The 71,100-nt window shown below is 38.8% G+C and overlaps 5 protein-coding genes and 1 long non-coding RNA gene across 10 annotated transcripts in view; 4 read left to right on the top strand and 2 right to left on the bottom strand.

Moving 5' to 3' along the window:
• slc29a1a (solute carrier family 29 member 1a) overlaps positions 1-7,925 on the bottom strand; it is a 20,484-nt gene extending 12,559 nt beyond the window's left edge. The window contains exon 1 of one of the 2 annotated variants that reach the window (XM_056761106.1): positions 7,794-7,925. The gene's annotated coding sequence lies outside the window, so the exon portion shown is untranslated. Of the gene's footprint in view, positions 1-2,000; positions 2,266-7,793 lie in introns of those variants that run through there. The other variant, XM_056761105.1, reaches the window with a different exon arrangement.
• On the top strand, positions 1,645-6,543 carry LOC130431886 (uncharacterized). Its single transcript, XR_008908357.1, has 4 exons — positions 1,645-1,817; positions 4,400-4,833; positions 5,127-5,172; positions 6,351-6,543. It is a non-coding gene; the product is annotated as an uncharacterized LOC130431886 (long non-coding RNA).
• A 3,013-nt stretch (positions 7,926-10,938) lies between the features above and the next one.
• On the top strand, positions 10,939-17,246 carry mtrf1l (mitochondrial translational release factor 1-like). Of its 2 annotated transcripts, XM_056761108.1 has the most exons (8): positions 10,939-10,952; positions 15,057-15,313; positions 15,390-15,469; positions 15,666-15,849; positions 15,967-16,130; positions 16,461-16,578; positions 16,790-16,926; positions 17,003-17,246. In XM_056761108.1, exons 2-8 carry the CDS (start codon positions 15,067-15,069, stop codon positions 17,213-17,215), a joined length of 1,143 nt encoding a protein of 380 aa, XP_056617086.1. In that variant the 5' UTR covers positions 10,939-10,952; positions 15,057-15,066; the 3' UTR covers positions 17,216-17,246. The 2 variants fall into 2 exon arrangements, with proteins under 2 accessions (XP_056617086.1, XP_056617085.1); XM_056761107.1 differs by lacking the exon at positions 10,939-10,952 and having other exon boundaries at positions 14,759-15,313.
• A 1,335-nt stretch (positions 17,247-18,581) lies between these two features.
• fbxo5 (F-box protein 5) lies at positions 18,582-21,404 on the top strand. The gene is made up of 5 exons (XM_056761091.1): positions 18,582-18,737; positions 19,449-20,114; positions 20,228-20,318; positions 20,435-20,611; positions 20,821-21,404. The coding sequence occupies exons 2-5, from the start codon at positions 19,483-19,485 to the stop codon at positions 21,070-21,072; spliced, it is 1,152 nt and encodes a 383-aa protein (XP_056617069.1). The 5' UTR covers positions 18,582-18,737; positions 19,449-19,482; the 3' UTR covers positions 21,073-21,404.
• Positions 21,405-27,417: 6,013 nt separating this feature from the next.
• On the bottom strand, positions 27,418-30,426 carry vip (vasoactive intestinal peptide). The gene is made up of 6 exons (XM_056761163.1): positions 30,271-30,426; positions 29,868-29,972; positions 29,036-29,140; positions 28,409-28,540; positions 27,939-28,047; positions 27,418-27,845 (listed from the first exon to the last, which is right to left on the bottom strand). Coding segments are annotated over exons 1-6 (462 nt in total). The 5' UTR covers positions 30,273-30,426; the 3' UTR covers positions 27,418-27,836.
• A 3,512-nt stretch (positions 30,427-33,938) lies between these two features.
• On the top strand, positions 33,939-69,814 carry anapc1 (anaphase promoting complex subunit 1). Of its 3 annotated transcripts, none has more exons than XM_056760017.1 (48): positions 33,939-34,099; positions 34,709-34,945; positions 35,231-35,386; positions 35,464-35,506; positions 35,661-35,761; positions 36,721-36,803; positions 36,885-36,958; positions 37,155-37,297; positions 37,467-37,687; positions 37,835-38,044; positions 38,133-38,228; positions 38,376-38,466; positions 39,885-39,950; positions 40,392-40,529; positions 41,433-41,573; positions 42,974-43,034; positions 44,520-44,707; positions 45,165-45,239; positions 45,556-45,821; positions 46,435-46,526; positions 46,771-46,919; positions 49,633-49,711; positions 49,980-50,016; positions 50,139-50,212; positions 50,782-50,960; positions 51,151-51,377; positions 51,670-51,788; positions 52,382-52,653; positions 53,909-54,143; positions 55,279-55,370; positions 55,712-55,846; positions 55,964-56,046; positions 56,655-56,733; positions 57,477-57,551; positions 58,451-58,521; positions 58,625-58,715; positions 58,813-58,866; positions 58,949-59,142; positions 61,642-61,728; positions 62,634-62,751; positions 63,332-63,409; positions 63,560-63,627; positions 64,454-64,592; positions 65,079-65,165; positions 67,052-67,147; positions 68,463-68,661; positions 68,947-69,081; positions 69,252-69,814. In XM_056760017.1, the coding sequence occupies exons 2-48, from the start codon at positions 34,733-34,735 to the stop codon at positions 69,377-69,379; spliced, it is 5,838 nt and encodes a 1,945-aa protein (XP_056615995.1). In that variant the 5' UTR covers positions 33,939-34,099; positions 34,709-34,732; the 3' UTR covers positions 69,380-69,814. The 3 variants fall into 3 exon arrangements, with proteins under 3 accessions (XP_056615995.1, XP_056615994.1, XP_056615993.1); XM_056760016.1 differs by having other exon boundaries at positions 49,633-49,720; positions 58,813-58,863; XM_056760015.1 differs by having other exon boundaries at positions 49,633-49,720.
• The last annotated feature ends 1,286 nt before the right edge of the window (positions 69,815-71,100 follow it).

The raw sequence follows: 71,100 nt of genomic DNA, 5'->3' as shown, positions 1-71,100 counted from the left end.
ATAATGTTAATAGTAAATACAGAGGCTTGATACCTGTAGTGACGTGGTTATTTTTCTTATAAAAAAATATGAATATTTGCTTAGCATTTTTCATTTTCTAACAGTTATTGGGTATTGAATATTTGAGTATTCGTGCACATCCCTAGTTTCAATTAGCGTCATCTATCTAGTTGCAAGTTATTTAGGAGTTTTTATCCAATTTTATAGAATTCTCACAAGGTTTAATAAAACGAAGAGTAAAACAGAGAGACACCAAAAAAAGGCGGTGGACCTGGTCTCATTTCGGTGCCAAACCTGGCGCACCGGGTATTCCAGGAAAGCAAACTGATATTGATCATCCATGTGCATCCGCTAATCAAACTGTCGGACAGAACAAATCATCAGTATCAGATTTTTGAAATTGTAACCATAAGCACCAGAAAACTCTTAAACAAGCACCCTTTAAAAAGACCTGCAGAGGAACCTTCAATAAAGAGTTTAATAGATGAACAGCAGGAGCCGCTGGCTTTCATCTCTCCGACTCATTTCAAAGGTATTGCTCTGGACGTCAGGCCTGTTTTCCCTTCATCACATCTTTCAAGGTTAAGAATTTCAATATTGGCCAGGGCTCGCATCCATTTAATCAGCCTCATTCTCATTCTCTTAGAAAAACATTTGAGTAAGAGAGTAAGGCATCACGGTTTTGACTCTCTGCCACGTTCTGCTGTCAGGGCAGAAACCCGACAGAACTAAATACTGCAATATATCAGTCTATTTGTGCCACGTTCTCAAACAAGAGCAGGACACCAAGTATAGACTCACTCGAAATCTTCCAGACACAATTTTTCTTAACATACAGTACACAAAACAACGTTCACACAATTATGACTTCAAGAAGTGAAATTCAGAGATAAAAGTTGACCGCGAGGGCTGATCATTTCTTCACATTGCCTTTGAGGGCACAGTTGAGGTTGTTTTCATTTGTGCAGCAACATTATCTTGAGACATTTCCGTGTACATTCATCAGCTACACCACCACAACATCCAAACCAGGTCTTGACTTCTGTCTTTAGCACGGAATTTGATGTATGCCACACGAACGAGTTAACCACGAACACATCTCATGGTACAGAGAGCTCACATGCATCTCATCTGAGATACAAACAGTGTTCACACAAACCATCACAACATTGACTCGGAATAAACTTTGTAGTTCTGAAGTTTCATATACAGTTCTGAAGTGGCCTCAAATCCTAATGTGATGCAAATATGTTTTCAGTGTCTTCGGTCAAGATTATTGAGTTTTTGTTAATAACCAGCAACAATCTTCAGTGAATCTTCAGTGAATCTTTACTCAAAAATACACATGACATGACAAATGATCCTGACGTCATGACTCATGACGCACGCCACTTTGTCAAAGAATGACGAATACAGCATGGGCACAAGAAATAAACACAAGAAAACAACACATAAGTAAATAAAACCAAACAGCGAACATGAATATAAAACATTTTCTTTCACTTTACCTGGACCAGTTATACAGTTAACGGTAAATTATCAGAAATCACATACGTTGTTTTTCGGTCTGTGACGCAAATGCCTCGTGCTTTCATCGCGATGCACCACGTGCCCCCAACATTGAACAATCATACATCGGTTTAAACGCAATTCAAACCGGTACAAATATCGTGTTGTGTTGCCCTTCAGAGCGAAAGTCGTCAGGATACGACATCATCCCGCTGTGATTGTTACATCGCCATTCATTTGGCGCTAAATGTACACGAAATCGCTCGCTTTGTTGACATTTCTTAGAAAAACAACATTCAAATCTGGAGGTAAATACACAAGTGATTTATTCAAAACACACTTAAGCGAAATTTGTGTAACTTTACTAGATATAAAGTTGTAATACCGGTTTACGAAGACCACAAAAGAGTTCAAACACAAATCCATTAAATCAAATGTTCATATAACGTTTACATACATGCAGTATAAAGTCCTGTCTGAACTTAACTTACCTTTAACACGAGGAGGGAGAACAGATCGTACAACTGCACAGAATGCGAAACAACACAAATGTGGGGTACGGGCAGAAATGACTTGAGCTATGAGGAGGGAACACACACACACACACACACTAACACACACACACACACACACACACACTGTGGGCGCGCGATTACCCAGCTAGTATAATACCGTTAAACATGTTTATTTTATTAACATCATTGATCACTTCACTTCTACGCGATAAGATTTAAGCATTCGTATAACCAATTTCGACAACTTGATTAGTTTATGGGTCAATGACGTGACATGTATTTTTTGTGTCCAAATTCATTATTTTCCTAAAAAGAATTTGAATAAATACATGTCATATATCAAATGGATCTACAATATGTCCTTTATAAGAAACCCTTTTCATTTTATTGAAATTCAATAGATTTTTTGAGTTTTGGTGTTTGAAAGACCAAAAATGTCAGGTGGTGCGACCGTCCGAACATACAAACAGAGAACAAAACTGAGAAATAAATGTTAATTTTCTCAATAAAATTCTTAATAAAATATTTTGGCATGATTTTATGTTAAATTTCTTATATATGAGGGGAAAAATACTCAGTGCTAAATACATTAAATGTATATTATTTAAATTAATATATGGTCGCACCACCTGACATTTTCTTATTTGTCATTGACCCTTATATATAACCAGAATACCTAAGAATATAAATAAATTCACTTTTATGAATTAAGATTGACCTTTATATAAAAATAATGAGACCCCTCCAGTATTTTTATCATCATTTCTAGTCATATTGTGGTCATTTTAGTCCGGTGTCTGTTGAATTTCAACAAAATCGAACCTCAGGTGTGACAAAGTCGTCCAACAGCAACGCGAGAGACTGACAGCATGACAAGACACAAGAAAACTGAGATCATTTTGTCATCATTTAATATGAAATTTCATTTCCATCAATATTTTGTTTCGACATTTTGGGAGAAATATTTTAGAAGTTCAAAGAAGGAAACGAAAATAATAATTTTCCATAAACACATACCTATACATTTCCGTGGCTGTATAAATAATAACAATGTTTAAGTGCATAACTTGTAAATTCCGAGGTGGCGGAGCAAAGGGGGTGTGGCAGAAGTGGAGAGAAGTAACGGAATGTGCATTTTGTGAGGGGTTTTCTATCTAACTATTAAAATGTTTAAATGTGCATCACAAAGCTTAAATGGAAACAGACATGCGCAGATGATCTAATAATAATCAAAGATATTTAACGTGATTTGATCTTGAGTTTGCATTTGATCAAATGCGCGTTAATGTGATGGAAACAGTTTATTGTCATAATGATGATGTTGCATGTAAACATATACATCACAGATCTAAACATTTGTGTAGAATTCAGAAGTTTAACATCAAACTTTAATTACACCTGCGGGTGCAGGAGACATATCAAGCATTTAATCACCCGCAAACCGTATTTCATCTGCCTCTCTTCCCAGCATTTGTCCACCACGACAAGTTCCTTTCAGTATATATATAATGCAAAACATGTGATGCGAATAAGAATATGTGAAATATTAACAATTAACTAAATAAATTCAAGGAAAGGAGATGAAAGAGCGCATTCTTTATTTTGCAAAAGCACAATGTTCTGTTTGTAGTGCAAGTGTGTGAGATTGGTCCCTATCTCTAATTCTCGCCCCACACTTAATCCTAACCCTAACCTTTGTAGGGGAAAACATGGGAGTCGTAATCTCACAGGGGGTCGGATTTTGATACAACACCGGTGTTGTGACTTTGAATTTGGACTCACCACCAGATTACGACTCCCCTCCTTGATTTTGATGTGGGATTAGCTAATTTTAACCCATCCCCTCCCTCACACCTAATCCTAATACCTAATATTACTTGGGAATGTGGGAGTCATAATTTGGCAGGAGTCATTTTTCGGCACAACACCGGATCGGATTTCGGAGGTGCCGAATCCGGACACAAATTAAGCCCTCTAGAAAGTGCAGGAATGTGTTGGTTATTTTTTTAAGCAGCTTCTTGAGATCTCACCCAAACGGTACCGAAGGAGTTGAAAGAGTATCTATTCTGGATTCTTATTGGCTGTCTTTTCTATAAATCATACGTTTAAAAAAAAGTAAACAGTGATGTTTTTGTCCACGAAATATATTTTGACATTCAAGTACATGACTTTAAATCAAAGGGTTTGTAAGGTCAAGACAAACATTTCACTCAAGCCTTAATCCTTTGAAAAGTGTGTGTTTTCCCTCACAGTTAACACTTTACTCAAAGATGTTTGTAATGAAATGCGAAAATCTGTCACATTTAACTCCAGTCTCTAAACACACTTTTCCCTGCGTGGTAACACTCACAAACATCTTCTGTGTTGTTTTTTAGCGTGGGGCCTTCCACACCCAAAGAACAAGAGTCTGCTGTCTGTAACTAACCTGATGTCAAAAACACAAACTCTCATCGGAACACAGCTGCACTCTAAGAATCACACAAATTCGTGATTTCAAGGACGTTGTGGTCTGTACAGTTTCTCAGGATTTTTATTTTGCGCGCACAATAGTCTGTAGTGTCGATGAGGTGCTCTTATTTACTGCTTTAGGTCGGGCGGCGTGTCGGGTGAATTTAAATAGAACTGGCAACAGTGTTGTGTTCTTAAGACCTCAAATATAACCATGTGGTTAGACACACATAGTACATCCAGCTTCCTCCCACCGTGTCTAGTCAGAAACCAGCCGTGGTTTGGGTGAGACAGTCTCTCCATGCACATGAAGTTTTACAAGTCAACACATCCAGAGAAAGGGAGTGGAGGAAAACATAAGGTAAAATCTCAGAATGATGAAGAATAAAGCAGGATTGGAAGAGTAAACGAATCTGCTCACTGATGTGAAAACAAAAACTTATTTTTGAGTGTAAATGTGAGCCATCAAATCCAGCAGATGAACTGACATTGTTTTTCCAAGTTCGATGTTGTGAATAGGAAAGTTGAACCCTATTTAGTAAAATGTTCCATCAGGATTAGTACTTCTCTAGTTTTGCTCTTTTAGGATGATGTTCTTTTTTCTTTCTTTCAGTCTGTCATCTTTTACATTACATTTTCTGTCATTCTTTACAGCTCTCTTTAAACATGCAGAACAAAGAGATGTATACAGTAAAGGAGGGTGAGTAAATGATAACAGAATTTTTCTGAGTACTGTCCCTTTAAATTGAAGTGTACTAAGGTCCATGAGTTTCACAATATGAAACACACAGTTAAAAAAAACCCAGAACATCTTTGGCATGAGGTTTTGTTTGGGAAACAGATGTATGCGCATACAGATCACTGTTTGAAAGATACGTTTAAAGAAGAAACAAAACTTAAGTTGTTTTCATTTTGTTGCTGTCAGAACGTGGCAGCCGTTTTCATTATGTGACATACCTGGCAGGACAGGAGCCGAGGGTTTGACAGCGAAACTTTGCAAAGAAAGTGAAGTAATGTGTAGGTCAATATTTTAAGTAGCTCCTTTAGATCTCACCCAAACAGTTCTGAAGGTCGAACACACCTTTAATATCCATGTGACATGAGATCTGCGCAGTCAATGCTGTGCTCTGCCACTGTGTCTACGCAGATGTTATGACACTAACTAATGTTTGGCCGTCTATCAGTGTTCAGCTGTGTTACAATGTTCAGTTTTCTGCTAAATTCATAAGGTTCTCTTGAACTCTAAGTGATTCATTTCCTAGATAAAAATGGCTTTTAGCAATATGAGAAACAAAAGCCTAACAGGACAGTTAATAAAAATGCTGTAATTTATTCACTCTCAGGGTGTTTAAAACATGGACATGATTTTTTTTGGAACATAAAGAAAGAAAGTCATACAGGTCTGGAATAAATAAACTATGGAAGAATAAACAGATGTTTTCCGAAAATAATCCGTAATATGTAACACAACTTTTCTTCCCATTAAAGCTATATGTTATATATAGTTTTTTTTACATGAAAACAGCAAAAACACAGATTAAGAATTATCTTTCTTCTCTCATTTTTGTTGCAATGTATGTTCAATTTGAAGTGTTTGTTTCCAAAATGAGATTTTTTTCAAAAATCATGTTTTTTTATTGTGCATTCCAATTATATCAATCAAACTTCAGTTGGTTTGTTATGATTTAAGCCATAATAATTAAAAAAATACAGCTAACTAACACAATAAAAACATGATTTTTGAACATTTTTAAAAACAGAGTTATCTCGTTTTGGATATAGACTCTTCATTTTATTCTCAATAGAAAGTGTTTTACAATGGAAAACGACTCAGACATGGACCTGAACATTCCTGTATTTTTCTAATTGTTTCTGCAGACATTTACAGGGTCTTCCTGCTGAGGGCGGAGTATCCTGACATTTACTCACAACACACCTATGATCTATTGTCCTTGTGCCACAATCACCTCCTCCAGGAACCACAGACAACATGAGGAAACCTGATTCAATAGCCCCGATGACCCACGATGTGCCTAACTTTCAATCTTTATAAAAACGAATGCTTAACTGATCCTCTGTTATGATGCTTTAGTTGCTAAGGTGCTTTTTTGCTGAGGTGGTCTAACAGCAGGCAGTTGAAGGGGAGAAGTTAACGGATGCTCCGCCCAAGCCGTCTAACATACGTCATCAAAGATGGATAGTCATTACAGGATCCGAGGGCATTTTTAGATTTTACCTGTAGTGTGTGAGGTCACATGATTTAAAAAAAGATGAATGACCCACACTGATCAACCATTTACAATAAACGCGGCGATATTTCATGAATAAAAATTGCCATTGTAGTTTTCTCATTTTACTGGGACTTTAAGCCCAAACTCTTGACTTAAATTTGGCTTGCTAGATACTGCATGGGCCTCTTTTACCGAAAGCCACAGGATTCTAGGTAAACAGCACACCTGCTGCATGAAAGAAATGCAAAAGCAAGCCTGCACACACCAACAAATTGAAAGAAGATAACAAATGCGAAACCTCTAGGAAATGACACCAAATGATATCTTAAAACCCACAGCGTTCATTTCAGTTAGTTTTCAGGCGTTTTTGTTTCATTTTTTCAATGCACCTGACTTTTGAAAATACAGTAAGTTCTGGCGAAGTATTATTCTGTATATCTAGAACCCCATAAACATCACAAGGTAAACACTACTTGTTTCTATTCTGCAGCACTGCCTTGCAAAAGAGCTCTTCAAGAATTCTTTGGAATGAGAGCCCACATAAATGATGACATGTGGGATGAGTTTCATGTTGTCCAAAACTGAAATGACTGAATGTCTTTATCAACAACAGATGATTGTCCTGTCAGTCCAAGCAAAGGTTTCAGCCCATTTAGAGGGTAACAGACATGGAAATATAAATTGGGAGGTCCATGGTAGAATGAGAAATCCCTTTGCATCGCAAGCACAACCAAGTTTGGTATCAGTCGTGACAAACTACTTGATTGTTTATTAGTGCTTTGGGTCCGAAGTAGATACATCACATGACTTTCGTCCCCTAATGGAATTCTCAGGAGAAACACAATAGTCCAACTCTTCTGAGGTTTGTCTTATGACCTTCCATTTAAACCTAACAGACCTTGACATGCCAGAAAGTATCAACCATGCTTCACGCTACATTTACCAGCAGAAATATATCAAACTGACCTTTGTAACCCCAATAAACATGAGCATTTACAGAACACAGAGAGATTTCTCTAAAATCTCTCACACAAGGTCAACAGCATGTTGGGTTAACATGGAGATCCCGTGTGTGAGCGCTGGCACTTACAGTATGCAATGATCTCTTTGGTGTCATTTGCGTTGGCATAGTTGAGATGTCTGTGCCGCTGTGTCCTCTGCACATAGATGATGTGCTGGAGTGTTGAATGTGTGCCAGTGTTACTATCACAGCCAAGTGATTCTGAAGTTAGAAAATAAAGAACAATGTCGTTACATATTTTTTTTACAAATATTTCCAAGCAACGTTGTAAATAATATCATAAAGGGTAACAGAGGTTACAGATGACAGGAAAGCAAATGCTGTGAAATGGAAAGCACATGCTGTTTTTTGTGTGCTGTGCCAAAGTCGTAAATGAAACTATGGAAGCAAATAAGAGACATAATGTTTTGAAATTTAACAGCCTATGAATACTTGATTTTGAAATATTTTACTTTGGAAACCATGTATCTGAATTTATTTGTTTCAAATTTGCCTCTATGAAATTTAAATATGAAAATTCTTGATTTCCAATTTAAAAACCTGAATTTAATGCTCACAAATTCAGATACAAAAAAAATCAACTTACAGAATTTCAGATAAAATACATTCAGATTGATCAAATTTGATTGCTCTTAGTCAGATCTCAAATTTCAAGTTAATACTTTTCAAAGAAAACATATGTCTAATTCGACTGCTCAAATTCAGATCGAAAAATTCAAGTTAAATATTCACATGGTAACATCCGGGCTACCCAGGATAGGAAAAACAGTTGAGCCCAGAGCCCGTCTGCAATTGAACCGAACCATTGAACCGAACCATTGAACCGAACCATTGAACCGAACCAATGAGCCGACGTCGGGCGGCCTATCAGAGCACGACAACCTGACTGTCTGTCATGATCCAAGAAGAGGCCAAGGCACGGATATTAAACCTGTAAAGAAGATGACTTCTAGGGAAAACGAAGGCGCTTCGGTAAGTTTGCTGTTTATGTGCAATCAGACTCTATAGAACAAAATTATGTTGTTGCTAATTATTTTTTGGAACTATTATTATTATTATTTCTCGACCGACGTCGGTTCGGTTCATTGGTTCGGTTCATTGGTTTGGTTCATTGGTTTGGTTCAATAGTTCGGTTCAATGGTTCGGTTCAATTGCAGACGGGCTCTGGGCTCAACTGTTTTTCCTATCCTGGGTAGCCCGGATGTTACCATGTGAATATTTAACTTGAATTTTTCCATCTGAATTTGAGCAGTCGAATTAGACATATGTTTTCTTTGAAAAGTATTAATTTGAAATTTGAGATCTGAATGAGAGCAATCAAATTTGATCAATCTGAATGTATTTTATCTGAAATTCTGTAAGTTGATTTTTTTTGTATCTGAATTTGTGAGCATTAAATTCAGGTTTTTAAATTGGAAATCAAGAATTTTCATATTTAAATTTCATAGAGGTAAATTCGAAACAAATAAATTCAGATACATGGTTTCCAAAGTAAAATAATTCAAAATCAAGTTTTCATAGGCTGTTAAATTTCAAAACATTATGTCTCTCATTTGCTTCCATATGAAACACTGGTGTTCAATGTACCTATACTTAGTCATAGAAGATAAATGTGTGTGTATTAATCAGGACAGTGACATTTTCATTTATAGAGCACTTCTTTATAGTTTATTTGTACTGCCAGCGATTGAAAATCTGATTCATGGTAGGAGGATGATGAAATGTCACATGTCACCCTAAATACAGCATTATACGATTGTTTAACATTAAATTTAATTTACTTTTAGTAACATTACATTTTCGTGACAATTATTGGTGCTTAATCCTCCCAATTCTCAGTATCTTTATATTTTATAGAGCGTTTCATCGGATGCACGCGCGCTTAACCTCCGCAGTTAACTTCCGGTTTATGTTTGGCTAGTTTCTCACTGTTTATATTTTATTTATGTAAATATAATGACTTTATTGTATAAATAATTGTATTAAATAAACGATTTGTTGAATGTTGCAGATTTTTTTAATTAAATAAACAATTTGTTGATTGGGTACGGTCGCATTTAAAGAAACCGTATGGTGCATTGACATCTAGCGGTTGAGATTGGTATCGCAGTCTAAATTGAAAAATATTGAAGAGAAGTTTAGTCAAGTAATGTTTCTTTCGATTTCTTTTGACTGTTATCAGAAATAATCTACAGGCACTCTTTTGTTTGTGAATGTGTGCCGGAAGTCCAGTTGGGTTCACAAAACTGCGCATGCGTAGTAACGTTTGTTTATGTTCTTAAGATGAAACCATTATATGATTGGTCATAAAAGGTCTAAATGCTTTATCAAGAGTATTTATAAGAGTAAGATTGATTTAAATGACAATAATGTGAGAATCTTGATTGTTCTGAACATAATGTTGTTATACAAAAGATATATAAAGCTTTTGTGTTTATGCTAATATTATTTATTTTCACTTGACCAGAAGTTTTTTTTCATTAACGTCAGACTTTAATTCATATGTTGTTTGTTTTGCTGGCCAGATTACTGCTGAGTGACGGGTGAGTGAAAAGTCCAGACGGCATTAGAAAAGAATGCTTAGACAAACTTTGGAAAATCTTGCAGACATTTTTTCAAGAAACAGTTCTTCAGAGGATATCTGGCTTCACTGTGTTTGCTCTTAGCCTAGTTCTCACAAACATGAACATTCTTTCAGCATTTACTTTTTTCTTCTGCAGAACTCAAAGAAGATATTTTGAAGAATGTTGATGACAACACAACATTGAACTCCATTGACTTCCATTGCACAGACACAAAACCAGTGAGACATTTCTCAAAATGTCTTCTTTTGTTCATGCAGAAGCATGCTCGATGCACCTCACTAGATAAACTGTTGCTTAAAGTTTGTCTGATTCTTCCGCACTACGTTTTTGTCCTATTGTGTTAATAGGTTTGAAGTAAAACTAAATATTTTGTTTGTCTAAGCGTTGGTCTTACCTTTTCCCGACACAATATTCTATAAGGGATGACAATGTTTTTACATCTGTTCTTCCGTTCTCTTAGGCCGACTGATCTGGGGTCTCTGTAGGACCGCTCAGATGTTTTGATAACGGCCTAGTTGTTGAATTCACGCTTTTTCATCCTTCCTTCACACGGCCCTGAACTCGAAGTCGCCCTGTGGTTTTCCCGTTCTGTCACGTATGTTTTGATGACCTCTCTCTGTGTGTGATGGGAAACAAACAGCAGGTATCTCTCTCTCTGTGAGCTTTTTCTGTAAGCATGGATGTACAGACTTTAATGTTTTGCTTATTGCACACTACTCAGTCCTTTCAAATTGCTACATAGTGTGTTAGTATGAGCGGTAACTGTAATGCTTAAATTAGAGTTTTAAAATGATTCGATCATCTTCACATTTTCGTTTCAAAATAAAAATGTATTCAGCTGCGTCCATCTGACTTAAGCTTCTGCACTGAACTTTCTAACTCCAGACTCTCTGTAACCTCAAAGCTGAGGACCATATTTGTTCACCTAATTCATCAAAACATATCATGCGCTTGTTATTCTTACAGAGAGATGAGATTTCATACCCATTCAATATTTGCAGAGTTTAACTTTTGCTTTTCCACCAATCGTCATTCCTTGATGAACAATACTTGACTTTCTTTACGCCCAGGCCATGGGGTCTTCTGGCTCATTCTTATGGAGGACACGGGCCATGTGTGGTCCTCTCAACACTGAATTGGATGGAGCGGTGTAACTGTGAGGTCAGAGGAGGTTAAGAATGCTTCTAATGAAGTTTGTGCCAGCGTATGGTTCGGGTTGTTCACTTTGAGGTTGGCTGGTGGTCACCTCTGAGACAGGATTAGGGGTGGTAGGAGAGGGGGGAGGAGGAGGGTAGTTTGCTTCTGTGGAACGCGGTAAACTGCTGTTAGCTAAATGAAAATAAAACGTAAGCTGTGATTGCGTCATATTTCCATAGAAAGATGAGGAACAGCTGATACTACCTGACTAACTCATGCTTGGTTTATATCTTTGAGAAATAACTGAGATATGTCTTTCTTGTGTCTGAAATTAAAATATATTTCTATAGGAAGATGAGGATCAGCTGATGCAAGCTTGACTCACATAATCCGGCAGAACTAATGCTATACCCTTGATTTATGTCTATTAAAGATATCAAAGAGATCTCATCTGTGATTCTTATGGACAGCACCAAATGCACTTTACAAATGAATGCTTCAAAACACTCCCTCATCTTCCACGAATCAAAGACATTCTTTCATATCTTTATGGGCATATATAAGAATTAGCAAAGTATCTTTGAGAATGTGACAGTAGTGATATTAAGTGTAGAACACATACGACTTGAAAAAAAGACCAACAACACTTCACTTGGGCTGAAGGACGTGTGCATTTTATTAAAGAATAAGCTATCCAGGCTTCTCAGCTAGGTAACGCAAACACTTTAAGATAATCTGAAAAGGCACAAGATGGTTGTGCAGACATGCAGGAGTTGAAGAGGCTGAATGAATTGATAAGTGGGTTTGGTGCTGACAAGCAAGAACAGAATGTAAACCGTGTAGCAGAAGAGATTAAGGGACTATGGCATCAATAAATCTTCTGTGTTAAACTCAGTCTTTGCATTTGAATACATTGAATGAAACGACGTGTCGGAATTCATGAGGTCTGACGGATATTTAGGTCTTTCTCATGGGATCCTGTGTGGTGTTCTGACCTGAAGCAGCATGTGGTCTGCGTACAAATTCTGCTCCATTCAGCTCACAAAAGTCTTCTTTGTTTTGGCACTCGATACATTTAAATGCTGACTTAACACTACAGCCAATATATTGTTGTAATTTTGAGTTTCTTTGTTCATTACTGATAATCAAGAGTTTATTTTTATTTATGATCATTAGAATTAGGTTCAGTCGTGTAATGTTGATATTTTAATCCATGAATTATGAAATTATTTAGTTAAAAAAATGGTCAGAATTACTTGGAAAGCATCAAATAAACACTGCATCACTATATTTCATTTTAAAATGATTTAAATTCAGGCGACATGTTGAAATTTGTTAAAGTGTTGAAGTTGTAGTAACTTACATTCCTTGAGGGGGCAGGTGTGGGTTCCTCACATTTTCTCTCATGCTTTGAGTGTTTTTTTAGGCTGCTTTTCTCTCCTATTGCTCTGTCCTCAATCATACTATTCGATGGTTGTGCACTGTTTCACAGCGTGAGGTTGCTTCACATTCCTCTGTATAATAGCTCTCTTTCAATAGATTTCAGCACCGCATGCTTTGGATCATTTTCCGGTTTGGATTACAGTCTACGTCATTAAATTTAATCCATTTTGGTTAAAGAGACAATTGTTCTTTTTATCAGTATGTGTCTGTTCTCTACTACAGTTAGCCTAAACCAAAACAACATTTTGGACTAAGATAAGAGACATTCATACATGTGATTTATATCACACAACAAAATATCAAACCAAGTAGCGTTTATTTCAGAGAAAGATAGCACAAGCACGCTTCTGATCCCAAAGTGCCTTCAAGGCTGTGAAAACAATGTTTGGGATTCTTTCTCTCTTGTATTTTAAAATCCATATTTGGAACCTCTTATAAAAATTGATATAAGAACAATGTTAATTCCATTGTCACCTTTGATGTATATATAAAGCACTTCATTGTCATCTTTGCTATTCGAAGCATATAGTTCAAATCCTTGCATGTCTCATAGTAATCTGCATGACTTTGCAGAGGATTAACCCTTTCTTCTCTAACCTTTGTGGGTCGCAGCTGCAAAGAATGTCAAAACTCATATTTGTCAAAACAACAGCCCCAAGAAGAACTGGATTTATCACTCTAACTAGTTGCAATATGTTCATATAGTTCTTGTAAAACATATTTTTGATTATGTGAACTTCTTTCAGAATGAGGTCAATTGTAACCTGATAAAGCTTGATGTCCTTCGTTTGGAGAAGAATTATCTTTGTAGGACCTATTTGCGATATTTAGCACCAGATGTTCCCTACATGCACTCCAGATGGAAAATTGCATGGACTTGCATTGCAATTTCACTGTGCCACACCCGTCTTCTCGAACATATGGCACGTTAAAAACTTGGACTGTAATTATGGCAACACAAGTGCAAAAACAAGTGAATTTGAAATTTACTGCCACCTATCGGCTTCATTTGGAACTGGGGCTGATGTGAATTAATACGCCTCAATTTGCTACTTAAATTACGTTTAGATTTGATTCATTATGGGTTCTACTATACATTGTAAAGTATAATTAATAAACCAAAATAAACATATATTTTTATAAATATAAAATAAACAAATACTTAAAAATAAAAACAAGTAGAACGATTATCTGCAAAGTTTCACATTATTTATTTGCATTGTTATTTACTTATTTTAATTAAATTAATTAAAGTAATAAATTGCTTCCATTTAAATAACGATATATAACATAGCATGACACATTTTAGGAGCAACATATTTTATACCATTGTTGCATTTATTTAATAGCTATTTTTAAATTTGTATTTATCAATGTTTTGGCAGTGGGGATAATATTTAAAAAGGAATCTCTCGCGGCCTTCTGAAACGTCTTCTTCTACTTCTCTTAGTTAAGCGCGGATTGTTCAAAACTTTTAGGTGCATATACCGCCACCTACAGTGCAGAGTGTGTAACCTCATGTCATTTTTATTGTACCTATATGTTGCTTATAAGTCGTGTATCATTAAGGAATTTAAATAATGATTTCCTGGTTCTCCTATCCTCCGTTTTCCTTCTGTTCCTAGTATCTATCCCCATCAGACTCCACTCCCGCCCTGCCTCCTGAAACCTATCTTGAAACACCCGTCTTTCCACCTCATATATTATACTGTGTGATTTTGTAATATGACATGCTCAGCATTTTCTTTAACCTCGCAGTTGCTTTTAAGTCCTGTTTGATTCTCTTTTAGTATTCTTATTAAAGCCTTCTGAAACTATTATCATCAAAGACTTTTATTTTGAAGAGAATTTCACCCGGAAGAGGACGAGCGTAAAGTCGCAGTACATGTGAATATTGCTGTCATCTGAATTGAATATGTTGGTATTTAAAACGATTTAAATGGTGAATTTAATTTAATAATCGTTTAACTTAATGCTTAATAAAATTACTGTCGTTAGCGGAGATGGTTGTCGGGTGCTTTTGTAAATCCCTTTCATGTGCAAGCAGACTCAGAACATTCACAACACACACAAGAGACATTCGGCTGTTTATTAAGCGTCCAGCCATTCACAGGACTGTTAAGAGAACATTACAAGAGCTTGAAAATGCAAATTCTTTTCATTCAAGTCATCCTGCGATGGTCACGAAGATTCTGTCTGTGGATGAGATCTTCAGCAAGAAGTCCTTGTATGACTTTCTAAAGAAGAAGGAAACGGAGTATGGCTCGTGCTTGGAGGCTCTCAATACTGATAACCAAACACTGGATGATGAAGACATGAAAATGAAGAGAAATAATCTGTCTGTTCTAGCCCCTCTGGTCCAAAAAATGAAAGAGCTGGAAGACAAACAGAAGGAATTGAAGGACACACAAGACTTGTTGAAAGGTAATAAAGTGAGAGAGAAAACAGAGTCATTTGGATTTAAATGCAGGACATTTCATTTGCATTTGTCTCTCTTCAGATAATGATCCAGACTTGCACGATCTTGCAGAGACAGAGAGCCAGACTTGTTTAGCAGCCATTCATGACATACAACTCAAGGTGAGGTGTGAATGGCTCTCATTAACATAGAACATTACCCTATTAACAGACGTGCATACAGAAGACTCAGACGTTTTAACTGTTAAACTCCTTATTGATAAAACATTGTTACTCCATCGTGAAAACCAAATGTTTCACTATTTGGTATACTTGATGAAATGTGTGAACAACATGCTTGTTTCTATCGATGTTTCAGATTTTATCTTTTCTGATCCCGGAGGAGGAATCGGACATGAGTGATCTGGTTCTAGAAGTCACTGCTGGGGTTGGCGGTCAAGAAGCGATGCTTTTCACTGATGAGATCTTTGATATGTATCAAAACTTTGCTGCTTTTAATGGCTGGGGCTTTGACGTCCTTGAGGTCATGTCTAGTGAACTAGGTAAATAAATATGTATACTTTATATCTGGGTTGTTTGGGGGGATGCCTAGCATTTTAATTATAATATGCCTAGAAAGTTCTAATTTGGAGTGGTGTGTATCTTTTGGCTTTGTCTAGGGGGTGTAAGAAACGCAACCGCCAGCATTAGTGGTCCACTAAGCTATAAGAAGTTAAAGTTTGAAGCGGGTGTCCATCGTGTGCAGAGAGTGCCGAAAACCGAGAAACAAGGTCGCATGCACACCAGCACCATGACAGTGGCCATTCTTCCCCAACCCACTGAGGTATAACATTTACATTTCTACATCTGACAGTTTTATTCAAAGTGACTTATTGTGCTTTCAAGGTTCGTTGGGTCTAGTTGACACACCTGTATTCTTTGGCTTTTATGACAGGCTGAGGGGAGACATTGCGATGTCATTATTTTTATTAGTATGTGTGTATGTATGTATATATATATGTATGGGTATGTGTATGTTTTTGTCTTGGACATTGTGAAGCACTTTGGTCAACCATGGTTGTTTTAAATGTGCTATATAAATTAAATTGATTGATTGATTGATTGATAGTAGTGATTTTGTAATGTTTTTTTCTCCTTATTGAATATTTCATAGATCTCATTTTCCATTAACCCCAAAGATCTGAGAATAGAGACAAAGAGAGCCAGTGGAGCAGGAGGGCAACACGTCAACACCACTGACAGCGCTGTGAGGATCGTTCATCTGCCCACAGGTCTATAAATCAATTGTTTCTATAAGTCAATTCATGTTTAGAAAGTATTGTGATATCTGTTGGTTGTGTTAAGATGTGCATATGGTTTGATTTCTTTCCAACTTTAGATTATATGAATTGAGATCTTTAAGGAGTGGACTTCACAGTTCACTCGTTTCTCTATCCTTTATGATTCAGAGTTAGACTAACCTGTCACGTTTTGGCATTTCAGGTATAGTCTCTGAATGCCAGCAGGAACGTTCTCAGATAAAGAACAAGGAGAAAGCCATGACGCTACTGCGAGCAAAACTCTACAGCACAAGACTGGAAGAGGAGACCAGTAAGAGATACCAGGCTCGAAAACTCCAGGTACATACGATATATATAGGAGCCGGTATATTCTTTGCGATTTTAGTGACTGACAGAGCATGTTTCCCTATGACAGATTGGCACCAAAGGAAGATCTGAGAAGATCAGAACGTATAACTTCTCTCAGGACAGAATCACCGATCACAGAATCGGTAAGACCATCCACGACGTCCATGGGTTTTTACAAGGAGAGGAACTGCTGGAGGAGATGATTGAGTTTCTGCAACAGTTTTCAGAGCAAGAATCCCTCATGGACATTCTCAAAGACACTGATTATAACCAACAGTGACTTGTGGCAATAAAGAAATGTGTTAAAGTTTTGTCTTGAAGGTGTCAAATTGTTTGGCGGAGAACAAGCACAATCCAGAGTAGATCCACAAACACTCGATGGCTTTCTCCAGATCTTAACACATCAGTGTGAAATACTTTAGTGGGAGTCCTGCACCCTAAAACAAATGGGAATGTAGAGTTCCTCTATTATATTGACATTACATAACATTTACATTTAGTCATTTGGCAGACGCTTTTATCCAACATGGAATAAAGTGTCTTGCTCAAGGACACACTGGTGGTGGCTGCTGGGACGATATATTTACTATATATCATAACATGATCTTGTATTTTACATCAATTACATAACTATAGATTTTGAGGTATATTATCACAGCTCCCTGAATTCGCTATAAGTCTCTTTAGATAAAAGCGTCTGTTGAAGACTAAATGTGACTCTGGATCAAAAAACAGTCTTAAGTAGCACGGCAATATTTTTAGGAAAAGACAAAAATACATTGTATGGGTCAAGATTATCGATTTTTTTATTATGCCAAAGAACATTACGATATTAAGTAAAAGTCATGTTCCATGAAGATTTTTGTAATTTTCCTACCTTAAATATATAAAAACTTACTTTTTGTGAGTGGATCTCCTGTCACAGTGACCCTAAATATCAACTTCAAAGGCAATTTTTTTCAATATTTAGATTTTTTTGCACATTCAGATTCCTGAGTTTTAACAGGTTGTATCTCGAACAGATATTATCCTATTCTAACAACTCATACATCAATAGAATTCATATTTATTCAGCTTTCAGATAATGTAAAAGTCTCAATTTCGAAAACTTGACCCGTAAGACTGGTTCTGTTGTCCAGGGTCACAAATGTAAATTTGATGATCTGTGTTATATCAACATTATACAGTAGATGGTTTTATCCAAACTCCTCAAACCATTTGTGAAAATGCTTTTCTTTTACATTTTGTCATGCGTATTTATTAAGTTGAAAGTAAATATAAAGTTAGACATTATTTGGATATTTTTGTATTCTGAAAACTTTTTTTCATTAATAAATTTAAAACATTCTGACTAATAGACATCTATTTTGAATGTCTTTTACATTTAAATCGTTTTCTCTCGCATGTTTAAAAGCATCATTTTAACATTTGAAATATATGTGCAAACGTTTCCATTGACACATTTAAAAAGGCGCATTTTCACGCCGCGTTTCTCATTGGGTGGCGCTCTTTATTCAGCGGTGACGTCTCGGCTTTCTGCCTCACGACGTAAGTCGCGTCACCCCCAGAGGCTTCTATTGGCTTCCCGTCGTTTAAAGGTACTCCGCTGCGCTCTGATTGGTCGGGAGGTTTTGTTCGCCAAATTTCAAACGCGTTTTCCAGTGGCGCTTTTTCTCCGAGTTCACTAACAATCGGCGTTCAGTGTTGCCGCTTAAATGTTCACGTTGCTCCTGTAACAGCGAACAGAAAGCGTTTTAAAGGACAAATGCGGGCTTTTTAAAAAGTGCTTTTATCTTATTGAGGTAAGACAGTGTTACTTTATTTAAATTGCTTTAGTTCGTGTGGATAAAGGGGCTTTGAAGCAAAGAGACCCTAGAGATGACCGAGCATGTTTGAGTTTCCTCTTTATGGTGTACTTTTATTATTGCATGTATGTCACATTTTAATCTATAGTCTTTGCTTATTGCATTTTAAGATCTAAACAATCAAAACTTTGCCTGCAAATATTTTAAAGCAGTTTTGTGGCTAATCTGAGCCCTTTGTAGTGAGCATCATGCGCGGCCACGTCAGGACTGCGTGCACTTAGGCGCGTAAAATGGAGATTGACTTAAAATGAATGCCATCCCTTTATAAAATAACAATATGTTTAAGATAATATACTGACATGTTGACATGCTAGATGATTTTATATTGAAATGCTGAAAGCAAATCTGCTCAACACTTAGATTTGAGTGTTAAAGTGGACAAAGTTGTGGAATGTAGATGTTAACACACTTTGGTATGTTATAGTAATGTAAATAATGACGTCTTGGACGTAAAATGGTTTAGTTTATGTTTAATACGTATAGTTTATGCATATACATTTACAGCTTTTTTGGTGGTGTATTTGTTTGAATGCTATTATCAATAATTAATTATTTGTAATATTTAAATAGTGACTACTAAATACAAATACTCTGATTGTCCTACACGCTTAGTAAAACTTAACATGTCTTATTTCTCATTTCCTCTAGGTCAGCCATTTGCTGCGTCTCATAGAGCCCAAATATGAAGTGTACAGCACATAGTGAAGATTCCACAGTTTTAAGCCACATGGAGAAACCTGAAACAGACCTCAATGAAGTCAAGGGTCACACCGTTTCACCACGAAAATCAGCTGGCCCTCGTCCCCCTGCGGCCTCCAACATCTCCACCCCTCTGGAGAGCAGAAGTAAAGGCCCTCACAATAAAGAGAACTTCCGGGACAAGTGCCCGACGCAGGATGTGGCGTCCGATGATGAGGTCGTTCTGACCAGTTTCGGCGAGGACAGCGGATACCTTTCCCTCCAAAACAGCCGGGTTGAACACGTGGAGGTGGACAGTGTGGACTCATTGGAAAGGGGTGAAGAGAAATGCGTGTCCTCTCAGTCCTCGGACATTGAGTGTCATTCTACGCCCTGTCTGCCCGTGCTCAAGTTCCAGGAGGAGGTGTGCAGGGAACTGGTGAGAAGCTTTAAAAAGAGCAGAAGTTACGATTGGACGGTCGTCGGTAAAGTTGCTGAGAATTATGGACTTCATAATGTGATTGGTGGGAAAATGGGACTGGAGTTTGTGGACACTCTTTCTGGCCTGTTGAGGAAAGACATGCGGCACATTCTTGCCAGGATCTTGGGCCTGCTGGGAGATCGTGACTTGATAAGGTAAATTTATTTTCTGGTTGCTTTTGTGTCTGTGTCCCTCCCTGTGGTTTGTGTGCCAAGCGCATGTTGAACCGGTTAGATTGGCTGACCGTTGATTCCATCTTGCGTTGCAGCTGTAAAAAAGTGAGCCGGTCGTGGCGGAAAATCATCTGCCAGGATCAGATGGCCCTTCGGAGGTGCAGAGAAGCTGAGAGAGCACAAAGGGTGAGAAGAAAGCTCTACCTAAATTACCAATATGCACTCGTTCACCTTTTTGTTTCAGGAAGAAATGTAATGGTAAATGTTTCATTTCTAATAGTGCTGCATTGTTTTTGTCGCAGGATTCTGGACGGCATGTGGGATCTTTGTCTCGGGACTTCACCTTAAGCAGGGTGGTGTTCTCTTGTATGCAGGGCGTTGCCTCTACACCCATTCACAAAGCTGTTAAAAAGTCCCAGTGCCAGATGAGCGGAGGGCAAACAGCATCCAGACCGAGTCGCTTCCTACAGTTTCGTGAGGTAAAAACTGCTGTTCATGTTCAAGGACAAAATTTATATTTGTAACACGACATGGCCGCAAATAAGTGAATATGAATGAAACCTTGGGTTCCTCTCGAACTTTACACCTAATGCATGGACAAAAATGTCGTACACTCTCATAACTATGCGACTTTTATCTGATCACCAGTTAGAAACATTCCATTAAAACTATTTTTGTTTTCTTCCAGGTTGCTAAATCACTTAAACAGCATGAATCTCTGCGGGCGTGTGTCCTCTGCGGCTCTCCGGCACGCTTTGACGGAGCCATGCAGCGGGCAATCTGCACGCGCCACAGCTGCGCGTTTGAATGTTGCACACGGTGTCAATCAACATATCACGGTTCTGCCCCGTGCCGCAGCTCCGTCCGGACTTGCTCCTCGTCCCAAAACACACTCATCGCCGGATCCGCTCGGAGCAAAAGGAGCGTCCGGCGTCTCTGAGCACCTGTGCCTGGAGAGAGTCTCCGTTACCAAGAACTTGAAAAATGAACTGCCTCTTATGCGTTTTGAAAGAATATGAATCTTTTGCACATTTTTGAATGTGAAGTGAATTTGGCTGCGTTTGTGGCCGCTGCACAAAGACACTACAATCATTTTGTATGCCCAAAAAAAAGTATTCCAAAGGGAGGTTGAACAGCCTTCTTAAGATTGTAAATGTGAATGTTTTATAAGATTTTATAGATGTTTTATCAATGAAATGAACCATTTCTGTTTGTCTTTGAACACTTGTAAATATTTAAATGGTTGAATAAAGCCGTGTATATTTTTCAGCAGGTGTTTGTTTGTTGACTGATGTAGTGAGAGTCCTCGTCTGGGTTTTGACTCGTGGCTAGATGGCAGCAGAGAACTGTTGTATCGTAACTTGTTGCTGTTTTAACAGAATTTAATTTAGGCTGAAATGAATGCGTTTTATTGAATCATAGACTGCTCTTGATGTGATGATGCTTTCTTTCACTTGAAATATCAAGCAACTCAAAGGGTCAGAAGTCAAATCTGCTAAGAAAAACCTTTTCTGATGTGATTTAGAGAGAAATCTGAGTTCAGGCATTAAATGTTTGGCTTGGAGCAAGCTTGAATCTGAAGTGTTGTCCCTCTGAGAAAAATCAGCAAATAGTTTGATCTTTCACGTTTGGTTCTTAAACCTGTTTAAATATAACTGTTCTCCATGTGATCAGTGGCCATTGTAATGATCCACATGACATGTCACATGCAGATAAATGTGTTTGGTTACCGTAAACTCTGAATATAATTTAGTTGTACTAAAGAGGATGTTCACCTAATTATCGGCACGCAAAAGCCATTTCAATTTTCGAAAGACCAATCAACCTTTAATTACAATTGCAATTGATTTTCCATCTTAATTGAATTTCCTTTCGCCTTTAAAGGAACTCGAGATGAAACTTCTTTCCTAAGCACACTTTCAGTTGTCACGGGATTGGAATGAGAATTTTACCTGTGCAAAGAAATGTCTTCTCTCGCTATTTTTATATCTGCAGTTTCAGTATAGTCATCTATATTAGCAATTCTAGCTTCAAATAACTTGTCGCAGCATTTTGCTTTAAACCAAAGGATCTGCAAAATGAAAATAAACGTAGAGATTCGATTAACAGTTGGAAAACTGTCAGACACTGAGGAGCCAGTAACATTTTATTTTCCTGCAGAAATGTCAATCTGTGCATCAGTCTTTCTTTGCTTTCTCGGAGAGAAAAGTTATAGTCATGTAGAAAGAAATAACGTGAAAACATTAAAAATATCAAGGATCGATTTGCAGTAAATTAGGATTTGGATAATAAAAGCAGGCTTGTGTAGTTGGGAAACAGTCCATCATGAAGGCTTTCCTTTCGGTATAATTAATCTTACAGCTGACCTTTGTAGACGAGAAGAGCGCCGGGGCCGTATATTATTGTATTTTCATTTGATTTATTAAACCACGGTCAATACAAATGAAGCTCCAGAGCACTGGGGGATATGGAGAGCAAAACAGGCATTTGTACGGCTCTGGTTGAAAAACACACACATCCCATTATGAGTCAAGCTGCTAGGGAATAGAAATCTAATTTTTGGGTTCTGAGCAATTTGTTGTGATTAACCTCTAGACTACATGCAAACCTTTCTGTGCATGCCTACACTATGTGATATTTCACTGTGAATGTAATTTTGCTATGTACACATCATTTAAAGGAGTAGTTCACTTTCATAATAAATGTCATCCAAGATGTTTATGATATTTTTTCTTTTATGGAAAAGTAATGAAGGTTTTTGATGAAAACATTCCAGGATGTTTCTCCATATAGTGGACCTTAATGGACAAATGGTTGAAGGTCTAAATGACAGTTTCAGTGCAGCTTCAAATGGCTTTAAACCATACCAGACCATGAATAAAGATCTTATTTAGCCAAATGATCTGTCAATTTTCAACATCAAAAAAAAGGTATTGCTTTATAAACACATATGCTCGCATTGCTCTGTTCTGCGATGTGTGTTCATGACTTCACGTAATACGTAATTATGTTGAAAACTTGCACGTTTGACTTGTAAACACTGACTCGGTACTTCCGCCTACGTCAAGCGCAACCTTTTTAACGTTATTACATATTTTGTGAAGTCATGAACGCACAACACAGAACAGAGCAAGGTGAGCATTTGTGTTTATAAAGCATATACTTTTTTTAATGAGCGATGGTTTCACTAGATAAGACCTTTATTCATGGTCTGGTTTAAAGCCCTTTGACTCTGCACTGAAACTGTCATGTTGACCTTCAACCGTTTGGAGTCCAATGAAGTCACTATATGGAGAAAAATCCTGGAATGTTTTCATCAAAAACCTTTTTTGTTTTTCCACTAAAGAAACAAATACAGAAACATCTTGGATGACATGAGGGTGAGCAAACTATCATAAACATATATTGTGAAAGTGAACTTCTCCTTTAATTCTGACGGATGTGGCATTAAAGGTTTGCCTTACAGACATGTGAACCACAAATATAATATACATTGACATGTATATACTGTATGTTTTGCCTATATAGTTTTTTGTCTATATGAGAACATTCCTTATTGCTGGTCAAATGCATCTTCTCCACCTGTCTTTTACGTCTCCTTAAATAGACCCATGTCCCATTGAAGTCCCTCACTCATAAAGGAGGGGCACAAGTGTGATGGTTATTATGATTGACTGGCATCTGTCACATGACCCGTGCATCAGGGTTCCAAAGGTCGCTGTCACGGCAATGCTCTTCAACAAGCGCTGTCATTGGCCCCAAGGACATCTGACAGGAAACGCTGAGATGTTTTCATCCTCTCCACGGCTCGACTCGGGCCATCACGTGCGCGGGTTTTGAGACGTTAGACGGGTATGTGAGGCAGATGTTGATGTGGGATGTTATGAGTCATTTCCTTATGAAATCTTAATCGTCCTTCAATGACAGGTGTTGTGTTTTACTATCACATGCGGTTGTCTTCCTCCCCCGGAGAATGTGTGTATTAGCATAAACTGATTGGCAGAACATGTAGGGATTAATGTATCGAGTTTTACACGGATGGATAATTCTGTTTGTGGATTAAGCCTCTCGGATGACTCCTCTTTGTTAGGAATCTGTTCTTTTCCTCCGGAGGAAGGCTGCAATCATGCACATTGCGCAAGTGCGAAGGGTTTAGTAACCTGTGAAGCATCCCATTCATTGCAGTACACCTTGGATAAAAAGAAAATGTGTCATATTGGCTCAAGGACACGCAGTTGTGGAGGCAATCATTAGAGCCGTAAAGATCAGGTGATCATTGTGAAGCGTTTGGACGTTACAGGTCTTAAACTCTTTACTAGCAATCTGGAGTTTAATTCTGAACATTTCAAAGAAGAAGATAAACAAACAAAAAAAGTTTTGGGCACTTGTGATGTGTAAACCCCACCTGTCACAGTCATCAGCGACACTTCAATACTGTTGAAGCGGCTTGGTGCGGATGATGCATTGATTTCTCCAGTTATGTATCACTCTTCAGTGGTCCAAAAATACATTCGATAAAAATATATGAAGGGAGGTGGATCATGAAGAAGGTAGAACTGGACTAAACCATTTTGCTGTTGCGTTTCTCGCTTTGTTTGGTACACAAATTAATTAAAGAAAAATGGCGCTTTTACTGTAGGCCTTTGAAAACTCCAAAAACAGGAGAGAAAAAACAAGATGTGGAAAAAATGGCACTCAATCCATGTGTTTAAGTGTACAGGTATATACTGTATTTACAAAGTGAAAAGATGACAACCTAGTTACAATGTCATGAAGATTTAAATGAAAAGAGGAAAGATCAACAACAGCCAATACAGAACAAGAACAACCATTGGTTGTTTTTAAAGGATGGCAGATCTTTATGGACCAATTGGAGCACACAACATACGCAGAAATACACATGACAACAAATCACATGATGTAACAATTCGACTGTCTTCATTTGTGCACGGTAAAAAAAAACATTTTTTGTTGATTCAACTTTAAAAAATAAGTAACCTGGTTGTCTTAAAGTCTTGAGTTAATGCAACATAAAAATATTAGTCGAGTGAATTAACTCAAAAGGCAACCAGGTAACTTTTACTTTTTTGAGTTGAGACAACAAAAAATAACAAATCAGTTTTTCAATGTGTGGAGTAAGATCATGCAAATACCATGTTAGGTTCCACTTTATTTTCCATGAAGAAGCACTTGATCAGAGAATCACATCGGTGTGTTTTCACATCTTTGTTAAGAAAGGTCATAAAAAGACTAAAATGTGAACTGTTTACTGTCAGCTTGACAGCACGATGCAAGGGCTAATGTTCTTCATTGTGAACCAAAAGCGTGTGCAGGAGAAAGGAGAGAGATGCGAAGAACAAAAGGGCTCGTGGAAAAAGTGCAATGCAAAAACACACACATACACACGCTAATGCCGAAAACAAGTGGTTCCCGGCCGGCCATTTCTACGGTGAATCACTTTAAGTGGTAATGCACCCATTATCAGAGCTGGACCAGTGTAGAGTCTATTTTTACCTGCTCTGGTCAGCCGTTCCATTTAGCCATCCAGTAATGAGAGCAAATGAGCCGGACCTCTCCACACAGAGCCGGACAAATCACACAACATCTGATTTGCACCACAACAATTCAATAGGCAAAGATTAGGCTCGGTCACCAGGGATTGTATCTTCACATCATACCTGCAGAAGCCTGGAAGACATCAGAGATGAAAACGGAATAGTTTGCCGCAACCCAACATGTCTGTTTTACACTGACCACATAGAACCGTGTCATTGCTTCAGATGACATGAACTAATGAACACTCATAGTTTAACATTTCAGCCCGTTTGTGTGCTTAACAAGCAACGGCCAGTGATAAATACAGCACATCATGAAAATCCTTTCGCTTCATGAGAGATTTTCTATTAGTCATGTTGGGTTTTTGCTCCGTTTAGCTCCCAGTGACGTGATGATACAAATTCAACGTGACAAATGCATACCAGACACACGTAGCTAAATGATCAGCGCTCGTTTTCTCCATTCATTTGATCGTTTGTTATTTTTCCATTCGCTGTGATTTCTGTCTTTTCTTGGAAGCGGCCATCATTAAAAATGACAAGCCAAAATGACACAGTCATGAGAGGAACAAGATCCAGACGAGAGAACGTGACAGCCTCTTCAGTTACCCAAGCAGAGCTCTTCATCACACACAACCCTATCGAAGACCCAGAATCCTGAGGAACGCAGAAGAAGACGTTTTGAGAAATGTCTCATTGTGTCCATATGGGATTCAATGTTGTTTGGTGACCAACGTGCTTTAAAATGTCTTCGTTTGTGTTCTGCGGAAGAAAGAGGGTCATGCAGGTTTGGAACGAGGCGAGAAAGAATTTTTACTTTTGTGCAAACTCTCCCTTTAAAAATGCCATAGTTGAACACGCGTAACACTAACCCTTGCCCTCGAATTTGGATGAAATTGAGTTGTCTTGTTATTTAGATCGGTTCTGATTGTTTTTGCAAACCGTTATTCCAGGCCAACTGACAAGTGCATATAAAAAGAACTTGACAGACTTGACTAATTTTGGCATCCCATATCTCATGCTACTGTGAATATTGTCTTATATAATGCACGTCTGGCATTCTGCATCCTCTGACATTTATGATTCAAAATTTCCTGGGCTGCTTAAGACACGTCGTACACGCACTTAGTCACAGCCGGCTAACACTAATGACCATTTCCTAATGTCGAACAAAAGGAGGCGTCAGACGAGTGAATTATGTGTGTGTTGAACCATGCACATTTTCGGTTTCATTTGCTCGAGTAATTTCATGTATGGCGAGAGAATTAGCCCTCTTTTTATTGAAAATACACCAGCTGTTTTTGGATAGCGTCACATTGTACACATCATCTCATACACTATGATCTTCGCGGTCGATCTTTTTGGCATTTTTCTTTCCTTTAGTTGTGCAACTTGATTTTATTTTTGTTTTACTCTGCATTCCTTAGGTGCGATTTATATGGATTTGTCTGGGATGAGAAACAAATGGCAGCCATAAACCTTAGAAATGTAATTGAGGCATCACTCAAAATAATGGTCACCTCTTGTGGCAGAAAACAGGCGGCACACGGTCATATATGGAAATGATTTAAGATTCCGAAGTTTTCTGCTGAAGTTACATGTTACTGAAAGCCGTGACAGTGAAATTGAGCGCAGTCAAAATGTTTATGGCTCTTCAAACTTTTATTACACTTTGAATGGCAAAAAAATAAAGTTTTCCAGTGCCCCGATCCTCACAGCCCCCAAATGATTCCTTTAGACGTGACAGCAACATTTTTACAAAATAATTCCATGTACAAAATGCAGGGTGAAACATGACCGTTCCATGTTGGAGTGTTATATTTGGTGCATACGATCGCTGGTCTTCAGGTCCGAATGCACGGTTCTCTTATTGTACCAGTCCGGGACTTGTTTCAATACACTTTTATTGATCTACAATTTACAGAAAACAGGCCAAAGGTGTGGGCTCAGAGGCCAAAGCACATTATGTACATCTCCAAGCTAACGTCTTTCATCAAAGTTTATTTTCTATGTACAGTGCAACATTTACGTCATAGGTAACCACATTTTTTTGTTTAACATGTTGTTTTCGTCATATGCTGATGTCCTAAACTATACGGTGTAAATGGGAAACCTATGATGGTCGTGGAGAGTTGCGGTCAAACTGCCCTCAGAGACGCTGGAAGAGAAAAGAGCAGAATGTTTAAATGAAGTCTATTTACTTGCAAATCGTATATTTAACACTAGGTAACGTCATCACCATCTAACTTACCAATGGTATATGATTCAGAAGTCGATCTACAGTGACATCATCGTAGCTCTCCTGATACGTAGTCTCTCCACCAGTCAACTCCTCCTGCACGCTGGGTGGGTCTTCTTCACTGAAGAAAGAAGAGAAAACTGGTTTAATAACTCTTCTGGAAACATTACACGGTGATTGTTTAAACCAATGCAGTACTTCACACTGACAGTACACATTGCAAACAATATATCAACTTTTGTTTGATTTATATAGCGCTTTTGACAATTTTCATTGTTACAAAGCAGCCGTACAAAGCATATTGACTATAAGCAAAACATTTAAAGCACACATTTTAGAAGGGAGACAGAAACACAGGTCAAACATACTACATTAAACTACTACTTTTAATATTAATTAAGTAAAACTTTAAAGTAAATTTGTAACATCTTTGATTGCAGGTTTGTCTTCTATAAATTAAATGCGAAGCACTTGTTTGATACCTTCTCTTTCCCGTGAGCACCGAGTTGAGATATTTCTTCACCGCCATCTGCTTGCGAAAGCGGCTGTAGTTGTCTGTGAATATTGCGTCTGAATGACGCTTCATTGGTGCCTGGTCTTCCAGCAAATCATCACTAAAGAAAAATATCATGTCCATTACCTTTTAAAAAACATTTAGCATCTCATGTTATAAAGTGCATTACACAGCAATTCAAGAGTTTTCTCAAATAATACAAAACCTTTTATTATTATTATGGAATCTTAAATTAATAGGCAGATTAAGTCATCTAAATATATAAATATTTTAAATATGAATAGGAAATAAACATGCATAGTTTGAACAAATGTTTATTACAATATAGAGTCTACTAGAATAATCCACATAAAACACATCGCTCTCCCAAGCAGATCTCTGCTAAAAGGCCATCTAAAACCAGTCTGACGTTACTGACTTGACCTACAGTATAGCTGTAGACACCAAGGTTGTCTTATCTGGTGAACTGGTTTTTGAGGGTTTTCGGGCATTTGTCAGATAGATCATTTAAAACCAGTAAAGACCAGCAAACCACATTGTGGCTGGTCTAACAAGTTTCGTTCAGAACACTGTGTCAGGGTTTGTGGTGATTTACCTGACCCGCTTTCCAATCAACGACTCCAGATACCGTCTGGCCGATAACTGACCGAGAAGTTTACTGTATCCACTTGTGAAGAGACCGTCTGCGTGTCTGGGATCTCTGCACATGAACACAAAACCAGCTCTTATACAACCATACGAACAAACCGAAAAAAGGCTGTCTATTTCAGTAGCTCTTACACTTCATTTGATCTAAAAGCTGCTTGCTTTAATTGTTTAATGCTTTAAAGCCTGCCAGCAATGTCCACAGTCACCCATACTAAAACGTCACCATGGTAACCATAGATTACTTCAATATACCATAGGTGCTTCAGGTATTGTTATGTCATTATTAACAAGAAAATAAAGAAAAAGACACAACAATTATTTCACACTGTTTATATTTATTTCAATTTGATAATATTAGTAAACACTGTAGTTCGTCCAGAATTATGGTTCTGTGGTAAATTTCGCATTTTTGAAGCAATGAAGCGTTTAATAATAACAAACAAACATCATTTTTACCACATAATACAATACAGTATAAAAGACCTATAAAAGAATATATTCGATGTTTGAATCAATACTTGATGCATTATTTCTATTCTAATACTTAAAACATATTTAAATAATCGAAATCTACAATCTAATCCTAATAATGTAATATAATATGCGTCCGATTTTTCTCATTAGTTATTTTCCAGTGTTTTGTCGTTCTGTCTTTTTTTCTGAGGTGGTTCACCTGAGCTCGCGCATCCATCCCTCTTACCCAGTGCGCGCTCCTCCCGTCACACAAAGCGTCACAAAAAGTTTGTTTTAATCATGTATAATTGTAGTAAAAGTCTTACCTCATGGAGGGGTAGGGTAAACTTAAGGTCCGGGTATAAAAAACACTGCAAAGGGATATGAAGAGCAAAAGCTGAAAGCCGTTCCTCACGAGCATCGCTTTAAACCTGCGCACGCACGAACACACGAGTAAGTTTACGCATACATTTACACGAATGACAATTTCAGTAGACTAAGTATGAATCAAGTTTGCACAAAATGTGATAAGAAGTGTTCAGAGTAAAAATAAAGTCTTAAATAGTAAAGGTGTTTTATTGAAACAATACCGATCAACACAATTTTAAATGTGGTAATGTATTACTGTAAACGTACGTATGGATTTATGTTGTGGATGTAACGTGCATATAAATAGATAAATGTATGTGTGTTATATTTATTGCAATAAACAAGATCATAGGAACTCACATGTGCTATAGAGATGTGCAGATCCGTGCAGGTGAAACAGCTCCAGTCAAAAGTTAGCAGGTGATGTATTTACGTCCCTTTGGTCGCTCTTGCGTCTCTTTGAGTAGTCTCTCCCTTCACCTCGTTTTATATTGCTGAATACTTTCCATCGGACAGAAAGCAAGCAGATTTCATATGCGTTAATACGTCACGAAGAAAGTCCCACTGGGATGGATGTGTTCGTCATTGGTCGGCTGCATGGCATGCTCAGTTCACGAAGCCAACACACACACATTGGAGAAATTAGGTTTGCTTGCACAAAATGTTTTGTCATTCCAGGTGATTCATTCTGTGGTCATTTGTTTGCATGGGTGACCTTTTTTTAAAAAGTTTTTTGATGGAAGATGCGCAAAACAGTGGATCACATCCAAATGGACTTGTTGGAATTTCAATCATAAATTGCTTTACGAAGGAACCTAATGAAAAAGGGTCATGGAAATGAATTAATAGATCTACTGAATGGTCAAACAATTAAATGTACAGACATACAGAATGATGCATTTTTCATTTGGAGAGATCTGTTGTGTTAATTAATGAATGGGTTATAAGTGATTATATGCACCAGCTATTGTGCTTTACCCTCATCTTAACCCTGCCTCAAAGCCTCTGCTAATAAAATCATGTTCAACATTAAATACGACAATGCCAAAATAATGGAAAACATGGCTAGTTGTTAACATGACATCAACCAGTCTTTCAAAACATCAGCAAATGTTTACATTCTTACAAATAAGCAGCCAGCCAGCCCCTTAAGAAAGTCATCGTAAATTTGCACTTTTTTCATTTCAGAACTCGCTGTAGAAGGGGACATGATTTGGCTCTTAAAGGGACAGTTCAACCTCAAATGAAAATTCTCTCATCATTTACTCACCCTCGCATTGTTTTAAACCTGTATAAGCGTCTTTGTTCTGCTAGACAAAGCGGAAGATATTTGGAAGAATGTCAGTAGCCGAGCAGATCTCATCCCATAGTTTTATTTCCCCCACTATGGCTGTCAAAGGGGGGCGAGATCTGATCGGTTACTGACATTCTTCCAGATGTCTTCCTTTGGGTTTAGCGGAACAAAGAAGTCCATACAGGTTGAGTAAGTGATTACAGAATGTTTATTTTTGAGTGAACTCACTTTAGGTTAGGTCTGTTCTCTCCCTGGAACTTCCATACGGGGAGCCCATTTTTTCTGCAGGAACAGTTAGCACTTGCCCTGTGACCTTAACAGCATTCTAATGATTTAATTTGCCATGATGTTTTTTAGGGGCCTGGATGCTTGTGGGTAAAGTGATTAATGAGAGACGCAGAGAGCAGAAGTGTTGCCAATAAATCAAGTTTACAAAGAGTCTGACAGTCAGCCGGTGAGTTCTGTACACAGCAGTCTCACATCGACTACATGCTGAAATCATGGCTTGTTAGTGCACATGATTACATATCACACTTTAAGTGCAGTACACAGCATACAATTTAAAAACCGACTCCCATCATTTCTTAATCCCTCCCTTCCTTTCTTTCCTTTCAATAATGTATCAAAAAATAAACATTCTTTTGAAAACCATCATCACTTGGTCCCTGACAAATGACTATGCCTTGAAGAAACAATGTTATAAAATTGACATTCCTCGTTGACTTTCTATGCTGAGGTTTTTGCTTATTGACATTTTCACGACGAGTGTGATATTCATAGAGGAAGATTGAGATCTTAATCATGGCACATGACAATTCCACCACCAAAAGCCCATGTGACAGATCAGTTAGGCAAACACTTAAATGCATGGCAACTAAAGCTGTAAATACATTCATTCATCTTTCCACATACAGGACATTAGCGTCAATAATGTCATCCTGGCATCATATATTTGGAATCAAGGCTGATGAGATCATCATGCTTCCCAAAGCTCCACAAAGCCAATCATATTCATTATTTTAGCTTAGTTCATCTATTGACATGTAGGCTACATCTCAATTTTATTACCTAATGCATTAAGCATGGTTTCCGCAATGATTTCACATTTATCATACATTTCTCCAAATTTGCAGAAAGTGCAAATGCCCAAATAAACAAACTATTAATTTCAAAATCATTTCCAATTTTGCATCAATTTAATTCCAATATGTTGCTTGATCATCTTGTTATAAAAATTGTAAAATCTTTGTTGCAATCGAAAAACTTTGTACAGACACGCGCGTACACAAAACGTAAAACTAAATGTTGAATGCATACAATATTTCAAGTCGCTACGTTAGAAATTCAAATTCTGTTTGTACATCATCTCACACTTATCAATATTCTGCAATTCCTCAGCATTCTTGCATATTTTGACTCATGGCACAATCATTTGTTGTGCCATGAGTTCTTCAGTCGATATTGGCAATTTAGCTAAAGGCCTTGTATGCAGTAGAAAGATCTGGGTTTACTTTTGTTCAGATTGAACAATTTGAAGGACTGAAAAACAGTATTGTGGTGACGCTTGCCGTATGGGTGATAGTTTTATTGAAAAATAATCGAGTGAAATGTCAACACCGGTGACACATTCTTCCGGTCGCACGCTATACCGTGCACATTAAGATTTCCTGTGAGTCCATAGAAAAAGTGTATCACTCTACTGAATCCATATTGTTCTGGGCCCATTTATCTCTATTTTCTGTGTGTCAGAGTTTATAGAGAATAAAATGCGTGAAATCCACCACCGCCCACAACAATCTCAGTTGAGCGGTTTCGGTCAAACAGAATCTATTTCGCTATTGATTGCTTCACAAATATGTGCCAAAATATGAATGTATTAGCATGAAATACAGGATCATGCTTGCATCAAATTTCACATTTACAAGTGTACATCTTATATTGAAGAAGCAATCACAATTAAGTCCAACTGAAATGGAAAACTTTTGTGGCATTTATACTTCCAATTAAACTCATTATGACCTGTCAGCCTTGAAGAGACAAATACTGTAGAAAAGCATTATTATAAATAATCTGTGACTTTATTGTCATAATGTGGTCCTGCAACTGTTTCTCAACTAATGTACTTATAGATTTCACCATTGGTATGCAATCACTTTGTTCTATTCGGACTTATTGAGAAACGACCAATATTTGTCAAGACATTTTTTACGTGCTCGATGTAATAGCTATTATACAAATATTAAATATATATTAATATAATTAACATTCTCAGATAACATGTTGATTTGATGCTTGAGTGTGGTGCATTACTGAGCTATAAAGATGATGTGTGTAAATTGTGAGACAATAATATGTAAACAGTTTTGTTGTTACACTCTCACACATTAAACTTTGCCAAAATTAGTTAAAATATAGAAATAAGATTTTAAATATAGCTGTCTTTTCACTGCAGTATGTGCAAAATATTAAATACATTGGATTCTTAAGTACACAAGATTTCAAAATAAGTCACATTTTGTGCGTTCAGTCAACAAAATGCAACCCAACACTCACCTTTGCAAAAAACTACAAAAACAAAAAACTACTAATTTACTTTGTGTTATGATATAACTGTTGTGTTCTTCAAAGAACATCCCAATTACACCATCACAGCATATCTAGCGCCGCCTCCTCCGGAATTTCGCTCTGTGATTGGTCGGTCAGTGTCACGGGATTCCAATATGTCCGCGCTCATTTGAAACAGCATAGTGAAGTGTGCTCGATCGCTTTTTCACTGCGTACTTCACTCTGTTTGTATGTTGGGCTCAACAAATAACCGAATAAAGAGGGAACGGCATCTGTTAAAAGAAATAACTGCACATCAGGACAGAAAGCTTGACTATTTGTTATTACCAGGTGTGTATTTGAGGGGTTGTTGTTAGCGTAGCTCAGCTGCTAATGCTTATTGACGTGCTGAGGTAAAACCGCAAACTTAATGCAACGTTAAATAAAACTGTCACCGGTTCTGGTTGAGATAGTTAATGAATGCAATAGTTGTGTGTTTTGGAGCTGTGCTTGAGTTAACAACCGAATGTCTGATGCAAGATATGTACAGTAAAGCTTTCCTGTAGCTCATTGGTTAGATCTTGGCGCTAGCAACGCTGAGGTCATGGGTTTTAGTCCAGGGATTGCACGTCCTCAGACACAAATGTGAATTATCATGGAGTGTAAGTCGCTTTGGATAAAAGCGTCTGCCAAATGCATACATGTAAAGGGACACATGGACATACATATATAGATGCTGCATAAAGCGCCACAGGAAATGTCATTATGTCAAGACTGTCATATAAACTCATACGGACGTCCATAATTCCTTATGACAAAAAATACTTTTGACAAAGTATGTCTAGGTACATAAAAACTGACACGTAGATTCATAAAAATAAGAAGAAGCATAATGAGACATCTTTGTGTGAAACAGATAATGCATAGATTTTCTGTAACGTGTATACCGTGTGTCCACAGAAATAATGCTGATATTGGGAACTCATGTCGCACGTCTATGAAAAGAGAGCCACAATGATAGCCGCAGGCGAGTTGCAGTCGTTTGTCCCATTCGGTCGTGAGCACTGCAGGAATCACCCGAATGCCGTGAACCTCCAGCTGCGGCAGCTGCAGCCGGCCTCTGAGCTCTGGTCCTCTGATGGGGCCGCAGGACTCGTGGGGTCTCTTCAGGAGGTCACTTTGCAGGAGCGACAAAAGGTAGCTGTCCATCTTTACACCATAGCGTGAAAACCCAGATGCCACCACTGAAGTCCTCTTCCGAGCACACTTTGTTGTTTTTAAGCTGCATATACTGGAAGCTAGTAGATCCCGATGTAGTCTACTTCAGTTTAGGGTCTGCCATCTAGGGGCATATTATGGGGATCACAGAGGGACACTCAACCTAAACTTAAAACGTCTTTGCTTGTGATGGCTATCGCATGATGAGAAAAACTCCAACAATCAAATGCGCAGTTGTAAATGTGATATTTTTGTGATGGGCAGGAGCACTGGCAGCTGAGGAAGGGAACAGCTCCTGATGAGGTCGATTATGAGGAGGAGCTGTACGTGGCCGGAAACATGGTTATTTGGAGCCGTGGCAGTAAGAATCAAGCCTCTAATGTTTACAAGGCTTTCACCGTGGACAGCCTCGTTCAGCAGGTGAGAGCAACAGACTCAACTGTCAAAGACATTACGTTGTCTTTCTAACATTTATTTAAAATGAATTTTTTTTATAGGCACTCTGGTGTAATTTCACTGTCCCACAGTCTAAAAAGGATGGTAAGCATTTGACACATTTTTGTGTTTTATAGCGGTCTTGGTTTTTTATCATTCCACTGTCTTTGGTCAGTTGCAGGACTCTGTAGTCAAACGTTTTATTTTCGTCATATGTTTAACTTCATCTTGTCTTAAGTGATGTCTTTTTCATATCCAGCAAAGGACGTTGTGGAAAAGACCGTGTGTATCGTCCAGAGCACCTGTGTTAATGTCCACAGCATGAGTGGGAAAGACTTCATATCTCCACTCCCCTTTCAGGTCAGAACATTTCACCTCTTCTGTCGGTTTAATTTCTCAAAAGATAGGACTAACGATGACTCAAGGTTTGTCTGACGTATCGCTTTGGTTTGGATGCTCTCTTCCAGGAGAGACATTGTCACAGCAGAACGATAGTTAGTGCCATCAGGGATTGAAGCAGCCTGACTGTCTTTTTAGCTCAGTGACTGATGCTGTGTCTATTCCATGAGATGTAATGGGTTATTTGGCATGCCGACAGAAATGCTTTTGAGTTAAAGAACTGCCAGTATTTGGACAACACAGTTTACTGTTTTGGCTCAGTCTGGTTAAATTTCATGAACATTCTCCACTGATGTTTTTGTGATGTCTCAGGGGATTTTTCGGTAGCACAAGTTAGTCCTGCGCGATATGCACAATGTGTGTAATAGAAGCCAAAAGTTTTCACATACTAAATGCACAAAAATATTACTCTTAAATAGTAACAATATTGTAATATGAAATTATAAGGATGTTGTAATGTTTTGCTGTTATTCAGTTTTTATTAATTCACAACCAGAAGTTCTAATTAAACCTTGAATGTTGTCAATTCTCGAACAAAATTACGAGTGTTTTCGTATTAAATCTGTTATTAAGATAATGTTAATTTTTTGTATTATTTCAAAATAAAGTCATCGGTATGCTGAACCCTGTATGCTACTAATGGTCCACGTATAATGTTAGTGAAGATAGTTTGCACCAAAAAAATGGAGGTTAAAATGTAATTTTTGGGTGAGAATTTTGAAACTTTTGCCGCTTTGTTTGAATTGGGAAAATGTTTTGAGTTACATTATGTGTATACAGTAAATCAAAGTATTTTATTTGAAAAGATCAAGAAAAATGCAATTTCTCACTATATGACTGTTAAATGTTAGTTTCCAGTAACAAAAGTTCGTAAGCTTTCCTTTTCCATTCACTCACTGTTGTGTCATGTATGGTTGTAGGTCTCTACTCTCTGGTCAGCCAAGTTTGGTCTGCTTTTAGAGCGCAAAAACATCCCATCTGATGGCCACATGAGCCCCGGCAGGTATATACATGCTCATACGGAATCTGTGAATGTGTGTAGGATATGATATCAGCATGCAGTCATTTCTTATGTCATTATTAGGGAACCTTTTCCGACTCTGTTCAGCATGCTGCATCCTTTAGATGAAATCGCTCCTGTTGTTTGTAAATCTGCCGGTAAGACCTGTTGCCAATTCTGTATCTTATGAAGAAAACATATTTTTGTGGTGTAAATATGACTTTTTCTGACCAGATATGTTTTAATGCCTAATAAAATGACTAGCCAGCTTTATTTACCTGTGAGACTTAATTTGTCTTATGAAGAACTCCCCTGTATGGCTGGTATTGTTGATGCTTCTCTCTGATCTCTCAGGTTTGTTTGAGCCACGGCTTCAGTATGTTTCAGATAGTGCTATGAGGGTTTTGTTCACCTGCCTCGAGCCCTCCCTCATGATGACGTACGACACGCAGCAGTGTACGCACACCGTCTGGGCTCTGCGCAGAGTCTCCCCTGAGGTACTGCCAAAGCAATACATACCTTTGTTTCCTCTTGCTTCAGTGAACATACATCAGTGTAGTCTGAAAGTAGTTATTTTGAGTTGATTAGAATACACGTTATTTTGTTTTTACTTTACAGAGGAGTAAAACCAAATTTAAGCCTATTTACACTTGATGTCTTTTACAGGAACAGACCACAGTGCTCAAGTGTCCCGAGCAGCCTGGTGTTCACACACCGGTCGCAACGCACAGCCTCCTCGGCTCCCACCTGAGAAACGTGACCCGGCTGGACTTGCCCGCTTCGCCCTTGCACTGCCACGCCCTGCACAACCAAAGCCGAATCCCCGCCTCACCCGGCCTGCACTCTCGGGTTCACTCGCCCAGCATTTCTAACATGGCTGCTCTCAGGTGCGTCCATGCGGGAAATTATTTGGTCCCATTTATTTTTCATTTTCATGTGAAAAGTTCATTTTGAAATAGGTAGATGTATTTGGAATGAAATCAACGGCAAGCTCATTCTTGTGTAACGCATCTTAATTTGCGTCTGACGGTCAGTCGGGCTCACTCCCCTGGCATCGCAGCGCCCTCCTTCTCTGGAGCACAGCGCTTCAACATGTCGTTCCACACCCCGTCCCCGCGCGGGCACAGCATCCTGGCATCACCCAACAGCACCCTTAACGAAACCGGCCTGATGCCTGAGATGGAGCCCATTCTTCCGGACCTTTGCATTGAGCAGCTGTGGACAGAGACCGGCGCTACCTCAAGGTCTGCGTATGCTCTGTGTTTACAGATACTTCTCTGTGAGAGCGCACGTGCTGTTTGTGATGTAATCATGAATGTTGTCTTTGGACAGAGAGAAGGGCTGTCAGGCGTCTAAAGTCTTCATCACCTCTGACCTGTGTGAGAACAGGTACCTGTGCTTCCTGGTCGAGTCTCACCAGCAGCTCAGGTGCACATGCTATTCTTCCCTTTTACTTCATCTTTAGTGATTAGGGAAGTTTGTGTTGATTTTTGAGAGTCATCCAAGGCGAAGCTCAGATGATAAAGTGAAACGGTCAAAACCGATGATTTATTCTCGTTTAAATGCCGTTCCTAGGTGCATCAAATTTCTGGAGAGCAACGAAACGTCTCAGTTGATATTTGCATCCGTGACTGTCATCGGTGCAAAAGATGCTGTGCCACTAGAGGTGAGATCTGGACTTATCAATGTGTCTCATTTTCTTATAACTGTACATTATTCATACTGTATTTTTACAGTATTTTAGTTCAAATAGATTTTACAGTTCTTAAAATGAGATTGGGCCTCATCCATGAGACATTTATAAATTCCAAGTAATTTGTATGTAAAGCGCACCTTCCCGAAAACTTTCTTCCAGATTCACAAGTAGGTTGTAAACATCAGATTTGGTAGTAATATGTGTGTTTTAATGAATTCCAATCACTCATAAACATGTATGCACATTTACAATTAGCATTCTCAGGTTTGGCTACATTATATTGCATACATGCTTAAGAGACTAATAGGCTATAATAGGCTATATGCCGAACAAAAAAAGTATCAATTTAGCCGTGGGCACCAAAGCGTTTTTAGCCATATGAAATAATGCCTGGTGCTCTTCTGAAAACGACCAGCCGGTGGGGCTTGAGAATGCTTTGGAGGCACTGCTCACTTTTCCATAGGTTGGTTGCTGTAATTTGGAATATTCACAGCAGTTACACCTTACTAGTAGCTTGTTTTGAAGAATATTTCTGAATATTAAAATTCAGGAACCAACGATATTAACTCCTCCATTGTTGTGTTGTACAAGTATGATGGTTGGTATGTGTAGGGCTTGTCCCGCCTCTCCTCCACTGCGATTGGACGGCTGTGTAAAACAGGACAGTGCCGAGCTCGGTGTTTTACCCAAAGTTAAAGAGTTAGAAATGAAATAAGAATGGGTAGATAAACTCGTGAAATATCATTATGATACATAGTGCATCAAAACACAGTGTCATCAGTTTGTCTAAAAGAATACAGAACGTTACGTGTGGTTTTATGCATTATTTACAAGTTGTATGGAGCAGGCCTACATTTATTTCGAACCCACGAACATCTTGAAAATATGAACATTTTCATGAATCCGAAAATTTACATTAGAGCGATTTTAGGATTTACATTAGGAAATTATTCTTCGCGGGTTTCGTGAATGAGGCCCGTTGTGTGCATGCATGCTTAGTTAATAAGACCCAATGTTTTATAACACCTAGAATAATAAACACAAATTTATTATAGTATTTTGTCAATTTGTTGAGCTATTTTTTCAGTCAGATGACCAAGTCAATATCCACCCTATTTAAAAATGCACATGTCTTGTCTTACTGTGAATAATATGAATCTACTATTTAAAATGTGTTATAAGAACATTACCCTATAAAATACAACTATTTTCCTTTTTGTTAAGATCTGTAAATAATGAAACAATTTATATTTTGGCCATATAAAGGTATACATATTTTTCAAATTGTTGCTCTATACTAGCGGTTGAAATACATCTGGTTCATCATCTGTAAGTGTCGTCCTCTACATCGTGGTCTGGACTTTAACTTAATTTCCTTTTTCTTGAAGGGCATTCATTGCATGCTGGTGCTGGAGGCCAGCGGGAGTCTGGTCCTGTACACAGGAGTCACACGGGTGAGCCCTGATTTCTGATGTTATTGCTGCGCCGCATCATTTATCCACGCTCAGGTGTTGCTGTGAGATCTGTGTCTGTACCGAAGCATTTCGTGTATTCTGTGCGCATACTTCTTTTTTATTAAAAAAGCCAAAGGCAGTACATTAGAGTCATTGCTCACAGCGTGTTTTTGACTTGAGTGCATCACATCCTTTATGTTCCTCACCAATCACCAGAGATTTGAAAATTGGCTGTAGGTGAGTCACTCATATCATACTGAGAGAGTCAGGCGTTCTGGAGGAATTGTGGCGATTGTTTACAGATGCAAAGGCATTTCTGTCTATACTATTTATTTACTCATATTTAAAGATTTATTTTCGGATTTAAGATTATTTTGCAATAACAACCGTCTGGAAGTACATCATCCCTTACCTATGTCATCATGTCTGGTATACCTCTAGGTCAGCAAAGTGTTTGTCCCAGGTCTGCTGTCTCCTACTTTCAGTGTTCAGAACCATCAGCCCCCGTTAAACACCCCTCTGGAGAATGTGAGCACTCCTGCAAGGGCTACGGTTCAGCACATAAGCAGACTTGATGAGGTACGCTTCTCTGTATACTTAAGAAGATAATATTTAAGGGAGGCCAAACACTAATAACCTTTTATTTAGGTTTTATCGTGGTTTGATCAATATCTATATTGAATCGCAAAGTTACGCACAACTCCATTTATTTTCTTTGACAACAAACACATCAAGTTGATCAACTGCTGGTTTGATAATCTAATTTCATGAAGCTGAGGTCTTAAATCAAACATACGATTGATTGTGAGCTTAGTAAATTTTTATCATAGCCAATTGAGTGTATTAATAGATATGGGATTACAAGAGTAAACCCTTTTAGAGCCGGCATTTAACATGAACTACTGGAGCCTTCATAAAAACATCTCTTAAAAAAAACACAAACAGCATTTTATTGACTTCACATCCTGAGAGCTGCATTAAGAGCAGCTGATTTACGTACCGGAAAACAGATTGCAAACGCGGTTTGTTCTTTTTTTTGTTGATCAATTTGAGTAATTTAATACAAATAAATAATAGTAATAAAGTAAAACTAATATATCATATTTTTGTGGCTTTTCATGCCTTTTCTTTGATGAAGTTAATGTTTTTCTTAGTTAATGTTTTAAAGGGAAGTAAGAGATTGTGGTTTGGCATAAATAGGAAATACTGTGTTACTCAAATTAAAATGCAACGTAAACAGAAATATATCCAGATTTGAATATGCACGTTGCAGATGACAAGCTTCTCACTTCCCCAGCATGCTTTCCATAATGCTTTGAGAAACATATCATACCAATAGCACATTTTAGGAAAATCATTAGCATTCAGATGGATTTGTTTACAATGTCAGAATAAATATTTTATTCTGTTTGCTCTGAACAAGGCTGCTGGCTGATATGAACCGTACTGATCTCTCCTCTGTCTCACTTTCCCTGCACTCAGGTGGGCATGCCATCCCCTGTGTTAGAGATCCGTAGCTCGACGAAGCACCACGAGTCGTCATGGCTTGAGGACTCGCCGTTCCAGCAGACTGTTCCCCTTGTCCACACGCTGCGAGATGCCGTCGGCAACAGACTCACGCTGGTCAGTACGGCACATTAGTTATAGTCCGTTAATGAGGTGCTGGTGTCATATAGCTATAAAAAAAGACTAAAATAGCAGAGATTACTATGATCTAGAGGTTTGTGGCTTATTCCAAAAGATTCATAAATACAATTGCTGATGACCTGTATGTTTGCCATTATTTTAATTCTGTTTATTATATGGCTTACTAGTACACTTAACTCGACGTCGTGTCATTTTGAGACGTGTTATTCCCCCAATGACAGTAGCTAAAACTGAAAATTCATCTGGCTGCTGCGTGTCATCTTGACCAGTGCTGCTCAATACTTACAGATAAATTAAGTGTAAATGTGCCTGATTAATTAGTAACATTATATTAACAAAGATCAACAAAATTTCATGTTCGTCTTTTTTGACTTTAACCTGCTAGAAAATCTTCTTTCCTCTTGGAAGGTTAGCATTTGTTATAGATAAATTAAGATGAAAGTATTTAAATGTGCAAATCAGCCTCATGTTAAGCAAAGTGTCTTCGTTCATTTACAATCTAATGCAATGTTATTTGAAACTAGGCATAAAAAAGTTTGCATTATTTAGGAATTATTAGATGATAAAGTTGATTTTCATTTAGTCCAAAAAGGTAAATAGGCAGAAAACAGAAGCTGATATATCAGACGGTTTTGATTGGTTTTGTTTTTATTTGATTATTTCGATGACTTCATTCTTACCATTTTCTGTTTTTCAAAACAACAATAATAAGTCGAATTAACTAAGTTTGTCAAAATGTTTAATAATGGAACATGAGAGATTCGCAAAATTGCTGTGGCCAAACAGGGTGAAGAATACAGCGTCCATGTTTGTTGTGTCCAGCACTGCTGTAGGGGTTGCTGGTAATTGCTTGTGTCATACGGCAGCCGCTCTGTAATTGAGTGCTGTTCCAGCCACGGGACACGACCGTCATGGCAGTGTGGGGCTTCAGACATGAGCACCAGGAGGCCTTCATTGTTTTGACACAACTCAATAAGGTCTGGTCCCCTGCAGTCAAGCTTCTATCCACAGGGCCGGTGTTGTCATTCCCCACTGAACCATGTGTTCCTGCCAACAAAAATCCCCTTGCAGGCCTGTCAAAGCCATTTCGCCTCGACAAACTTATGTAGGATGATATACTTCTTAGGAACGGTTTTAAAAATAGCAAACGTCGTCTATAAAGGTTTATATGTATTCACATCATTGGATTTTTACATTTATGCATTTGGCAGACGGCGTATGTTTTATCATGTACGTGTACCCTGCAAATGAAACCAATGACCTTTGTGTTGAAGCAGTACTCAATACTGCAATGTTGTTGGTTTGCATATTTATTTGAAATTGTCTGTGTTGGTGTTGCTTGTTTAATATCTGCCTCACGTTTTTCTGTTGTTCAGGAATTAAGCACCGGCTCCATGTTAAGAATCACCATTCCTGAGGTGGCCACTTCAGAGCTTGGTAAGAAAAACATAAAAAACTTAATTCGTGTTCAGTTGAAGAAAGGAAGTTATATACATCTGGGATGGCATGAGGTTGAGTAAATTACTGTGTGAGAATTTTCATTTGTTAAAAAACATTTCTTTAACAACCCCCCGTCATGGTGGCAAACATAAGTTTTTTCCTTTCTAGTTTGTAAGAAATATTTGATGATCTTTTCCAGATGTCTTTACAGTTCTTCTGAATTAAGGGCAGTCTCCTGTTAATGAATGATGTAGTTCAAAAGAAGTGGTCTTTCTGCCGCTAATAAAGTGGCATTTTCTTCAGCTCTGTCCTGACCTTTCACTGTTTGTTTGCTAATGAAGCCGCAGGCGTCATCGAGAGCGTGATGGAGGGTTTTTCTTAGGGACAATATGAGCAGGAAATGTCTTCACACATTCCTGATTCACGTCATAGAAGTTGGTTCACAATGTAAGATAAAAGCATGTAATGCCACAGAAGATTCTGAAAAATAAAAATTTGTTTCCATTTGCATTTAAAAAGGTGAAAATAACAGAAAAGATGCTCTTTATTTTTTAAGACCTCAAATACGACGAAGAAAACAAGTTCAGATTCAATTTTAAGCAATTTCGCTTTTTCATTTTTAAGTCTGTCGTGCTGTCACTCTTTCACATTGCTGTTGGATGATTTTATGTCACTCCTGAGGTTTGATTTAGTTGAAATTCAACAGAGACTGGAATGAAATTGCCACAATACATCTAGAAATGATGATTAAGTAAACATTTGGAATGCTCACTAAATTCTTTACACGGCTGTATATCGAAAATATAACATGTTAAGAAAATGCGTGTTGCTTGCCTGTATAAAACCGATACTTGGATTCCACTTTCATTTAATACACGGCTAATTTTATTGCACATGATTCATACAGTGTCAATGTTAAAGGCATCTTAAATTTTGCCCACCTCTGAACTGTTTCAAGATAAAGTCCTACATATTCCATTTCATATCTTACTGTAACAAGCCAACTTAAAAAATGAAACCCCCATGTGTCCCTCCACCCTCATGTATTCTCCTCAACATCTCTCCGTCTCTTCATCTGCCCGTGTCACACACTTTGGCAAACAGTCATCTGTGTGTAGTGGTCCTTTCTCCATTCCCCTCCATGTGGCCGCCCCCTCGCACAGATTCGAGTTCCAGCTCCGGCTGTGTCTTTTGAAGTGGCGGCCCCCTCCGTGCACACCGTACACCATCTCCATTATCATCACCCCCTCGCTTCATCAACACGCTAACACTTTGATGTGCACATGGGGGTGGGCGATATGGCCTAAAAATGAGGTTCAAATGGGTTGTCATTTTTACTCAAGGAAATATAATACTATGGTATTTGTTTATTTAGAGGTAGATATAACTACATTTTATTCAAAGTGTTTAAGGCAAGAGTTTGTACTGCTGTACAAGAGTTTAACACAAAACCTAATCATTGTTCTTCTCTCGTCTCTACAGTCAGACGGTGCTTGCGCGCCATCAGGTTTATTCTTCCCAAGGACACCGCCATGAAAGTGCTGCTCAAGTGGTACAACATTTACAACGCCCCTGGAGGTCCCAGCATGCACCTGGAATGGAACCTGTTTGTAACGTGTTTGATGACAATGATGGGTTACAACACGGAGCGACTTACATGGACTCGCAACGTAAGAGTTTCTTAATGCTTGAATCTAGAACACAGAAAATACACACTAACACAGTGGTGTTAAATTGGGACATTCCATAAACTTCCATTGATTTTATATCAGGCTTATGATATATTGTATTTCCTACCCCAACACCTAAACCTAATAATCACACAAACCTTTCTGCATTTTTTAATTTTCATTTAATATCATTCTGTATGATTAACCATCTGTTTTCCCTCATGGGGACCTACAGAATGTTCCCCAAAAGGTCAAAATCTACTGGTATAACTATCTTTGTGGGGACAGTACACAAACACACACACACACACACACACACACACACACACACACACACACACAAAATGACTAATAGAAATTGGGACACTTTATTTGAAATGGGTGCATTGAAGTGTCCAATTGTTCAGTACTTGTATGTCTACAACTATTATCATTAACACAGTTGTTATTTACACAGCTTCATTTTGAAGTGCCTCTCTCACCAGTAATTGCCCCTAAGAAGGCCCGTCCTGCAGAAACGGGTTCGGATGAGGTGAGTGTCCTTACACATGTCAGAGGCAAAGGTCGGGGTCAGAGATCCTTCCATGACCTAGACTCCTGTTTATTGTACAGTGTGTGAGAAAAAGTAAATAAGTAGATAAGAAAAGGTGAGTAAAAGGGTAGAAAGTAGATTTGAAGGTGTCATTGTGATGAGTTCTCACTTCAAAGAACCTGACCTTTGGGGTCAGTAGGGCATAGGGGTGTTTTCTACCTGATTGGATGTAATTAATCAAAACAAGTCCCTGGTTTGCTGAATGTTGATAATGTTTGAAAGATGTGACTTGATATGTCTGTTCTGACATCAATAGGATTGGGGATACCTCCGTTGCTCCGACTACCATTGGCAGGTTTCCATGCGACCTGTGGTGGCCGTTCAGGGCTTGGAGGCGGTTTCGCCCCCTGCTGGTGTGGAGAAGCACGAGTCCACTCTGGGCCTGGAGTCCTCTGCGCTGCTATTTCCACACATCCCGGTTCTCTTCTATGTGCTGCATCTGCTATATGAAGATCTGAAACTGGACGAGCTGCAGCGGAGCGGGGCGAGAGCTCTGGTCGGCCTTCTGCAGCAGCTGGCAAAGTATTCATCTCTTGTCTCTTTAGCCCCCTTTTATTAATAGTATAGTTGAGAGAGTAGATTATACGGGAGTAGAAGGGCGACAGAAATGGAAAAAATAAGCATACGATGACGCATGTGCTTTAAAATCGTCCACGATTGTGACTGCCAAAATAATGTCAGCCACTTCACAGTTGTTACTGTGTGTCTGGTGGACCAGGTTTGTTTTGTGTAGATGGCTGTAATGTGTACTTCATTGATTCATGAAATGTCAAGTGTTTTTTTTGTCATGTTGACAACGAGGGTTTAACCAGGCGCTGTTTGGAACGGTGTGACTGTAAAGCATGAACACGTTGTGTCGTAGTAATACGACGCTCAACCACAAAAAAGTCCTGTATCTTGATATCAATTAATTTTAATTCATGAACATAAAACAGTTACTCTATACGTTACCAAGTTAGCATTGATAATTAGACTTAGCGAACATCTGTCCACAGATTTTCTTGTTAATCAGAAGTAGAGTCGGTGTATGAGACTATGCGTCATGAGTTTGGTATCAGGGTATATTGTATTGGTGTATATTGACCATCTGATGACTCTGTTAGCCGCTAATCATTTCTTTCTCTGGTTTCATTAGGGACCTACAGCTGGACGAATACATTGATCTGTACTGGCGCGATTACCCCTCATCCATCAAAACCTTCAAGGAGGCCTGCGTGATTGATCAAGGTACGAGCCCGATCGATGCTCATTAGCAGCCAAAGGCTTTTTTATCCATTTAGCCTACATTGCTGACTTGTTAGGGACCAGATATGCATGTTGTGGCTATTTTTGGGGTTTGATTTGTCATTTAAGTGATTTGGTTGGGTTGTGTTGAGGCAACTGACATTTGTGCCTTATTTGGAGATGATTTGAAGCGCAGGACACTGCGGTCACTATTTAACCTGATGTCATATCATCTGTGCATGCTTAGACCAGATGGGCTTGATGACTTGGCCCGTGTTCTTAAATGGAGAAGCTCCGTGTGTCTTCGGCTGGCTCAGTCGGTGCCTGAGAGGGCAGAATGTTCCACCGTTTCCCTACCTGCCCGGCATCTGCGAGAGGACCAAACTACTGGTGCTGGTAAGAGCCAAAAAGGCACCTGTGAAAAATGTCATCTTTATGGCTTTGTTTATGGCTCACTCCTAATCCTGTACGCTCATAAAAAAATTATATCGAAAAGATTGCCACATTGTCCAACAGGGGGCGCTAACAGTGAGCAGAGAAAGTGGGTTTCATGCCCTCAGCTGGCACACATGTTCTTTGGAAATGTCAGGCAGTTAGATGGCAAAACGCTGAAAGCTAATCATAATGACATTTTACCAACGCCAAGTTCTCCCCGGGCGGACTCGACTTCCTGTGTGTGCGTGCAAGAATGATGCCCCACCTCAATTATTCCATGGAAGTGTTGGATTAAATCACTCGTAAGGGTGTTGGGAGGGGTCATGGGTGGCATGATGCGTGTGTTAGCTTTTTACTTCTTTCCATCAGGCTGAACGAAGTGACGCACAACCCAAGCGAGCTTCTGACAAGCTGTTACGCAATTATGGGCCGCGTTTACCCTGTTGCTCCGGTCCCTTAGATTAGAGTCCTGAACATTAGGGCATCCATTTAACCCTCAGCACCAACTCTCTTTCTCTCGCTGTCTCCCTCTCTACCTGACTCTCTCCCTTTCAATTTCAATTTTCAGATTAAGTGTTCTATATTGGCACAACAGAAACTGAACCTTTGTGTAGTCAAAGCTGTGTGTAAGTAGTGTGAATTGTGTTAACATATAAAAAGTAATGTACAGCCATGGAAAAATTATGAGGCCATTTTAAATATACATTTCATCAGCATTTCTAGATGAATTTCAACAAAATCAAACCTCAGAAGTGATAGAAAGTCATCCAACAGCAATGTTAAAGACTGACAACTGAGAAGACACATGAAAACTGTGATCAATATCCAGGTCATCACAAAAAAAACATTTTTTAACTTTTCTTAAATACATGTACTGTCGTATTGTTTAAAAGTGAATCTGAACCCATAGGTGTAATTTGCCGTTGGGACATGTCCCTATTTTTATATTTTATTTCACTTATTGATTAAATTGGATATTCCTAATTATAATTTTTTTTTCTCTGGAAATCATCTTGCAACTGCACCCTTGTGGCCTTGCGACCCCCCTCGGGGGTCCCGAGCCCTACTTTCGGATGCACGGCACCAGCCAAGTGACCTTTCCCAAATGACAGTTTGGGAACCACATACTGTATGAGCTGGAGTCAAAAAGCGGAATAGCCAATGGACGGACCGTCTACTATATATGACACATTTTCCCAACAAGTTATTTCAGAAACATTTTATTTATGTATTTTTTTTGTGTAAGGATGCTTAATAAATTATCGGCCATATCGATTTTGGACGATAAATGGCAATTTTTTCCCTAAATTTGTTTGCGGAATAGGCTGATAACAAAACTTAGGCCGATATATTATAGCCAATAAATTATGAATCATTTCCTCTGATTAAACTTCTTCAGCTACACGCTGCTCACAGTTAAAATCCAGTACAGAACCGTCATTCTGTCATGATCATTCACTTTCTGCTATCAGCAAAACATAGTTGATATAATATGTAGATATTTATGAATGTGTAAATTATAGGAACAAAAGCATAGTGTTTGAAGCTGACTGCTGTCTGAATGCTTTCTGTCTTGAGACCTGTTAGTGGCTATTGAAAAAACCTTTCTGGGTTGCTCTGGAAGAACATCTTTAGTTTGTTCTATTAAATAAACATTATACCAGAAAAGTTTAAAAGTTAAAGAATAATTTTCAGTCTCCGAAAATGGTATATTCATATTTAGATACTGTATATCGACCGATATATCGGTTTCCGATGTTCAAAAGTGATCTGTTATTATCGTTATCTGCTGGAATTTACATATTGGTGCACCCCATACATTTGTCATCTCTGTCCCCAGCCCATTTCAATACATAAAGTTACGCCAGTTTTCATTTTCTGCAAATAAATGCAAATTAAAAAAATTTTTTTTAAATTAAAACGAAATTTGGGAGAAATGTTGTTAGTAGTTCACAGAATTAAATTTTTCCTAAACACATATCTGTAGATAGTTAATTAAGAAAAACTCAAAATAGTTTTGAAATGTTCTCTTAATTTTTTACATGTATTTTTTATGTTGTGAAAAATGTACATGGTAAAGTAGTACAATATGCTAAAATATATGAAAACAAAGATTTGGAAAGAACAAAAAAAGATGTACAAGATACCGAGCTACTTGATTATAAATCCCAAAATGTGGGATGAAAACCTCATACGCACATGCCCATTGAATGCTATGATTTTACACTTTTCTCTCTTTACGTGGATCCTGAGAAATCGTACACACCAGCTCCTCTTATCAATCATTATTTGAATCATTATTCCTATTACATTTTCATGTACTTTTTATGTCTATTTTAAACCAAAAAGTTATGAATTGCAGCTTTAAAAACCACAAACACACAGGACTCAAACACCTTATGAACCGCTATGGTAACAATGGAGCTGTGGTTTTACTAAAGAAATGGTCTTTTTGTGCTCTATGTCCCGAGGGCCCCATGCGCACTATTTAACCAATGTGTTGCGGTTATGATGCATGCAATCATGTGTGTGGTTAATGACTCTGTTCCTGCGTCACATCATGATGAAATGTGTTCGTTCCCCCTCGCATCAAACCAAAGCCACACAGGTGCTGCCCCGCTGCTAATACTCATATTATTTCAGTTTTTTTTAACTTCCTCTGTCTTTTTTTCAGAGCTACGCCCTTTATGTGGTCGGAGATGAGGATGCAATCTCGACCAATGTGTCCAAGTACCTCTCCAAGCTGTCAGCAGGTGGGCTCGGTGAGAAATGCTGTGTGTGTGTGTGTGACTAGACTTTTTTTTAAGTATGCTATAGAAAACTAAGACGGAGAGTAAACGCGTAAATTAGGATGGTTTTGTAAATGTAGTGCTCTTGTATGTCCGTTGGCGGAGCATTGTGTTAGCAGTACAAAAGTCAATAAAAAATTTCCTGAAACCATTTTGATTGATGTCATTGCAAACCTACTACGTGACACACATTTCAGTTTCTTACATATTTTCTGTTCTGTTGTTTTTGCAGGGCAGAAGAAAAACTTCAGCGAGTCTTTTCTGGGCAGGTAACAGAGCTTTATAACTATTGTCATGTTCATTATTTTTGTTCATCGTGTGACCTGTGTTTGTTTATCTTAAGAGTTGCCTTTCTGTGTTTTCCTGCATGTGTTTGTTTGGTGTTCCACAGGCAGAACTGTGTAAAGGCAGGAACATCGTCCAGCTGTTTAGCTGAGAAACTGGTGCTGTGGTTAACGTCTGCAGGTCAGAATCACTCCGAAATCAAAGTTCTTTTCACCTTTCAGGACTTGGCACATCTATGTAAATGCAGGTGCCAGGAATTAGCAAGCCTGTAGTTCATAGTCGTTCTTACGCATTTGTGTGTTCCTTTTAGGGTTGGGCGAAACATATTGAAACATTGCGATGGTTGATGACATCAGGGGGGCGGGGTGAGGCAGGGGTGTATAAGTTGGCTAGATGGCCCTCTCCCTAAACATTAAAAACAATTAAATCAGTGCTCCAGATTGCGAACAAAACTCATTTTGTGACCAGTTTTCAAGGCCATGTGATTTTTTTCACAAGCACTCACACATGTACGACCTGCAAATTTGGAATTTCTTCAGGTAGTTATTACATGTGGAAAGACGAGACAATCTGTGTAGGCTGTGTGTGTTCATTTACATACCTGCGTAAAGAATGTTTTGGGCCATAGACCTGATCTGAAGCTGTCTTACGAAAAGCTTCTGAATTTGTTTGTATAAATGAAATCATACCGAACCGTCACAAGGGGCACGTGACTGCACGGTGTTTACATGCCTTTGATTTACACACAGGATTCACATTGAAGGATCTTGAGACAGTTCCGTTCGGTGTGGCTCTGCCGATCAGAGACGCCATCTACCAGTGCCGAGAACACCCCTGCTCTGATTGGTCCGAGGAGGTGTGCGCTCTGATTGGAAGACAAGACCTGACCAAGCAAGCTCACAAAGTTACACTATCCAATCGAAAATCGGTGAGGAAGGGAATAACCACTGGATTATAGTGGAAATGCATATATAGACTTTTCGGCAGTATATGTGTTGAAAATATGCCAATAAACAACCACAGAAAATGAGCTGTACACATCAGATACACACCGTATCCCACAATGCACCAAACGCAACTGAATTATGCGTTAACATTAGCGTTTGTGTTTTATGTAGACGGTTGGTCTGAATGTGATGTTAGAGCCTCCCGTCACCACTGAAGCAGATGAGGAAGAGGACGGCATGACGGATCTGGACACAGATGTGATGGGTTTGATCTGGAGTCAGGATCTGAGGGTGCAGGAGGTCAGACGTCTGCTTCAGAGCTCCAGACCTGTACGGGTCAACGTGACCCATCTGCCTGAAGTCAGTGACCACGAGTACATCGAGGAGAAAGAGAACAAGTGAGTGGCCTTAGGCCTGTATGCAGATTTCTGTCTTCTGTGAGTGTCGCGTGAATCGCATTTTAGGATTAGTCAAGATATCAATAGAAACGGGGAAGTTATAGTGCTTCCTGTGGCTCAGTTGTTAGAGCTTGGCGCTCGCAACGCAAAGGTTATGGGTTCAAACCCAGGGATTGCACATACTTTGAAACAAATGTAAAGTCGACGGCAATGCAAGTCGCTTTGGATAAAATCATCTGCCAAATGCATACATGTAACACTTTTGATTTATTTAATTTTGTTTGTGTTGCAGGCTGTTGCAGTTGTGTCAGCGGACCATGTCTCTTCCCGTCGGGCGAGGGCTCTTCACTCTCTTCTCATACCACCCTGTGCCAACCGAACCCCTCCCTGTGCCCAAACTCAATCTGACTGGTACTGTCATCAACCACCGCCCATTCTTTGAAGTTCCCTAATGAATAGCTTTACCGAGTTAGCAAAGCAGTTTTTAAGAGCTTTCTTGGATTTCTAAAGTTAGTAATTGTACCCAGAAGACACAAACCTCAGACCGATCCCACCACACGTCGCTCACTCTTCAACTGCATCCTACAATACACGACGTGTGCTCGCTCCTGTAGAGATTCTTTTATATTCAACATTTTTGCTTTGATAAAGTTAGATTTTGTAGTATTTTTCGGTATGTTTGGTTGATCTTGGTTCACACAGTCAGCACCATGATATAAATATGAAAATGTTGCTGTAGAAACATCGTGTATAGCTTCCATTTTATGACATTGTTGTGTATTTTTAATTGTTTGACACGTCTTTCAGTTAGTCGAGAACTTTTCAAATTTCAAAGATAGACATATTGATGTTTGATTAAGTTATGTTTAATAATGGTTCAATAAAAAATATTTTAAATGTAAAAAGGTCACCAAACGTAGTTTTTGGCTAACAAGCCTTTATGCTAGCTTTAGTCTTTTCGGTCGTTTCATTTAAGCTGTCCTTTTGTTTGTCTTCTCGCTAAGGTCGGGCTCCTCCCAGGAACACCATGGTGGACCTGAACAGTGGCAACATCGACGTGCCGCCCAACATGACCAGCTGGCCAAGCTTTCATAACGGAGTTGCGGCCGGGCTGAAAATCGCTCCTGCCTCTCAGGTGGAATCTGCGTGGATCGCTTACAACAAACCCAAAAGCGCTGACCTGGCCAATGAGTACGCAGGATTCCTTATGGCTCTGGGTCTCAACGGCCACCTTACCAAACTAGCAACACTTAACATCCACGACTACCTCACCAAGGTGAGTTATCGGCGGTCATATCTAGAAGTCATACATAGAAACCAGAGGTGGGGGCGGGACTCTTTGAGAGTAATCAACCACACAGAACACCATAGCAACCCACTGACTACCGTTTACAGCATCACACGAGAATCATGCTGGTGAGTTTTGCCAGTGCCTCCGACGATTTCTCAGGAATAAGAGTTTCTTCTGTTTCATTTTCAGGTCAAACACATTTTCGTTTTTGCAGTCAGTGCTCACAATGACGACACATTTTCAGTGCAATAATGGAAATGAATGTAATGCAGGTTCTATTTTGAACGCTAGAAATGCGGCGATAGGATTTTTTTGATAAAGATTTTTAATAATTTACATTTTTAGTTTACCTTGATATTTCTGCAAAACACTTTTATTTATTTTAGACTATATTTACACAATATTGTCCAAAAATTACATTTTGATTTTAATTCTTTCACTAAGAGAAACCAACATTGGTCTATGCCACTGAAATTGTGTATTAGACGTATATCGAAGTCAAAAAGAATTTACATTTTAATTTTCTTTTACGCGACGACTTGAGGCACGCTTGAAGTTTGAAGTTTGAATCTAATTTTTTTTTAAGTCCAACATGGCGGCTCTTCTTCAAGAGTGAATCTTTGAACAGGAGAGCGGTGAGGATGGCTTCCTCCTCCTCCTCTTATCTCTCCATTGGTAGCTCTGGAGTTGTCAGGTTTGCATGTTTTTCTTGGGTTTTCTGCTCTCATCCTGTTGTTTTACTCACATGAAAGACAAACGTAGAGCTGAGTTTCACTCTGACAGTTCACAGGGCAGTAAAGTGCGCTGCTCTCTCATTTCCAGTCAGGTCAGGCTTTGTTGAGACTTTCTGTGGTCGCTTAGCGTATCTGTAATCTATAAACTATATCGAGCCTTCAGATAGCGTGGTGTTTACACTGGCCTCTCCCACACTCACATCTGCGGCCTCTCGTAGAGCTTGTGCCGTTTTTACAAGAATCGGATAGAAAAACATCCTGTTTCACTTCATGTGAACACAAAATGAATGAATGAGGGGGTTTATTGAATGAATGGAGCTTTTATGCACTTCAGAAGGAATGGATAAAATCTAGTTATGATCAGTGAACATATTGGTTCTTTTTGACTTTCTAACCGCAAAAAAAATCACATTCAAATTAGAGGTGTAATACAAGTTATTTTAAGTGTGTCCGCTCATTGTAAGTGTTGAAGAGCCATTCTAATACTTCTATCTTGTCTGTGTTAGGGTCACGAGATGACCAGCATCGGGCTGCTGCTGGGTGTATCGGCTGCCAAACTGGGCACCATGGACATGTCCATCACCCGCCTGCTGAGCATCCACATCCCTGCGCTGCTGCCGCCCACTTCCACCGAGCTGGACGTGCCGCACAGCGTTCAGGTGGCCGCCGTGGTCGGCATCGGTCTGGTCTATCAGGGCACCGGTCACCGACACAACGCAGAGGTTCTGCTGGCTGAGATCGGTTAGTTTAGTCTGCAGTGTTTGCTGGGAATGAAAAGATTTGCAGTTGATTTTCTTAACTTTTCTGAGTACTTTTTCTTTTCTTTTCAGTTGAGTTTTTTTTTGTGTGCTTTTGCACTCTGATTTACAGCCTGAATTGATCTCAGAGATCCCTCCCTTGACTCAAATTTTGCATTAGAATTGAAGTTTAGTTAAACTTGAGGATCATTCATAGTACATACTGACATTTAATTTTTAAATCTGCAATTGGTAACTTTGCATCTGTATCGCCATCTTTGTTTGAAACATGAAATTGCAAGTTGCTTATCTCTAGTACTTAACACATTTTTGGTGAAATCTTACAGGAGTGCTTAAATTATGAATCATTAGTATAAGCTTACTTTTGGGAATCAAGGAAAGAAAAGAACATTTCAAACTGGCTTATTTTGTTATACAGTATTTTTAAACCTTTGTAATGGAAATGACGGGTCAAAGGCGTTAAGATCAATCTAAATTTACAAAGATTTAATGTCCACAGAAAGCACATTAAATGTAAGTAAAATGTCTACTTTATGCTTCCAACCAAGTTTTTGGAGTATAAAATGTCCAAATTTGGTTGTAAAGGAGTTACATTCATTCTGATTGTTACGTTCATTCAGTGTAACACAATATTTATATACAAATTCAAACAACATGCGTATTCTGACTTGTACATATTAAAATATATAAAAGAATAAGTGAGCATATTACATTTTATTGTGCTTTAAATGAGTAAAAATTCTTATTGAAAAACCGTAGGATAGTGGCAAATCTCAAAAAGTACTTAAATTACAACTAATTTGCATTTTTGGTGAAAGAAATTAGTCTTTTAATATTTCATAAATAGAATTTTTGTTGTAAATATGCCTAAAAAAATTATAACACTGAATGACATTATTGAGCGTCTTCTGTAAACCAGGAAAAGATGTATAATATAAAAAAAATTGAATTGAATTACACCGATTTAATTTAACAGTATAACACATTGAACACATATAATATACAAATATTTGTTTTTATTCCAGTAAACAAATGCTGTATGTTTAATATAGAATTAAATAAGTGCATTTTTTTGTGTTTTATAGAGTCTGTAACTGTATGTGTGTGTTGTTGTCTAGGCCGTCCACCAGGTCCTGAGATGGAGTATTGTACAGACAGAGAGTCTTACTCTCTAGCAGCGGGGTTGGCACTCGGCATGGTCTGTCTTGGGGTGAGATTTTTTGTGTCTGTATGTTTTCTGAAGGTTGTTCTTTTTTCCGCACCGTAGCAGGTCATTTTATTTTTTCTTTAATGTTATTAGTACTTTAAATAAAAACCTACTGTTCTTGTTTTGACCCATATCTCTTTACACGTACACTTACTTTTTTTTGTCACATGCACGCAATGCGATATGTTCAATGTGCAACCTCTGAAAAGACATTTTTAATGTTTCAAGTGTAAATCAGAACTCATTTATCCTCTGCTGGCGTAAGATATACTGTTTGAGTGTATCAGTGAGAAGCCGTTGTCAGAGTAATTCCCACGCTGACCCTGCTGTTTTCTGTCTTCCAGCATGGCAGTAATCTGATCGGGATGACCGACCTCAACGTTCCCGAGCAGCTCTATCAGTATATGGTGGGAGGACACCGTCGCTCTCATGCAGGCATCAACAGAGAGAAGCACAAGTCTCCCAGCTATCAGATCAAGGTGGAAAAACTTTGCATGCGACATAGCTTTCATCACTGAACCTTATAGAGAAATATCTGACACGAAATGCCAAAAAGGCATGTCTGATTTCTAACATCATGTGTGATGTGTTTGAAGGAAGGCGACACTATCAACGTGGATGTGACCTGTCCTGGTGCAACGCTCGCCCTGGCCATGATCTACCTGAAAACTAATAACAGGTGAAGTGTTGTATTTATAACACTTTCTGTTCAGTTTCACATGACCGACACACAACAGCCATATTAATAATTCACCATGCCATAACAGCACAAATGTCCCTTCACCTGTCACCAACTAATACTGGCAAGTAGCATGAATTTCTCTTGAATGTTACGAAATAGCTGTCGAAACAGGAAGATAGCCTTTAATGTCACGGACCAACTTCCTCTTTCAGTAGCCCCTACATGAGAAAACTTTATAGAAAGTGATGGTTGTCAAACAGTTTTATGAGGTTGGCAACAGGGCGTCACAATATCGAAGAAGAATGAAGTATGCTGCAACTTGTTATTCAACGCAGCAGGCTTATGTTTATTTCATTTTAAAACTACATTTAGAAAGTTATGACCCGCATGCATGTTTCAAATTCTTTCTGGGAAAGAAAAGCATTTGACACTCTGTACCTTAAAATATGAAATCACAGGTTCAGAACCAGGAAAATTCAACCAGTGTCAGAATTAAAAAATAACACATCGCATATGCTGCAAGTCTCTGGAGAAGATCATCACATCTGTGCAACTCTTCATTCACCTGTTCTGACCTTCACACCTGTCATTCTGGACTTTTGCAGGTCAATAGCTGATTGGCTGAAAGCTCCTGACACCATGTTCCTGCTGGACTTCATCAAACCTGAGTTTCTGCTGTTGAGGGTGAGAGGGCCGGCAGAAGGTCGATCTGACCTCAGGGCTCACAAGGACTTGCACATTAACACCTCTTTTTGGGTTCAGTCACACTTTGTACCCAGCGAGGTTGCGGGATGTGCTTATGGTTTACGAGGGCTTTAAAGGCCACATGGGGTCATTACTGGACAACTTTAATGTACTTGTTAGCTAACAGGATCCAAAGTCATTTTTTTGGCCAACGGACTATGCTTACGTGGACAGTATTTATAGTTTTCCAGATATACTTGATGTTGCGGTTAGAAATCTTTTTTTATTCTCCTTTTCACTTGTGTTTAACAGTTGCTTGAACGTTCACACTGCCACCGTCGAGAGCGTAAAAAGTGGCTGGAAGTCATTCATTTTCAATGTGAACTGCCAGTGGCGTGGCCGTTGAGGGCGTCGAGCAGAGTTGAAATCAGGTCAACTTTATGGTAATGAGCTATGACGTGGTTTGGCGGAAACCAATCGGAACGTAGAAGTCCACCGCTTGAGTGGGTCCCAGAGAACTCAGCCCTGTAAACTAGCGCCATAGCGTCCACAAATCTTTCTACAAGGTTGTTGACAGGGCAGCCAGAGCGATTTTTGACGCGCTTGACTGCGGCTGTGTGAACGTAGAGTTGGGAACAGTGTGAAGAATCAAACTTTACAAACTTCCTTGCAAACATTTTTCTTTGGATGAATCAACATCATATGTTTATTGATGTGTAAAAGTGTTTTCATTGTTTCTCCAGACGCTGGCCAGATGTCTGATCATGTGGGATGAGATCTTTCCCAGTACAGAATGGGTGAAAAGTAACGTTCCTCAGGTACGCCGCAGAGACTCATTGAAATTTACGCTGTTACTGTTTGACTTTTCAATAGAGGAAGCTGGCCATGTAGCCTCAGGTCATCATTTCGTTTCCTCTCTACCGGTAAAGTTCATAAGCCTGTCTGGCATTTAGCAATAGTACTGTTGCAAGAAAAGGAACTAGGTTTCCTAACTGCAGCAGTCGTGGTGATGTCTTTCAATTGACCCTGTCCCGGTTGTTTTATGAGCAGTTTATTTCAGTTCGCTTGTAAAAAATTGCATTTATATTTAAAAAGCCGGATATGATAAGAACATCACAAACTGTCTGTGATGTGTTCCTGTAGGAAGTGCCCAAGTTCAACTCCCATGGAATGAGTAGACTTATCAGATTTTGAGCAAGTACATAAAAAATCAGTCTCCTTACCGTACCCTGATTCAGTACAAAGTTAAGCTTATAATATTGATTTATACATTGAGCTCATAGACCCTCATAGTTTAGATACAACATGTACGTAGTGTCCGTGACGTCACCCGTAGGTTTGTGAAGAGCAATTTTGAAGCTTGAAGTGGGCGGAGCCGGCAGCACGTCATCACGCATCTCTCCCAGTTAATCGTAAATGTGGGTGGAGCTGAGGTGCCTGTCAGTCAATTTAACTATGCATAATTTCAAAGCTTAATAATAACTTAATGGTGAAGTTTGTAACAATTTTGCAGTAAAATATCCAAAAATCACTTATTTTATTGTTATTTTGTTCAGCTGAGTAATTACAATATCTCAAATTTTTCTTACTACTTGTAAATCGTGAGAAAATCGCCTATTCAAAGATGACATGACATTCTTGAATGAACACAATTCTTTCACTTTTAATGTAGATACACAACCGAACTATAGTGATTAGTGCTGTGTTATGTTTTCAGATAATACAAGAAAACATCAGAAACCAGGAGCAGACGGCCGTCTCTGAAGATCTCAACTTAGAGACCTTAGTGTAAGTCACACTGTCGTCTTAAATCTCCTTATTAAGTGAATTTCAATGATCGTTCTTTTGGATATGTTCAATTTCAGTGAAACATCTGGTGTTTTTTCTACAGACAAGCTCATGATTATATAATCGCTGGAGGGTGTCTGGCCGTTGGCTTCCGGTTTGCTGGGTCTGCAAATTCAGACGCTTTCGAATGCCTGGTAAGAGAACGCAAATTGATTTGTAAACATGAGAACATTTTTCTGCACTATAGTAAATGATTTCATTTTATTTTTTCTCCGCCACTGATATTTTTAGTACACATTCGCCCGTAACTTCATGCAGTGTCTGACCACCTCTACAGTTACCGTGGTAAGCAGTTCCAGTCTTCATTAAATCCAACTCATGAATGTATGCTCACACAACTTTGTTTCATGTGTTTGGGGACGTCCAGACGGGCCCGTATAACCTGCAGACGTGTCTGAGTATGGTCCTTCTGGCCATTTCCATGGTGATGGCCGGTTCGGGTGACTTGAAAGTGTTGCAGCTGTGTCGTTACCTCCACAAGCGCACCTTCGGCGAGATGAACTACGGCTTCCACATGGCCCATCACATGGCTCTGGGTCTACTCTTCCTGGGCGGTGGGAGGTAAGTTTCATCTACATTCATCTGTCCGTGTGCTTATTTCTTCTGTCGAAAACAAATTGAGGCTTTTGAGGAAAGCTTTCCAGGGGTCTTCTCCGTATATTGCACTTAAACGGTGGGCTTGTAGTCCAAAATTCCGTTTCTTTGCAGCTTTAAAAGGCTCAACACGACACCAGCCGATGAAAAAGGGTATTGTCTAGCGAAACGATTGGTCATTTTTCCAAGAACAATGCTTTACCTTTTAAACATATATATATGTGTTGCACTGCCTCGGAGGTCCTCCAGGATGTGCGTCCACGACTTCCGTATAATGTAATCACGTTTGATAGGTTTCAAAAGATTTAAACATCCCTGATATGGACACGAACTGACCATATTCAAAAATAATCTTGGACAAAGACATATCGTGTCATCCTTTGAACGCTCTTCGATCTCCACATTTGTAAACACTGGGTCTGGGCGTGACCTTTCCAACGTCTGGAGGACCAATCCTGGAGGACCTCCGATGCAGAGCAATCTGTGTATTTATGTTTAAAGAGTATATAATTTTTTTGTTTTCTTGGAAAATGACCAACCGTTAGCTAGACAACACCCTTATTCATCAGCTAATGTCGTGTTGAGCCTTTTAAAGCTGTGATCAAACTGATATTTGATTATTCGTTATTCCACTATAAGAAACTTATTTGAACAAATTGTTATTTGTCGATCGTCTGCATATAATTCAAAACGTAGGGAGAAACTTGATTAGAATTTTTTTGGGGGGTAATTTGCATTTTCTTAATTGCATTTTTATTAGTTGTTTTAAAGTGGATTTATGAATGGGTTTGACCTTCATTAATTGATCAAATAAAAGCTTCAAGTAATAGACAGTACTTAAAGATATTACTTGTAATAGAAATAGGAAAGAATATACGCAGAAAAAATATGATCATAGTTTCTAGATGTATTGTGGTCATTCCAGTCCAATTTCTGTTGTATTTAAACAAAATCAAACCTCAGCAGTGATATAAAGTCTGAAAGACTAACAGCATGACAAGACACATGAAAACTGTGATCAAAATCCAGGTTATCACATTATTTTTTATCTTTTCCTAAATACATCTAGAAATATGACTGTTGTATTGCTTAAAAGTGAATCTGAACTTGTTTTCTTTGCAGCATTTGAGGTCTGAAAAAATACAGAGCATCTTTATTGTTATTTTCACTTGTTTTTCCAGTTTTCATTTTCTGCAAATAAATGCAAACAGAAACATTATTTTATTTGAAATGTGGGAGAAATATTGTTACAAGTTCATAAAATGAAACAAAAATGATCATTAACCAAAACCCAAACCTAGAAATATTACATTAAAGTCCCAGTGAAAAACAAAAAACATGAAATATTGAAGTGTTTACTGTAAATAGTTTATTAATGTGGGTCATTCTCTTTTAAAAATGTGTGTGCCCTCATAATATGTTAGACTGCTTGGGCGGAGTATCAGTTAACTCTTGTTAACTGCTCAGTTAACTGCTGCCAGTTCCATTTCAAAATGCAATGTCTGTTTTTATACATCCAGTCAAATCACAGAGAAATCAATTTCATTTGGAAATGCGTCAAAATACGAGAGTAAAATCGATCACAACTTCCAGTTCACGGGACTTTAAAAAAAAGCAAAAAAAAGCAAAATGGTCTCGTCTATAATTTTTAATGTCTGTCTACTTGTTTAATAAAAACATGAGAATTATAAAATGCAGTTTATAATAGAATACATGATATGCTTTATACCATTTGACAATTATGCATTTAAGCTTATTTCAGCTTTGTTTAGCTCATCTGATTTGAAGTTATACATCAGCATATGTTCATTAAAAAAACATGAGAAAAAGCCAGTTCAGTTAATGCTATTTAAAGCCACTTTTATCCATTGTCTTGATCTATTTCAGGACATTCCAAGAGCCTTTGTAACACTTTTCCTGTGCTACGGGCTTTACTGCCAAACTGGCGCCTTTATCTTGACCCCTCGCTCTGTTTGTGTTTCAGTAATGCATTACAATGACCACACATGCATTCAGTCCTGCAAATCGTGGACGCCACCCTAGTTAAGAATTTTGTTTATAAAACCGCAGTAGATATGAAAAATGCAAAATAACAAGTGTGGTAAAATGAGCAGCGGGTGGGTTTAACATCAACTGAAGTGACCTTCTGTCAGGTCAATGAAAGTCACAGCGAGAGCCTCTTCTTTCCATCAGAAGCGGTTGAGTAGACTCTTCAGCTCGCCTGTTATTTCAAGTGAGGCCTTTCGAAGAGCGCAAATAGCGCCGTTGAACAATAGATGACAAATTTTCTCCCTCGCTAGACAATTGAATATCTTCTGTGTGTGTTCTTTGTTTAATTAGTGCTAAATTTCTGACATCAGCTCTCCTCCATTGTTCATTGCAGGAGAGCTGATCCCAATTGGAGATATAGCAGCTGTTGTGGTGACGTGTGTTTTTGATAGATGAATGTTGACTGTATTTGTACAGGTACACCCTCAGCACTTCCAACTCGGCGATTGCTGCTCTACTTTGTGCACTTTATCCTCATTTTCCTGCTCACAGTACAGATAACAGGTAAACACACTAATCTCTCAATCTTCCAACGAGAGAAAATAGTCATCATGCTCACTTCTGAGGAAAACCACTTTCACTATGACTGGAAATGACACTTGTTACTCAGAATCGGGGTTGTTTCTGATCGATGTGATGTTGAAGGGATAGTTCACCCCAAAACCTGTCACGTGAGACTCGTCGATCAGTTTGTTCATTTCTTCATTTGTTCATCAATGCTTTATGTTCAGCATGCTTCTAATGAAGTGTCCGAATGTATTTCTGAGGCCACTGAACAAGACAAACATCTTAAATGGACAGTTCAACCAAATATTAAAGTTCTGTCATCATTTCCTCACCTTCGAGTTGTTCCAAATCTGAATAAATGTCTTTGTACTGATGAGCACAGAGAGAGATATTTGGAAGAATGCTTATAGCCAGACAGATTTCGCCCACCATTGACTCCCATAGTAGGAAAAAAACAAATGTTTGCTGTCCTACAGTCTTCAAAATATCTTCTTTTGTGTTCAACAGATAAAAAAAGAACAAATAAGTACTTTTTCCTGCTTTGGGAGTCAATGGGGTCAAAATCTGTCTGGTTATAAGCATTCTTCCAAATACCTTTCTCTGTGTTCGTCAGAACAAAGACATTTATACAGATTTGGAACAACTCGAAGGTGAGTAAATGATGACAGGACTTTCAGCTTTGGTTTGTCTTGCACAGTGGCCTCAGAAATACATTCAGACACTTTATTAGAAGCATGCTGTACATAAATCAAAATAAAAAATGAATGAACTGATCGACGAGTCAGATTCATTTGTAAAGACGAAACGCACATGACAGGTGTCTGGTGGATATGTTTGGGACTCAGATAGGATGTGATTTATTTCGTGGGATTTTAAACAGATGTTTGTGGTGTTCTCTGTAGGTATCACCTCCAGGCTTTGCGTCACCTGGCTGTGCTGGCGGCAGAACCCCGTCTCTTGGTGCCTGTGGACGTGGACACGATTAAACCCTGCTATGCCCTGCTGGATGTCACCTATAAGGTGTGTGCTACTCAGGTTTGATGTGGCTTTTCAGGTCGACGGCCTCATCCAACACAACGCCATGGGTGGCTTCCTGGGTTTGGCGCTTTACCATACTTTTTTTGTTTTAACTCGTAGATGTTATACATTACAGCCTTTTGCATACCGAGCAATTACTCACTTTATTTGATGTTTAGTCGGAGGTGCTGCGGAAGACAAATACGTGAGATTGTTTCACGCTGACGTTATAATGATTGCACCTTCTGATTGAGGAGTTTAGCAAACTCAAGTACACACACGTGCTATCTTTTGAAGTCCTGAAACCACAGTGATGAATGAAGCGTGTGTTTTTATGCACATTCTTATGTGATAATCGCAGTGCAGGACTGTTGAATGTTGACCGCTCCCCCCTTCGGTGCTTCGAAGAGGATTCATCTTTTCAATTAAACGCCGACAGCCAAAGAAGAGAACAAGCTGTTCCCGGCAATTACAAAGACGCCCCTGCTTACACAGACATGCAATCACACGGTGAACGCATACGTCGTGATTCACGGTTGTTAGCTTTCTAATCTGTGTGTGTGTTTGTGTGTGTGTTTAATAGGAGACGCAGTGGTACGATGAGACCACCGTAGAGTTGATGGCTCCCACTATGCTCCCTGAATTACATCTTCTTAAACGGGTAACAAATAAACAAAACAAAGGTTCCCATTTGATCTCTATGAGTGTTTGCTGAGCATCAAACTCATGACCTTGACATTGCATTCGTTTGGAAACTTGGTTAACTCATGAATGCTCAGATGATAAACTTTCTGTTTCCGTCTGTGTCCAGATTAAGGTGAAAGGTCCAAGATATTGGGAGCTAAACATCGACCTCAGCAAAGGGACCCAACATCTGCAGTAAGTCCGTGTGTAGCTTAAAGAAATTCATACTAAAATCAAAACCTTCTTTCCCTCGACTTTGACTTTGTCTGCTGTTCCATCTGCTCTTTTCCACATAATGAAAATAAATGTGGATAGACTCTTGAGAATGACAAGAAAACTTGATGATGTATCATGTTAGCCTCGGTTTATATTTACTTTTGTTTTGTGGATAAAAGCATTCAGCAAACCTTTTTAGGAGTGCTATTCATTCATGTGTGACATTTGATTTGATTTCATTCGATTTGTTACACAGAAGAATTAAAAGACACTCGTTTGTCAAGGATAACCCGATAAAGTTTGCATTGCTTTCCTTGATGTTAAGTGCAAGCTTCACTTAAGCCGGCGGATACACTGGCGTCGCCATATTTGAGATACTTTTAATCTCCCAAACAATTTCAACTCTTTTTCCCAGAAAATGCAAAAATGTGAAATACCAATAAACAAATTTATAGGTACAACAGTTCTTTTATTTAATAAATAAAACGCATATTATAAATAAAGTAATGAACTTGTGTTCTTGTGGAGACCGGTCTTGCAAAGCAGGCTAGGGAGAATGAACTCGGATGGATGCGCTGCAGTGACCATTTCGGTACGCGCAAGTCTGCATTCGACGCATCCTTGATATCAAGAGCACATCCGCATACTTTCACGCGTTCTCTTTACTTCTGTTCCTAAGTACTAGAATCTGACTTCTGAGGGTTGATGATGACGTAGAGCGTGAACACAAGGATGCTAGATCGCTGAAGACCGCATAATGAGAAACACCCGTAAAGTGTGCTAAATATGTTCACTTTTTTCGTAGATCAATTCTCTCCAGAGATGGCGTTCTGTACGTGAAGCTTCGGGCAGGACAGCTCCCGTACAAAGATGATCCTCACGGCTGGAAGAGTCTGCTAGCCCCCAACCTCAACAACAGAAGCCCTGAAGCTCATACGTTCAAGGTCTGTGTGTGTTCATGAGCAACATTAACCCATATGAGAGGAAAAATAACACGTATTTATTCATTTCATAACGCATTTCAACAATAACACTCTCATTTTTTTTTGTCTTTATTGAGTTTTTAACATCTGAGACTAAGTCTATACGTCCATCAAATCTCCTGAGCTATGAAAGAGAAACATCTGACCAATGATCTTTTTTTCTCTGAGATGACATATTTGTCAATATTTGCTAAGGCTTGACTGTCATCAATCCGTTCAAATAGAGTTATCAGGTTGTAAAGCTCAAATACACATCACGTGTTTCGTTCAGACTTTCTACTTAAATCCAGCAGTTAAACATATCAGAATATTACTGGGTGTTTCTGTTTGAAGAGATTTATGTTCCTGGCTGCCTTAATGGAGCATAATGTGTTCTTTCAAACTCAAACCTCCAGTAAAGAATGTTGTTTTCATGTCAACGAGCTGTTTTTCCCTCTCTCTCTCTAGCCCGAGGCCATCTCAACCTTCACCTCAGACGCGGCGTTGGTCTCCTTCGCCGAATACTTCTGCAGAGCCTCGGAAAACATGAAACACGTGAGATCATAAAGATGTTGATTTAAGAGCAAAGCGCTCATTGTGTGTTTCTTACAGGACCGAAGTCAGGACTTTGTGCATTCATAAGCAAATATATTTGAATAGACAGTCGGAGGTAGAAAAGCATTTCAAAAACCCTAAGTATCAGTTGCAACACTTGATGTTTTCTTTGTGGACTTGTTAAACCTCAGACGGGTGGAAAGAGTGAGCTCGTGTTGGAAGTAAAAATGGAATAGTCTTGTTGGGCTTCGGAAAAGTAGTTTGTCCCTTTCACAATGTCACCAAAGTTTCCACGCGCATACATCAAATAAACGTCATTCGGTTTATTTTTATTCTAAATAACATTTATTAATATTACATATGTAATTATGAGTTTCGAGCACATGACAGCCAAGCCAAGTGGTATTTACAAGCGGGAAACTCTGACTTCTAGATACTACATGAGTTGCCGAGTAGCGACTTTGTAGAGGGTTTGGTCTATCATTTCCAACATGATAGAAAAGCAAGTCTTTGGTTAATGGATACGGATAATTTTTCAAAGTTTTTCAGTCATTTTAAATTCGTGCCTTGTGGACAATTTCATTTGAAATGTGATCAAAAAAGTAACTTATAACATGCTGCCTGTCTAGGCTCTTTAAAGTTAGATAAACTGATGTGCCATGCATACAATTATTAAAGAGATACTTCAGGCTTGAATCAAAATTTCCCCACGTTTGACTTTCTTCTTGAAGTTAATGCGGGAATATAATAACACGTATACGTTTTCTTCCAAGCGGTAGAATGGGAGTGAATGGAGGGCAAGTTTTTGAAGCTCCAAATAGATCAAAGAAAGGCTCGACTTGGCTCCGTGGTCTTAAGAAAGGTCTTCTGAAGCGAATCAATGCGTTTGTTTAAGACAAATATCCATGTTGACAACGCTTTTAACGATAATCTCTAACATTCGCTGCAGGCGAACAAGCAATTTTTTACTAAAAGTATATGTGGTATTATAACTCTGACTTCATTATTCTTAAAGTCACATACACTTAGGATGCCTTGAGGGTGAGTAAAACATGGGGGACATTTTCATTCAAGCCTAAAGTATCCCTTTAAGTCCACACTGAAACATGGTTTACTTTACATTCCCCGTAGATTTCCCCAAGTTGATTTGAACGTGTTAAATGTTGTAATAACAAATGCCCGACTCTGAGGTGCGAGTTTCTCAGATGCACTTAAAGACAGCATAGATGTAGACTAATCTCTCAATGAAAGGACTGATCACGCCCCACATTTACTCCCATAGTAGGAAAAATTACTTTTATCTTTTTGTTCTGTTGAACACAAAAGAAGACATTTAAAAGAATGTAGAACAGCAATCAGTTCTGGGACACTCATTGTATTTTATCCTACTATTGGAGTCAATGGGGGGAAAGATGTGTCTGGTTATAAGCATTCTTCCAAATATCTTTCTCTGTTCATCAGTACAAAGTAATTATACAGATTTGGAACAACTCGAATTTGAGGAAATGATGACTGTCCCTTTAAGCAATGCATTATAATGAAAGTACATCAGGCAGAACTATGCAAGTTGTGCAATAACTGTGTTGAAAGTTAAACACTTTAACTGAACTTAACACATGTTAGCACTGCAAAGTTTTTTTATTCACTTACTATCTGTGCAAGGAAACCAGTGAAACTCTCCACGAAGTGCTGTTCACATTGAGCATTTATAAATATCCCGTGCGTCATTGCATCATTTTGTGTGTATTTACAGTAAATGTGTTAGCTGGAACACTATTGTCTGTAGCGGTCGCCACAGATGGGGCGTTCATTCATTCACACATTCTCACTGGTGTCTCACTTATAAATGCTGTGCTTGAACATTTTTCTGACACTTTTTTTTACAGAAGCCGGAGACGGTGGCCTTATTTTCAGCAATTCTGTATGAATGTGTAACACAGGAAAACCCAGAGATGCTTCCAACACACATCTCTATAGACCAGGTGTGTTAGAATAAAGCACATCACAGATTCTTTTGCTCTTTTTCAACCCTTGACTCGATGGAGTGGTGCAGACATCACATATTTTTGTAGGCCAGCCCATAAGTTAGCGCCGTGTTGGTTCCCTAGACCGAAGCCTGTACATTTCTCCCATAGACTTTTGAATGTTCGCAAAATATAAGATCTGCGATTAACAAATCTTCATGATGTTCACACGTTGTGTCTATCAAGATAATCTTTACAAATGGACATACCATTTGTTATTTCACATTTGTTGTTATCGCAAAAGGAAAAAGCTAACATGAGACTACAGTATAAACAGACTACACTACAATACACTACACTACGGTCGCTCGATATCAACGTCACCACCAAGCAGGTTTTAACCGATGTGTTTTATGTCTTAGATTAAAACGTGAAATCAATTAGGGGTTTTGTTAATCACAGGTCTTATTTCAGGTAATTTACCAGAAACCCATAAAAAAAAACGCATAGACTGTGGGGCGATGGAACCGGAAGTGCTAAAATGCTAAATCGCTTCCGGAGTTTGCACACAAAATACGTCATGTCTGAGGTGCTCTGTCTTTTTTTGAGGTGCTGTCCGCGCAGAGATTACTCAAAAAAGTTCATCCAAACCTGTATGACTTCTTTTTTTGCAGAACACAATAGAAGATATTTTGAAGAATGTTGACAACCAAACAACACTGAACCCCATTGACTTCCATTGTATGAACACAAAACCACAGAGACATTTCTCAAAATATCTTCTTTTGTATTCCGAAAGATTCAGATACAGGTTTAAATCCACATGAGAGTGAAAAAATTATAGACGTTTCCATATTTGGATGAACCATTCTTTAAATAGCACACAGGTGTTAATGCTAATGCTAACACCGTGTCTACACTGGAATCGTGCCGCGACAAGGGATTATAAAACACATTAGAAACAATTATAATTAAAAAAAAATCGGGCTGCGTCCGGTTTAGACACAGCGTAACACAGTTTCTTTGAAATAGTCTCGGATTCACACCACCAACATTGTGAAGCTTTTGGCACCAACAGAGTAAAGAAACTGACCCAACACTAAAAAATCCCCAGTAACACATTTTCTGACCACCAATCAGTTTATAAAGTCTGTTGTGCTGCTGTTTGAAGAGTAAATATGAGGAAGGCAGCACGCCCAGGTTTGGAACAAGTATCTTTATAAACATCATGTGAACACACCAAACCTAACCACAGTCCCAGCAGCGACACTAAAAACAAACTATGAATAAGATTTTGTTTCAGTGGAATGAACATTCATGCACGTGTCTGTAGGCCGTGCACACCCTGGAACGGGCCGATCTGTTGGAGACCTTCAGTCTTTGGCAGATGAAGCTGGTTCTGGAAGTGTGTGAGAGCAGAGTTCTACAGCAGAGACTCCGAGACGCTCACGGCCGCAGTCTGATGCTCACGTCTGAGTTTCTGCCCGTCATGAAGAGCGCGGCGGACCGAGCTCTGGACCACTGGATCTGTGGTGAGACACAACATCAGTAATCCAATGATTTCTACATGCTGGTCTATAAATATTTCTAAATAGTAGCGAGCAAACATTGAGTACAATTCTGACTCCTTAAGTTTTTTGTTATTTTTTCGCAAAACCAAGTTGAATTTCGCTACACAACACGCATAAAACATCTTTCTTAACGACAGGGTGAAGACATCTATGACATCACTTTATGGTCACTTGTGCACACCGTCTGTGTTTATCTAAAAGGTTGACATCAACTTTGAAGCGTCGTGTTTTCTCTTTCACACACAGAGAACAGTCAGGTTCTGCAGGCATACTTGAGAGGAGAGCCGATAAACAACGGCAGCGATGTCAACATGCTGGCCTGCTTCCTCGTCTATCATTCCATCCCCAGCCTCAGAAATATTATGACCTCTGATCTTGAAGGTACAATCGCAGGTTTTTTAAAAGTCTTACAAACATAGTTTCTTGTGTTGTGGTCTCAAAAAACATTTATGCAAATCTATATAAAGCAGAAGTCTAGAAGAACAAAATTTTCATCATCTTCCGTCCTGAACGTTCTCTCCTGACGTGGTTTTTCTCCCACCTGTGTTCAGGATGTTCTTGTTTCCCAGAGTTGCTCCTGAAGAGCAGTCAGTTGGGTGTTCCTGTACGTGCTCTGCTGCGTTTGAGTCCGCTGCTTCTACAGAATCACGGGTCTGGAGTTCAGACGGATCTCTTCTGATCAGGCACGCCGGGTCAGCGCTGCGTCTTGCTCTCGCCTGCTGTGACCTCCCTTTCTATCGACTCTTTAGATGTATTACGTAAAATAACGATCAGATCTGGCGTCTTTGGAAGTTCCAAAGTGAAACGGGATGCAGAGGAAGGATTGCCGCTCCAATGTAAATAGTTTGTATCTATATTTGTACTTATGATAATGCAGTCAATAAACCTGAGGAATTTTTTGATAAAAAAATGTGTCTGTATTTATTTTAGGCATTAAAGATAACGCCCTAACAAACTCCCAAAACATCATCAGACATCGCTCGCATTTCCTCTCACTGTCCGTTGCTTTATTTACTGTAGTTCAGCAAAACAAGAATCACACGAGCATTCCTCCATAAATGAAAACCATCCCATTGCCAGGAAAACACGAGCGCACACACACCCACCCTCTCACATACCACACTATTTGAATAGCCACGTCGCTGTTCTGTGCTTTCCTGTGTGACTCTTTTAGTGAACCAAACCACACTGAAGTGAAAGTTCTGTTGTGCGATTTCAAAATGTGAAGTGATATGAACTTTGTCAAGTCGACATACGTAAAAAATCACGAGTGTGTTTTTCTGACAGCTCAGCCATAAATGAAACTTGTATTAATTTGTTCCCCTCGCGTGGTTTTCTTCTGTGGAACACAAGAGAAGATATTTTGAGAAATGTCTCGGTGGTCATGTGTTGATGTGCAGTTTGGTTATCAGCGTTCTTCACAGTGTTGTCTTTTGTGTTCTGCTAAAGAAAGAAAGTCGACCAGGTTTAGAAAGTCCATGAGGAAAACTCAGACAAAATTGAATTTGTTGAATTATTCTGTTCTCAGTGTAGTTACATTCAGACATGTTCAAGATTCCAAATACTTTTGATCTGATTCTGGCCGTGCTGTTTGATCGCATAAAACTATGTGTGTGGTATAGTTACACCCACAGTTAACCATCGCTCGAGAAAAACACGGGACCGCTGGGAGGCTGTGTATAAAGACGTACCGCTCTGACAGAAGAAAGTGACCTGAAATAACCTCTGCTCACATGTCTGGGCATTCCTGCCTGCTGACGCTTCTCATTACACCATTAGATCTGTTAACCATCTGTGCCGCCGTAGACGTCACAAGAAGATTCATTTTGTTATCTAAAGGAACTGCACACTTTCTTTAGTGGTACTCAGGTTGTATCATATTTGGACTGTCGCTCATTATACTTTGATATGTCACAGAGAGCGGATATGAGAATGTTTGGAATGTGAACAATGATGTCGTGCAACTCTGAGAAAAAGGGCCGTCAGATCTCCATCGTGTTTAGCTTCAATACAGTTTCGTATTTGACATATTTGTGTGTTCGCCTCGAGTCTCGTCTGACGCAACCAAACATGCCCTGTTCAAACGCCATCGGACATCCCCCAGATCTACAAACCCACGTCTATATTTGGCATGATTAGTCATATCAGGACGCCGAGCGTTTCAAGGACTTCTCTTTGTTCTGCTGTGACATCACAATGCAGTCACATTCAACCGTGTAGGTCATTCTCCCCCGTGACCTTGACTTTAATTGACAAGCGTTCAAAGCATGCAGGAACAGGCCTTCCCTGGAGAGCCGCGCTTGAGATTCCCATACACACCCAAATTCTTTGAAATCATTTTTTTGCCACCTGGTTGAGAATAAAACTGAACAAGAGCAGACCTGGGAATTTTTAACTCCG

Source organism: Triplophysa dalaica, chromosome 11 (genome assembly GCF_015846415.1).
Source record: "Triplophysa dalaica isolate WHDGS20190420 chromosome 11, ASM1584641v1, whole genome shotgun sequence".
NCBI lineage: Eukaryota > Metazoa > Chordata > Actinopteri > Cypriniformes > Nemacheilidae > Triplophysa > Triplophysa dalaica.
The sequence above is the reverse complement of the archived record's forward strand: the minus strand, read 5'-3'. Positions and strand labels throughout refer to the sequence as shown.

Bases quoted from the DNA above. Each gene is read 5' to 3' on its own strand.
- mtrf1l (XM_056761107.1), top strand. From the start codon at position 14,893: ATGGTTGTCGGGTGCTTTTGTAAATCCCTTTCATGTGCAAGCAGACTC. The intron at 15,470-15,665 runs GTGAGGTGTGAA...TCGATGTTTCAG, and splicing joins TTCATGACATACAACTCAAG to ATTTTATCTTTTCTGATCCC. The intron at 16,131-16,460 runs GTATAACATTTA...AATATTTCATAG, and splicing joins TTCTTCCCCAACCCACTGAG to ATCTCATTTTCCATTAACCC.
- fbxo5 (XM_056761091.1), top strand. From the start codon at position 19,483: ATGAAGTGTACAGCACATAGTGAAGATTCCACAGTTTTAAGCCACATG. The intron at 20,319-20,434 runs GTGAGAAGAAAG...TTTTTGTCGCAG, and splicing joins AAGCTGAGAGAGCACAAAGG to GATTCTGGACGGCATGTGGG. The intron at 20,612-20,820 runs GTAAAAACTGCT...GTTTTCTTCCAG, and splicing joins GCTTCCTACAGTTTCGTGAG to GTTGCTAAATCACTTAAACA.
- vip (XM_056761163.1), bottom strand. The intron at 29,141-29,867 runs GTAAGACTTTTA...GTTCATGTGCAG, and splicing joins TTACCCTACCCCTCCATGAG to AGATCCCAGACACGCAGACG. The intron at 28,048-28,408 runs GTATCAAACAAG...TTCTTTCTTCAG, and splicing joins GTGCTCACGGGAAAGAGAAG to TGAAGAAGACCCACCCAGCG.
- anapc1 (XM_056760015.1), top strand. From the start codon at position 34,733: ATGTCGCACGTCTATGAAAAGAGAGCCACAATGATAGCCGCAGGCGAG. The intron at 35,507-35,660 runs GTAAGCATTTGA...TTTCATATCCAG, and splicing joins CCCACAGTCTAAAAAGGATG to CAAAGGACGTTGTGGAAAAG. The intron at 38,229-38,375 runs GTGCACATGCTA...TGCCGTTCCTAG, and splicing joins GAGTCTCACCAGCAGCTCAG to GTGCATCAAATTTCTGGAGA.